Source organism: Malaclemys terrapin, chromosome 20, assembly GCF_027887155.1.
Source record: "Malaclemys terrapin pileata isolate rMalTer1 chromosome 20, rMalTer1.hap1, whole genome shotgun sequence".
NCBI lineage: Eukaryota > Metazoa > Chordata > Testudines > Emydidae > Malaclemys > Malaclemys terrapin.
This window is the reverse complement of record NC_071524.1, coordinates 6,842,151-6,914,239: the sequence shown is the minus strand read 5'-3', so window position 1 is coordinate 6,914,239 and position 72,089 is coordinate 6,842,151. Positions and strand designations below refer to the sequence as shown.

General features: G+C 48.6%; 1 protein-coding gene and 1 long non-coding RNA gene across 2 annotated transcripts in view; both read left to right on the top strand.

The window, feature by feature from the left end:
• The first annotated feature begins 23,738 nt into the window (after positions 1-23,738).
• On the top strand, positions 23,739-31,989 carry LOC128826354 (deleted in malignant brain tumors 1 protein-like). Its single transcript, XM_054009600.1, is given in 6 exon segments — positions 23,739-24,150; positions 25,543-25,887; positions 27,067-27,192; positions 27,195-27,380; positions 30,302-30,631; positions 31,787-31,989. Coding segments are annotated over 6 exon segments (1,602 nt in total).
• A 29,188-nt stretch (positions 31,990-61,177) lies between these two features.
• The window catches only part of LOC128826404 (uncharacterized), a 13,783-nt gene continuing 2,871 nt past the window's right edge, over positions 61,178-72,089 (top strand). Inside the window, exons 1-2 of the long non-coding RNA XR_008442836.1 lie at positions 61,178-61,455; positions 66,884-67,335. This is a non-coding gene — a long non-coding RNA (uncharacterized LOC128826404). The remainder of the gene's footprint in view (positions 61,456-66,883; positions 67,336-72,089) is intronic.

Here is a 72,089-nt window from a genome sequence, read left to right as displayed (position 1 = left end):
CTGGGAATGTTTTCACTGCAGGCTCATACCTGTTGCAAAATGTCACCATTCTGATGTTTATGTCTGAGGTGGATGGAATCAATATGGGTCTAGAAAATTATTAATCTGACACATGACCTGACCAGGCAAGAAACCTTTCTACTAGTGGCTACTACTTGCCTTCTAGTCATTGCACCTGTCTCTCTCCGAGGAAAATAGAAAGCAAAGAGTGTGCTTGATTGGCTGGTTGTCAAGAATAATATCTTATGAAGAATAATTCAGGATAAGATGCAGGAAGAATGAATAAACAGCATTAAAGAACTAAACCCGCGATTGGCCAAACCTGCGGACACTGCAGGTAAACAAACCGGCCCAGCCCACCAGCAGATTTCCCTGGACAGGCCGTGTGCCAAAGGTTGCCAATCCCTGAACTAAACAAAAGTTTCCCCCCTATATGGCTGTACAAGTGCACTCCATGTCCCCCTATATTGGAGGCCTCTCATCTGGCCAAGTGTGAAGTGCATGGGGAACGTAGATTCACCCACCCTTATATTACAAGAAAAAGGGGGCATTCAGTGAGGCTGAAAGGGGAGAGATTTAAAACCAATCTAAAGTTTCTATACATACACACCAAAGAATTGTCTTGTGGGACTCACTGCCACTAGATATCACTGAGGACAAGCTCTGAGAAGGATTTGTATAATAGGGACTGGAGATTTATCGGCAGAATGAGACCATCCAGTGTGACAGGAGAGAGGGTAGAAGGAACGTAAAATGTCTTGCTTCAAAGCATGAGTCAGCCACAAAGTGACCAATGGGGGTTAGGAACAAACTTCCCCTGGGGGCAGGACTTCCATCTGCTGCCCACTGATGGGTTTTCTGCATCGTCCTCTGAAGCAGCAGGCGTTGGCCATTGCTGAAGATAGGAGAATAGACTGATACGAGAAGCGACACTCTGTGAGCAGCCAGCAAAGGAGATGGCAGCTGGTGCGGAAATGACACAGAGACACATTCCCACCGCCCCCTGGTATTGATTTCCTGGGGGAGATGGAGGTGCCTGGCCGGTGAGCTGGAGAGGCCTGGTTCTGCCCCCCGGCCTCAGGCAGGGGGGACTAGCTAGTATGGGGGCTGGGGCATGTAGTAGGAAGAGGGCCTGAAACATAAGTCCATGTGTCAGAGGCCTGGTGTGAGGCCTGAGGCCTGGAATAAAGTAATCAAAACCTTGCTGATATTAAGCAAAGTTAAGTTGTCAGCAAGAGGCAGGCCCGACTCAAGAATTGGCAAGATTAGGGCTGATATTGCAAAAACACAAATTCCTAAGAGTTGCTAGGCACAAAGCACTCACACAAGCACATTTCAGAAGGGCGGTACCATAACGCCCCGATAAACAAATCCCCCAAAGATAACAGGAACACACTGACCCATCTTAAGGCTAAGGTCAGGATGACAGCATGACGAATAGAGATGTTTTGATCACACCTACAGATACAAAGCAATGAGTGGCTCCCTAATACATCACGGATGATAGGTAACTTGTTTGCAGAGGTGTATAAAGATGTGTCTCAGAGGGAGTGTCTTTGTCTGGCCTAGGGGATAGTGGAAAGTCCCACCACTAACTGAGCCAGTCCATTGTGACCAGCATGCATGTGTCAGTGTAGCTGTAACCATTGATCCGAGGCATTAGCACACTGCTTCGTCGGCAATAAACCTGACCAGGTGCCTTCGCTAGGAGCCAAGTCTGTGGATTTATTGGGTCGCTCCATCGGGGCCTGGTTCTCTGCTCTCTGCACAGAGCTGGGACACATGCTGAAAGAGCACATGCAGCCAACACCAGAGGACAGGGGAATGGGACACGAGTCCTTTCCCCTCTAGGGGACCATACAAGCAATAAGGCCCAACACCTCCTCTAACTGCCACAGCCCCTCTGGCCCACCCCCTCAGGTGAGTTGTACAGCCCTATGGTCCCTTCAACTGCCACAGCCCCTCTAGCCCACCCCCTCAGGTGAGTGGTACAGCCCAATGGCCCCTCCAACTGCTACAGCCCCTCTAGCCCACCCCCTCAGGTGAGTGGTACAGCCCTAAGGTCCCTCCAGCTGCTACAGCCCCTCTGGCCCAGCCCTCCAGGTGAATGGTACAGCCCAACGGCCCCTCCAGCTGCTTCAGCCCCCAGGTGAGTGGCACAGCCCAATGGCCCCTCCAGATGCTTCAGCCCCCAGGTGAGTGGTACAGCCCAACGGACCCTCCAACTGCTACAGCCCCTCTGGCCCACTCCCTCAGGTGAGTGGTACAGCCCAACGGTCCCTCCAGCTGCTACAGCCCCTCTGGCCCAGCCCTCCAGGTGAGTAGTACAGCCCAATGGCCCCTCCAACTGCTACAGCCCCTCTGGCCCACCCCCTCAGGTGAATGGTACAGCCCAACGGTCCCTCCAGCTGCTACAGCCCCTCTGATCCACCCCCTCAAGTACGTGGCACAGCCCAACGGCCCCTCCAGCTGCCACAGCCCCCCAGCCCCCAGGTGAGTGGCCCCATGTCGATAATGCTGGGCCCAGCACGGCCTGAACCCCGGAGACGCTGCCGCTGGGCGGGGCCGGCGAGGGGTGAGAAGGGGATGGGGGCACAGAGGCAGTGACCCATGTTCAGTTCAGCACGTTGCCGTGGGAGCCAGGAGCCAGCCAGTCGGGGGCCGGGGGGGGGGGGGGGGGGTGCAGTCAGGGCTCAGGGAGCTGGGGGGACTCAGCCATAATGGGGGGAGCATGATGGGCTCCCTGCTCAGGGCTCCACAAGCCCTAGGGCCTCCAAGCCTCTCAGGGGCTCCCCCGAGAGGGGCTTTCACCTCTTCACTGCGCCCCTTCCCCCCCCCCGCTCCTCTTCTTCCCTGGGGCTCGGACAGCTGGAGCAAAGCCAGCGGGGCCTGCAGCTCCCACATCACTGGGGGGTTTGCTTCATGCTGGCAGGGAAGGGGGAGAGCCACAGGCGGATCTGCTGGTGTAATGTGGCCTAGCTTAAGTCATGGTCCATGCTCTGCTGAGATCCATAGTGGCTCTCCATCTGTGTGTGTGTGTCTGTTCACAGCAGCAACATTAACAGCCACCCCTGGCAATGACCTCCACAGTAAGTTATGGGAGAAGGGAGAGTTGGGGGTACACAGAGCCCATGGCCTGGGGGGAAGGAGGAATGGGAGATGCACAGAGCACCTGGCTTGGGAGGAAAGGCAACACCAACTCTCTGAGCTAAAAGAGGAGCTGTCAGTTCCTCCCAGTGCTGGGTTTAAGGCACGCAACTGAGACGCTCTGAGTCTCTCCACTGGAGGGAATGATGCGCCCAGGCTAACTCATGACTCTGTAACAAGGTGACGCAGCTGATAAAACTGGCTGTTCCAGGTGTTCCCTAAATTTATTTAAAATAAGCCCTGTTCAGAACATGCCCTGCTTTTAAACGACAGTCAGGATATTTGCTGCTAGCACAGCCCTCCCCACCCAGAAAGATAGTCACAGCCGTCCAGCACGTGCCCCTCACACGCACTAGTGCAAGAGACAGGGAGGGTGGAACATTTGAACGCTAGGAGGTGAAGCTGCCATCTCCCCAATCCAGGCCAGGCTCCCCCGCAGCCCTGTCTTGCTGGCATCATCCTAGTCAGTACATCTCTCACTGAGGTCTGTGGGTGCCCACAAAACTTGAGACATCTGTGAATGAAACAATGTGAAAGGGAGTGATGATGGAGATTGAGAAGCAAATGGAGCTGAACCAAGGACACCATGGAATGAGTTAAATCATTACGGCGATAATCCTCCTGGCAACCCTCCCCCACTCCCCGAGGCACAGAGTCCTGCTCACACTCTAACCACTTCCTCCGATAATTCCCACAGACATTCCCATCTCAGCAGCTGCGGAGCACACTCTGCCCTATGGCACAGGGAGGCATCCGGGGAGCAGAGAAATCTCAGCTCTGAAAATACTGGACAAATCCTACAGCTACAGCAGGGACTTCAGAAGCATCATTTCTGATTCCCAGAGACGGGACAGTTTGACAGTGGCTCTCGGAGAGCAACAGGCCAGAGCCACAAAGTAGACCCAGGTTCAAACAGGCCATATTTTAAGCTGTCCGGCCTCTGCTCTGGGCCAGTGGAGATTTAAGATCAGGTTTTAGATTCCAAAACCCCCTCCTCACAGCTGAACCATGCTGCAATCCCGGCATCCTGCTTCCATGTAACTGTACATCTCATGCCCCCAGCCCATTGCTTTGCCTGGGAAAATCAGTGAGTTCACCCATGATTTAGGTCACAAACAGTATCCTACTCTGAGGATGATTTTGGCCCATCCTTGTAGCGCCACATGATTCTGAGATTTCAGCATTTAGAGGCCAATTATCAGTCAGAGATGGGATTCCCCCTTCTTCCCCCCCCCCCCCCCCCCCAATTTCAAGGAAGTGGAACATTTTTCTGGATACAAATAATGAAAGATGTCCAAGGTTTCTTTGTATCCTTGACTCTGGGGCATGGACTCAGACTTATGTTTTCAGGCTGACCAGAGACATTGATGCTGGAATTATCCAGCTGAATGTCTGAGCAGAAACAGCCATAAATGACAGTTACTCACTGGCGTATATAACCGACTCCTGTCCCATCGCTGGGTCCTCTCCAGGCTGCCCCTTACTGCCATTGCCAGTTCTCAGGGGCTCAGGGAGGGTGGGGGATCCTTTCTTCAGGATGCAGGTGATGATTGGGGCAGACACCAGCAGGAGCAGAACCAGGCCAGAGCGGAGAAACCAGACTCCAAGGGACATAGTAGGCCCTGGGGTGTGGGAGGAAAGGCAGAGGTAGGGCTGTGCCATAGGTTATAACACCAGAATATTGTGATCACCTTGTCTGCCTTCTTACATAAAACAGGTTGCCCCTGAACTAATTCCTGTTTGAACAGGCAGCTGGGAGGGCGGAGAATATTCTGCCCACTGACACAGATTGATGGAGAAACTAGAATTGAGAGAATGTGCGATTTGGCTACATTCGGGACCTGAAGAGTGTTGAGTGCCCCCTGAGAAACACTGGGAGCCCTCCCATCCCACTGACATCTCAACACCTTGTGGGACCTGCCCAGCGACTCTCAGCATTAGTATTCCCTTAGACATTGGGGACTGAAGCAAAAAGAACTTTGGGCCAGGAAGTGAGGAGAATTCTGTGTCCAGCTGAAAGCACATGCCAGGATTTCAGGCTGAAAGAAGGCAAAATGGATTCACCCCACCTGGAATTCAGACCCAGCATTAACTCCCAGACTGCTGAGAAAGTGCCAAGAGAGAAAGAATGGGCAGGGCCTCAGTTTTAGCTCTCAGCATCAATTACCCAGCTCAGGCCAGTCTGGGACATCAGAGTAAGGGCTGATTCAGAGGGGAGAATGACCCCTGTTGAGTAACACATGCTGCTCTACTCCCTGCAGCACAGTACTCACCACACAGTGCCATATGTGTCATGGGTGAGGGTTACCTGAGCACACAACACTGGCATCTTCTCTGTGGTTACAGTTATGGTCTCCCCAAGGCCCACTCCAGCATTCCGTGAGGGCAGCTTCTCTCCCTGTGCAGTTAACCTCAGCCAGCCAGATGGGGTCAGACCCTTCTCCAAACTCAGCCCCCCCTGGGGCTAACAATGCCGTCCCACAACCCAGCTGCCTGCACACAACTCCAGCATCGTTTAGGTCCCAGTCAACATCACACACGCTTCCCCACTGGTGGTTGTGAAGCACCTCGACTCTCCCAGCACAGTGACTCGAGCCATTCACCAATCGGAGCTGAGCTTGCTCTGAAATGGTCAAACCTACAAGTGAACCATGGGAATAAAGACATAGAGAAGGAGAGATTAGGTCTGATCCATGAACATCCTTTCTAGCATCCCTTATGTTCACATGCATTTACAGTGGGATGTTCCCTGTCTCCTGGGGACCTGGAGCTGACCAACTCTTTGCCCTGAGCGAGGGCTTAGAATGTGCGTTTCAACAGCTGAAAATCCTAACTGTATAAAGGTAATGAGTTCTCTTCAGCTCAGACTATTTTCAGCAAGGGTTTCACAAAAAATATGAAGATTTCCCAGTTGAACATATACCTCCCTTTCAAATTGCTTAAGCTATTTGTAGAAACTCTACCCATAATTCCATCCTTCACAGGTGGGTGAGGCTGTGACCTGCACTATACATGGATTGCATTAGTGCAGTTGAAACCACTTCAAAAACCAATTTATTGAACTTGTGCAAGCCCCATATAGATGTTCTCATTTTGAATTTGGCAGTTTTGAGGTTAGCTTCCCCCTGCCAGAACAGGAACAAAGTAGAACCAAGAAAAGTCTAGACACGCCAGCTGACATGGTTTTCACTCAGCTTGCAAACAGCACTTTAACCCAGTTTTAACTAAAACCCAGGGCGGGTTTGCACCTAAGGAACTGACTGAAGCTAAACCGCAGTGGGAACCCAGGTCAGGACTGGAAGGGAGCATCCCCCATCATATCACCCAATTCGGAAACACGTCAAGCTCCATCTTCAAACTAGTTAGGGTGTTTGTCCCCCATTCCTCCTATTAGGAGGAGGTTCCAGAATCTGCCTCCTCCTCTTTTATTTTCTGTAGCTCTTCACCTTCTCTGGTGCCCTCCCTCCCCTGCACAATGTATTTATAGAGAGCATTCAGATCCCCTCTCAGCCTGCGTTTCACCATGCTGAACAAGTCAAGCTCTTCCAGTCCCCTCTCATAAGACTGTCCTCCAACCCGTGGTCATCCTAACAACCCTTCTCTGCACTTGGTCCAGCCTGAATTCATATTTCTAGTACATGGCTGACCAGAGTCGTGCACAGTTTTCCAGATGAGGCCTTCCCAGCGCCTTGTACTATGGCATTAACACTTCCCTCTCTCGACTGGAAATACCTCTGCTTTGACCCCCAGCCCCACCGCCCACCTCCCTTCTGCAGCTGTGAAGCTCTTCACCCCTTCCCAAGCCTGGGGGAGCAGCTTCTACTCCCCCCCACACACACACAACCAACCTCCTTTCCCAGTCCTAGTTGTGCAGTTTTTTTGGTGAGTCATTCTGAGCTGCTGGACTACTCCTGCTCCCCCATGTATCCTTGGTCATTTCCTCCATCCCAGAACTGGAAATCAAACCCAGGAGTCCAGGCTCCCAGCCCCTCTGCTCTAATCACTAGACGCCACTCCACTACCAGAGCCAATGGTAGAATCCAGGAGTCCGGGCTTCCAGCCTCCTATGCTCTAACCCACTAGACCCCACTTCCCTCCAGCCCCCTCCCCACTCTAACTCACTAGACCCCACTTCCTCCCAAGAGCTGGGGACAGAATCCAGGAGTCATAGAATCATAGAATAACAGGGTTGGAAGGGACCTCAGGAGGTCATCTAGTCCAATCCCCTGCTCAAAGCAGGACCAATTCCCAACTAAGTCATCCCAGCCAGGACTTTGTCAAGCCTGACCTTAAAAACCTCTAAGGAAAGGAGTCCTGACTCCCAGCACCCCTTGCTCTAATCACTAGACCCCACTCCCCTCCCAACATTAGGAATAAAACCCAGGTGTCTGGATTCCCAGGGAAATCCAACACCTAAATCTTCAAAAGGCTCTGGAGTAAAAGATGCCAGAGAAACATTATTTATGAGGCTTTTAAAATCTCTGTGCAGCCGAACACCAGGAGAAAAGGGCACTCACCCCCAAGCCAGCCCAACAGGGTGAGCAGCGCTGTGTTCCCAGTCCCGTAACCCCTGGCGACCATCTCCAGAGCCCTCACTGTGAGCTGCGTGGCCCCCCAATGTGGATTGCTCAGTGGGGAAGGGAGAGCCTGGTTCTGGGCTTCTCCAATCTGTGGGTTTCATTTCTCAGGCTGGCCAAAGCTGCAGCTGCTGGTTTCCTGCATGAGACGCATGATGTGCCAGACTCGTGAGTACAGGAAGGGGTGTGAGGAGGCTCCTGTGCAGAGCCCAGGGAGGTATGAAATGAACCTCCTGGCAAGACCCCGCACCCCATGGCAACTGCTATAATTCATGCCCCATGCACCTCACTGCAGGGACAGCCTCAGGCACCATCTGGAGGGGCTTAGCTTGGTAAACCTTGCCCACTCCCATCTTCCCCTCTCTGCATCTGCTCGCAGCCCCCCAGTACCCGCTGCATAATCTCTCCCCCGCTCTCTGCACCTGCTGGTGCCCCCCAGCCCTTCCCGTTGCCTCTGCACCAACCAAAGGGGCAGACGGTCAGTGTTTCACTCATGCTGTCATGCAAACCCTGTCCTGGCAGGGACTCGAGGAGTGAGGAAGGAGTTCCTGGCTGGCTGCCGGGTGCTGAGGGTGAAGCAAGCAGTTGTCTGCAGGGACTAGGAGCTGGAGAATAGCTTCTGGCTGGCTGCCAGGGCTCAACTAAGATGAGCTATGGGGAAGTGGCCCAAGGAAATGTAGAGCAGCAATTAGTTAAGAGGCGCGGCACAAGGCTGCTATACTTCAAGGGTCCCTGGTTTTGGACCCAAAGCAGTGGGTGGGACCAGGTCCCCCACCAGGCTCTGGGGGAAGTGGCTATGCCCTAAGGAAGGGAATTAGAATGGTGGCACCGCAGGGAAGGGGGCTGCCCTGGGACTGACTCAGTGAGGAGCTGTGGTCAGTGAACTGAGTCCAAGAGGGGTGGCACAAGTGGAGGCAAGGAGTCGCAAGGAAGAAGCCCTTGGGGCACTGCTCAATTCCAGAGTAGGAACCTTGCAACCTAGCCGGACCGAGTGAGGGTACCGTGATGGGCCCTGTTAGATTGCTTAAAGACTGAGCCCAGGGAGGGCTATAGGAAGATGCACCAGTTGAAGGGGTACGGAGATAGGCCACCATTGGACTAATTAGGGGTGTCAGCCCAGGAAGGGTTAGAGGTTGATACCAATGGAGAGGGTACCATGACGGGCCCTACTGGACTGTTAAAGACTGAGCCCGGGGAGAGCTGCAGGACATTTTGGACTGTGTACCCCAGAAGAGGTTTGTTTGTTTCACACACAGACTTGGGCTGAGTCACTGAAGACGTGCCTGACAAGTGCAGCAGCCAATGGGGGCACCATGAGCGGAGAAAAACTGCAGGCATGCACACACTTGACCAGGGGGTGCTTGCGAGAGTTGGGTGCCAGCCCATTACAGTGATACCAGAAGTGGGGATCGTTACAGAGACATTCAAGAAAGTTTTTTTTAAAAGCACAGAGACAAGAGAAAAGCATTTCACACCACAGATTGTCAACAACCAAACTGCAGCACCCAGGGCCGGCTCTAGGTTTTTTGCCGCCCCAAGCAAAAAAATGTTTGGCTGCCCCCCGCTCCAGCCCTGGGCTCTCCCCCCGACCCCACCCGCACCCCCTGTCTTTCCAGAACCACCAGTGCTGACTCCGCCCGCTCCCCCCTCACCTCCAGCCAGTCCAGCGCTGGCAAGGTTGGGTAAGCAGTGGGGCTCCCGGGCCGCGCCTCAGCCCAGGGTCCCTCCAGCCAGGGCTCCCGCCTCCAGGACTGGCCGGGACCCAGGAGGGCAGAGCTGGGGACCGCCCCGGCACAGGGCTGAGGAGCCGGGGCAGGGTAGCCCCAGAGGGAACAGAGCCCCGGAGAGCAGGACACAGGCCCGGCACGGCAGCGCCCCACCCTCTATGGCCCCACTGCTGCTGCTGCTTCTGACCGCCCTGCCACAGTCCCTGGGCGGCTCGGGGTGCCTGCGGCACCTGCAGGCAGCTCCCTGTGCCCACGGGGCGGCCCCCAGCCCGAGTGTCCCCTGCTCGGAGCCTGCCTGGTCCAGCCACAAGGTGTGGGCACTGCTCCCCCGCGGCACGAACCGCAGCATCCCAAGGGCGCCCCCCGCGCACCACATGCTGCTGCTGCCAGGGCCGGCTCTAGGCTTTTGCCGCCAGAAGCAAAACAAAACAAAAAAAAGATGGCCGGAATGCCGCCCCTGAAAATGTGCCGCCCCAAGCACGTGCTTGGTTTGCTGGTGCCTAGAGCCGGCCCTGGCAGCACCCCCTGCTCTGGAATCTTGCAACAAACCACCCATCACTGGTGAGCCATCAGAAGGGATTCTTTAACCACATGACTTTTTGTGGACTCACATGTCACTGAATAGTAAATTGCATCACATTTTCCTAAACCAATCAGAAGGATTTTCTAACCCCATGGATTATCCAGCAGAGCATATTAAATTGTAAATTAAAGATAAAATACCAATTCTAATAAGCATGTATGTAGGTTTCTTTATCCATTTTTTTTACAATACCTACATACATTCAGCAGTTAACCTTATTTGTTTCTTAATTTGGACCAGGAATAAAATGTCTTCTTTCACCACAATTCTTTTAGCATTTGTCTTTAAAAACTGATAAGTACCTAAATTTTATTCCAATTTCCCTTATTCCATATACTCAAATAATGTATTTCTTCCTAACCTTTTATATTTATTGGAAATTAGCACCTATTGGCTTAAGTTGTATTAGGGGCCCCTTAATTTTCGTAAAGTTTTTGACAAAAAAAAAGTAGGGAAACATGCAACACACCCCCATCACTCCCAACCCCAAATAAGTATGTTCAAGCCAGCTTGTTCACTATTTATAGATAACCCCTTTAAACATATAATATAAAACTACTTTGAATGTTTTATAGATGTGTCTTTCTCACACACACTTGTTTTTCAGCATTGTTTCATATAAAACACACAATACCGCACTCAAAGGAAATCTAATGGTGAAAATTCATTAATAGGCCCATTTGTGAGAGAAAATGCAGGCCTAGTTTAAGCTACCTTTTTATTCCTCTTTCCTCAAACTATGCCCTTTTTGGTAAGATCTGAAATGTGGATTAATTAATTAAAGTTGTGTGTACTAAGTAAAATAAAAACAGCAATGGAGTATTTGGGAAACCTATATTTTAGTATTTGAGAGACAATAGCTACAAACAAAATTTTATCCTTAAGATTAAGCAGTAAATATTTTGCATTAATAACTTATTTGGCACATTTTGCAACATACACAAAAGAGATTAACAATCACTGAGCACATACACACACACACAGGTACACAGAGTTATCTGATAATCAGAGCTATCTGAAAAACAGTTAATTTTTTTCATTTTATTTATCATCACACTGAAGCAGCACCAAGGTATTAATTTTCTTTCTCTTATAAAAAAATTATTGTATAGTGTCATGCTGTCTGGAGTGGCTCATGACTGTGAATGCTACCTCAGGGCAGACTGCCAGAAAACAGGGCAGACACCCCAAGCTGGTGGTGTGTTCTATAATTAGATTTCACCAAACCAATAACAAATGTGAACTCCTGGATCACTATACCAGTCATGCCATGGAGTCACAGACTCTCCAGCCTATCTTGCCACCCAGACAAACTGGATTTCATGATAAAACGGTCACTTAATCCAAAAATCACAAATATTTTAGGTTACTCCCAGTCCCAAGAGGCCAGTCACTCACCCAGATCAAATGGTATCCTAGATCTTACACCAAAGACAATGCTGGCAGCCAATTCTATAGTAAACTAACTACAGTTTCATTAGCAAAGAAAAGGAAATGAGTTATTGAGAGGTTAAAGCAGGTTAAACATAATAACAGGTTAATCACAGTCTATAATTCCAAATGGTGGCAGAGATGTAATACCCAGCCATTTTCCCAAAAGGATCTCAGGGCTACCCAGATTAACTCTGGTTATTCCACCTGTTTGAATCCAAACAGCTCAGAGATGAAGGAGCTTTCCCTAACTCCATACTTATAGCTTCTTCTCACAGCAAGCAAACTCACTGGGTCACTACCCACATGAGCTCTTCATTCGATTATGGAGAGTGAGGAATGCACTTAGCGTCTTTGACCTCTGATCACCACACACAATGATCACTTGCCTTAAAATTAGCACTTTTCTGTTAAAGTTCTTCATTTGCATTCCACACGGCTTCTTTTTCGTTTGATGGGTTATTTAGTTACAGGGATATACACTGTGGATGTTTGCTATTACATTATAACGGGATACAGATAAGTGAAAACAATGCACGTAACATCCCACTAGTTTTCATGAAGTTTAAACATCAAATACACTCTCGTACATTTACCAATCACTTGGATCTGTACTAATACACAAGTGAATTGGTCTGGCTTCCAACTATGGATTTATAAACATTCAGTGAGGACTGGGGCTTTGGCATGAGCTGGTACCTGGTCTGCCAGCATCACATATAGTGCCTTTAAAACCATAACCTCTAATGCAGTGGTGAGCAACCTACGGCCCGCGGGCCACATGCAGCCCATCAGAGTAATCTGATTGCGGGCCGCAAGACATTTTGCTGACATCCTCAGGCACGCCCCCCCCCATAGGTCCCACCACTGCTCTAATGCTCCCTCTCCATGCCTCCACTCCACCTCTCATAAACCTTACTGTTGTGTCCTAACCAAAGAGAAGGGGGTCTGGTGAAATAAAAAGTAAATTACAATGCTGACAAGAGAAACTAGCTCGATCTTTTCAATAAAAGCATTTGTTTGTTTTTGAAGTGATGCCTACATGAATTACTCAACATGCAAAAAAACCCTGACAACAACAATATTCTTTAAGGGCAGTATACAAGGATATGATATAAGCTCATCAATTGTAATTTGTGAAGAAATTTCCAGAATGCATAAACCTAGCGGTTTTACAATAAAAATATCAACCCTGAAAAGCCAAACCACAGCTTTGTGACTGCATAAAGGAGAGAGATAAAGTCTGTAGCATCTGACACTGTTATCTGAAAAAACTTGTCACCCCACATCCTACCCCATGCCTCTTTTCCTGACTTTTTTTAATCTGAAACAGCCATCTCCCTCTTCTGCTGCTGCTAAACTCAGTTTTTAATAACATCAAACAACGTTTTACAAAATAAACTATCATAAACTTTTCAAAGTTGAATATGAAAAAAACAGGGACCTAGGAATAAGAGACCTGACATAGATTTGGGGGGTGGTTTGACTATGGACTGAAATTTGTTTTTGTTTAGTTTAAGAGTTTTGTATCCATTCTTTGTTAGTTGGCTTGCTTTAGCCAGGGCCAGCCTTTGTCATACAGAAACATTCGCTGAACTTCAGAAGGCTTTATTGCCCCCCATCATTTTGCCAAATTTCTCATAATTTTGTCATGGTGCATGGGGGATTGGCTGTGGGGTGGGGGATGTTTTTCCAGATAACAGGCTACGGACTTTATCTATCTCCTACATGCAGTTACAAAGCTTTTCAAATTTGATATTTTTTATCTGCAAATGACAATGGGGATTAAACTGTACCCTGGAATCTAACACTTTCTTCACAATTTACAAACAATGTTTATTAAGAGGTTTATGTCCCATCTTTGTAATCTGCCTTTAGAGGAGTCTTTTGTTTGTGGGTTTGTTTTTTATGGGGGGTTGCATGCTGGATAATTCATTTTAAAAAAACAAGTTTATGCTCTTATTTAAAAGGTTGGGATAGTCTCGCTTTTAAATATTACAATGTAATTTTTATTTCACCAGACTTCTTTCTCTTTGCTTAAGACAAAACCATGATGTTTATCAGAGGTAGGGTGGAGGCAAGAAGTTGCTAAGAGGGTACAGTTTTAAAGGCACTATGCAATGTACATTTTGATAAAATTGCAGGGAAATTAATATTTTGGGGCCACTTCAAATGATGATAAAAATGGAAAAAAGTAATTGTCATACAGCTGTTTAAAATATTGCTACAAAAGTAAAGATGTTGGTGCATTTTGATTATATCACAGGGCTTTTTTATCATGTCTGAGCTGGGGGGGTTGAAGCAGTGAGCTGCACAGTGCTAACAATGACTTTACCCCTCTACTCCTTTTAGGTTTCATGTTTCATCATTGCTGTTCTTTTAGGGTCCAATATGTGTCTTAGGATATTAATGAACAAAAATGATTGTTGCTTTTAAAGTACTTCTGTAAAATATCACTAAGGATGTAAAGACAAGCATTGTGATTATGGTACAGTGTTTGTCATCCCAGCCAGAGACCAGCCTCTGCATGTATACCCATTCCACCTGACGCCTTTGGAAGTGTTCGTTATTTACTAACTCCCCGGTGAAAAAGTGATTAGAAACACTGGAAAAACAAAAGTGGGAATATAATGCCTCATGCGGTTGAGAAGGGTTTCTGCATGACACATGCTTACCCACATGTTAAACCTTGATATCTAATAAAGCATACATACAAGGCTGTTTTGCTAAATAAAGATTTCAAACATTTGTTAAAATGCCCCTCCAAGTTTTTTTATCCTCATGCCCTGTGTTTTCATGTTACCTTCTAAAGTCTGTGTTCCTCTGTATGTGTGTACAGGTCCATTTCATGTTTTTTCATTTCTTTTTGGTATTTTGCTAAATGTGCCTGTGGCAAGGTGATGACTCACCACGCGGCGCCTCCTGGTGGTTGTCCAGGGAATTAGCTCTTTCCAGCCCCGGGATGCCCTCTGCCAGCTGATGTCTCGCCTGCCGCTGGCCCCCATGTCCCTCCCAGACCCCGGTGCCCTTTACCCAGGGGTTCTGCTCACCGTAGCAACCCCCAATATGGGTCTCCCCACTCAGGGGAACCCCCAACCCCTATCCCCACCTCGCCTCAGTGGCTACTGCCAGTTACCATCTAGCCCCACTCACTGGGGCAGACTGCAGTCTGTAAAGGCCACTCATCATTGGCAAGGGGGGTTTGGACCTGCTGCCTCTGCCTATCTCTGGGCTGCCCCTCTGCAGCCCCAGTACCCTTTGTGGGCCCTTAACTCAGCCTGCAGCCTGGGGCTTTGCTAGGCTGGAGCTCCCTAGCTCCCTCAGCCCTTCCCCAGCACTGCTCCACCCTAGGTACCCTCCTCAGCTTCCCAGACAGCCAGGTCCTTCTCTCTCTACAGCCAGAGAGAGACTGTGTCAGCTTCTAGCCCACTGCCATCTTATAAGGGCCAGCTGGGCCCTGATTAAGCTACCACAGCTGTGTCTGCTTTCCTAATCAGCCTAGCTTTCCTCGCTGCAGCCCTCTCCAGGGCTGCTTTATCCCATTCAGGCAGGAGCAGGGTGACCACCCCGCTACACAGCCGAATAGGTTAATAATGTGAAACATTTACTGCTAAATTGTTTAAGAAACATTGAATCTTAAGAACATTTAGTTTGTAGCTACTGCTTCTCAGATACTAAAATACAGGTTTTTCTAATACGCCATTGCTGTTTTTATTTTCTTTAGTAAATTCAAGTTTAATCTCTTTAATTCATCTACATGCTATACCCTAAATTTGGAAGGAGTTACAGGTTTACCGTAACAAAAAGGGTATAATTTATGGAAAGACTGAAAGCAAAATTGTGCAAAGGTTGCTGCAGCTTCATGGTTAGGGCACTCTCTGATGATGTGGGAGATTGAGGATCCAGTCTGTCTGTGAAAATGCCTGTTTCCACAGTGGAACATCTTCAACAGGAGAAACTGAGGAAGCCCCATGCCAGAATGTCCATGACCTAGTGGCTTGGGCACTCACCTAAGATATGGCAGATCCTTGTTCAAATCTTTTCTTCAGGTAGAGTGAGGACTTGAACTAGGGGTCTCCTGCATCCCAGGTGAGTACCCTCACTGGTGGGCTAGAAGTTATGAGGGAGTGTGATGGTCTATAATGCTATGGTCACCACTTTTATAAGGCTATGATACATTTTCTACAAAGTATGCCTTGTGAGGTATCATTTGAAAACTCATAATCTGCTGAATATTATTGTCCTGGTAAAATGTGTGTATCAATATTGTATGAGAAGTTATTAGATTAAGACAAGATTAAGACAAGCAAGCACAAACTAGTTTTTCAGAGACAAAGACACACTAGAATCCCACCTGTTAAAGGGCCATCACCTACTTACGCGGCCATTCTCCAGCAACTAGAAAGGGTAAACAAGAAATTTACATCGCATCACAGGAACATTTCAAACCTCATGTCCACAAGAGACAGCTTGTTGCCTGCACCCCAGCTGTGAGTAATCCTTGAAGAAGGGAGAGGGATATAAATATGAGAGACAGTGACCTCCAACTCACCTCTCCTCCCATCTCTCTGCTCATGATATCAACAACTCTCAAAGAACTGAGCTAAGCGGGGAGTGGTCCCAGGCTGGAAGGAGACCCAGCCTGTGAAATTTACAACAGCGTATGGTGAGACAAAAACCTTTGTTTTTAGGCTTGTTAAATTAGGTATTAGCTTGCGTATTACTCTTGTATTTTCTTTTGTAACCAAACCTAACTTCTATGCATGAATACTCATAATCACTGAAAATGTATCTTTCTGTTGTTAATAAACTTATCTTATTGTTTTATCTTAATCAGAGTGTGTTTGGATTACAGTGTGTGGGAAACTCCATTTCGGATAACAAGCTTGGTGCATTATCATTTTCCTTTGATGAAATGATGGACTTTCTATGAGCTTGCATTGTTCAGTAGTGTGCTGGACAGTACAAGACACACATTTCTCAGGAAAAGTCTGGGACTAAGAACTTGCGGGTGTCGTGCTGTATGTAACTCATGAGTGACTGATCAGAGTGCTCATGTATTTAGCTGGGAGTGGATTTACATGCTGAAGGTGCAGAGAGGGGAAGATGGGAGTGGGCAAGGTTTACCAGGGCTAGGTCCCTCCAGAGGGTGCCTGGGGCTATGAATTGTAGCAGAAGCCCTGGGGTGGGGGGAGCCTTGCCAGGAGTTTCATTTCATACCTCTCCCACCCTGGGCTCCACATGAGCGAGGGCCTCCTCACACCCTTCCTGTACTCACGAGCCTGGCCCATCATGTGTCTCATGCAGGAAACCAGCAGCTGCAGCCCCTGGCCAGGCTGGGAACAAAACCAACAGACTGGCCCACAGCAAGTCACTCCTTCCCTTCCCCACTGAGCTCTCCTTGTTGGGGCCACACAGCTCACAACGAGGTCTCTGGATATGGCTCCGAGGGACTGGGGGACCGGGAACACAGCGCTGCTCGTCCTTCTGGGCTGGCTTGGGGTGAGTGCCCTTTTCTCCTGCCGTTCAGCTGCACAGAGATTTCAAAAACTGGTTAAAGAATCTGCTCCTCTGGCACCTTTGGAGACTAGATGTAACATTTCTCTGGGAGTCAGGACTCGTGGGTTCTATCACCAGCTCTGGGAGGGAAGTGTCATCTAGTAGTTAGAGCAGGGAGCAGTGATTCAGGCCTCTGAGATTTCAATCCCCAATTCTGGGATGGAGCAGGAGAGGACCGGAGATACAGGAGAGAGCCCACTGGCTCAGAGTGGGTGTGTCTGCACTGCAGTTGGGAGATCTGGTTGCAGCACATGCAGACATAATCTATCTAACTAGATCATAGCAGCGCCCATAACGATAGCAGTGATGCTATGGCAGAATGGGCTGTTCTTCTCCCCTCTCCCTTCAACACCAGGCCTGGGACAGGAAGGACTGAGGGGGTAAAATCCCCAGGAACTGCTCCTGCTCCCCCCCCCACTCCAAGTCTGCCAGGGGAGAAAAGCCTCCTCACGCAGCTGCAGAAGGATCTGATGTGGAGCTGGGTGGCAAAAGGGGTGTGTGTAGAATTGTTGGGTGGCTGGGTGGGTAGAACTCCTGTGGGGCTGGGCTAGACGTGGGGGGGGCACATAATTCATGGATGTCAGCATGCAGGGGCGCAGAATTGTATTTTCCATGAAAAATTAGCAATACCAATTGTCACCCACACACATACACTCCATGGGCAGTTCAAAAATCAGAGGACAGCTCCCAACACATAATTTTTTCCTCTTTAAAAAAAAATCATGATTTTGAAGCCAATCTCATGATTTTTTGTGTGTGCGACTCATGATTTGTGAAGGCTTGGGGATGACAATTCTGTAGTCAGACTCATCCGCTGTCTTTAACATGCCTCTTGGTGTCTAGAAACCTCCCCAGTGAGAGTGTCTCCCCTCAAAGGCCCTAGGAGTGGTACTGGACATTTCAGGTGATGGTGTGGAGCAGGTACCTCGGCTCCCAGATTTAAGTAAGCTCTTCTCTTAAAGACAACAAAGCAGCAGGAGCTGCATCATCACTTCACAGGATCACGAGCAAAAAGAAGCAGGGAAAAGTTTTTAAAACCTCTAAGTGACTTTGGCTCCTCATTTCCATTTTTAAAAAGGACTTACTTAGTCCCAGATCCTCAAAGGTATTGAAGCTCCGAATTATCACTTATTTCAGCACTAGGGGGCACTGTCCTGCAAGGGGTAGGAAGGGGGTGTGTGTCAGATTTAAATGGGAGTTCGGCGCCTAGGACCCATAGGCTTTGGGCTGTAGGAGCCTAAATCCCATGGGATTTTGAAAATTACACCCACAATCTGATTAAATAAATAGACTTTTTTCTGCCTGGTGATGGTAGAGTTCTGTAATCCCAAATCTCCTGGGCAAGGATGTGTTCAAAGTTAGGAATTTCCTGAGACAACGGATGTCCCAGTGGGTAGGTCTCTAGAGGATAAGGAAGGATGAGGTTGGGTTGCAATGCAGCATGGATAGGGAGGAGATCAAAACTAATCTAGGTATGGCCCAAAAATGAAATGAATACTTTGCCTCGGTTTTCAATAAGGATGATAATATGATACAAGGGCATGAAGGCAGGAACGCTGATGGAGATGAGGATATACACATGGAAATTACCACATCTAAGGTGGAAGAAAAATTTAAAAGTGCTTAATGCATCCAAATTGGGAAGGCCAGCTAATATCCATCCCAGAATACTGAAAGAACTGGTACATGAGATTGCTAGTCCACTAGCAATGATTTTTAATAAATCTATGTATTCGGGGACAGTACCTTATGACTGGAGAATAGCTACTGTCATAACTATATTTAAGAAAGCGGGGGGGAAAGTGATCCAGGCAATTACAGACCCATTAATCTGACCTCTATAGTAGGAAAGGTTTTAGAAGAAATTGTGAAGGAAAGAATATTTAAATTCATTTAGGTAAATGGAAAAGGGGCTGTAATGCAATCGTTTACCAAAGGTAGATTGTGCCAAACTAACCCAATTTCCTTCTTTGAGACAATATCTGATTTTTTAGATAAGGGAAGTGCAGTACATCTAATAGACTTGGACTTTCAGTAAAGCTTTTGTCAAAGTACCACATGGGAAATTATTAGTTAAATTAGGGAAGATGGGGATTGGTTGGTACAAGCATTGTAAGGCGGATGAGGAACTGGATAAAGGGAAGAAGGCAACAGGTTGTGCCAAAAGGTGAACTATCAGACCGAGGGAGGTTACTAGTGGAGTTCCTCAAGGATTGGTCTTGGTATCAGTCTTATTCAATATTCTTATTAATGACTTGGCACAAAAAGTGGGAGTGCACTAATGAAATTTGCTGATGGCACAAAGTTGGGAGATGTGATCAGTACAGAGGAGGATCAGAGTATTCTACAGAAAGATTTGGCTGACCTTGAAGACAGGAATAACAGAAATGGGATGAAATTCAATAGTACAAAGTTGAACGTCATGCACTAAGCGTCTAATAATAAGAATTTCTACTACAAACCGGGGGCTCATAGATTGGAAGCAATGGAGGAGGAGAAAGACCTGGGAGTGCGGCTCGATCACGGGATGACTCTGAGCCACGAATGTGATGAGGCTGCAAAAAAGACAAATGCAATCCTAGGGTGTATCAGGCGAGGCACTTCCAGTAATGAGAGAAAAGTATTAATGCCATTGTACGAGGCATTCGTAAGGCCTCATCTGGAGTACGGAGTGTGATTCTGGTCATCCATGTTCAAGGAAGCTTCATTCAAACTGGAACAGGTGCAGACAAAAGCTACTAGGATGATCAGGGTTTGGAAGGGCGATCTTATGAAAAGACACTGGAAGACACTGGTAAGGAATGGTGTCCCTAGACTCTGTCTGTCAGAGGGTGGAAATGGACGGCAGGAGAGAGATCACTTGATCATTGTCTGTTAGGTTCACTCCCTCTGGGTCACCTGGCATTGACCACTGTCGGCAGACAGGATACTGAGGCCTTGGCTACACTGGCGCTGTACAGCGCTGCAACTTGCTGCGCTCAGGGGTGTGAAAACGCCCCCCCCCGAGCGCAGCGAGTGCAGCGCTGTAGAGCGCCAGTGTAATCAGCACCTGCAGTGCTGCACGCTCCCTCGCAGTGCTGCACGCTACTCCCCTCGGAGAGGTGGAGTACATACAGCGCTGCACGCTCCCTCGCAGCGCTGCACGCTACTCCCCTCGGAGAGGTGGAGTACATACAGCGCTGCACGCTCCCTCGCAGCGCTGCACGCTACTCCCCTCGGAGAGGTGGAGTACATACAGCGCTGCACGCTCCCTCGCAGCGCTGCAAGCTACTCCCCTCGGAGAGGTGGAGTACATACAGCGCTGCACGCTCCCTCGCAGCGCTGCAAGCTACTCCCCTCGGAGAGGTGGAGTACATACAGCGCTGCACGCTCCCTCGCAGCGCTGCACGCTACTCCCCTCGGAGAGGTGGAGTACATACAGCGCTGCACGCTCCCTCGCAGCGCTGCAAGCTACTCCCCTCGGAGAGGTGGAGTACATACAGCGCTGCACGCTCCCTCGCAGCGCTGCACGCTACTCCCCTCGGAGAGGTGGAGTACATACAGCGCTGCACGCTCCCTCGCAGTGCTGCACGCTACTCCCCTCGGAGAGGTGGAGTACATACAGCGCTGCACGCTCCCTCGCAGCGCTGCACGCTACTCCCCTCGGAGAGGTGGAGTACATACAGCGCTGCACGCTCCCTCGCAGCGCTGCACGCTACTCCCCTCGGAGAGGTGGAGTACATACAGCGCTGCACGCTCCCTCGCAGTGCTGCACGCTACTCCCCTCGGAGAGGTGGAGTACATACAGCGCTGCACGCTCCCTCGCAGCGCTGCACGCTACTCCCCTCGGAGAGGTGGAGTACATACAGCGCTGCACGCTCCCTCGCAGTGCTGCAAGCTACTCCCCTCGGAGAGGTGGAGTACATACAGCGCTGCACGCTCCCTCGCAGCGCTGCAAGCTACTCCCCTCGGAGAGGTGGAGTACATACAGCGCTGCACGCTCCCTCGCAGTGCTGCACGCTACTCCCCTCGGAGAGGTGGAGTACATACAGCGCTGCACGCTCCCTCGCAGTGCTGCACGCTACTCCCCTCGGAGAGGTGGAGTACATACAGCGCTGCACGCTCCCTCGCAGCGCTGCAAGCTACTCCCCTCGGAGAGGTGGAGTACATACAGCGCTGCACGCTCCCTCGCAGCGCTGCAAGCTACTCCCCTCGGAGAGGTGGAGTACATACAGCGCTGCACGCTCCCTCGCAGTGCTGCACGCTACTCCCCTCGGAGAGGTGGAGTACATACAGCGCTGCACGCTCCCTCGCAGTGCTGCACGCTACTCCCCTCGGAGAGGTGGAGTACATACAGTGCTGCACGTTCCCTCGCAGCGCTGCAAGCTACTCCCCTCGGAGAGGTGGAGTACATACAGTGCTGCACGCTCCCTCGCAGCGCTGCAAGCTACTCCCCTCGGAGAGGTGGAGTACATACAGTGCTGCAAGAGCTCTCTCGCAGCGCTGGCGGCGCGACTACTTTCGCGCTTCACAGCGCTGCCGTGGCAAGCGCTGCCGTGGCAGCGCTGTGAATTCCCAAGTGTAGCCAAGGCCTGAGATGGATGGACCTTTGGTCTGACCCAGTATAGCCATTCTTATGTTCTTATGAGCTTGGCCTTTTCGTTTAGCAAACAGAAGGCTGAGAGGGGATCTGATTGTTCTCTGTAAAAACACTGGGGGGGTAAATACCAGGGAGGGTGAAGAGCTATTGAAGATAAAGGACAATGTTGGTGCAAGAGCAAATGAATATTAATTGGCCATGAACAAATTCAGGCTGGATATTAGAAGGTTTTTATCCATCAGAGGAGGCAGGTTCTGGAACAGCCTCCCAATAGGAGTTGTGGGGGCCAACAACTTAGTTATTGTTTTAAGAGTGAGCTGGGCTAATTTTTTAGTAGGATTGTATGACAGGATTGATTGTGGTGGTGAGGAGCAGAGCTCGGCAGCCCTGGGGACCGATTCTGTTGCAATGTTCCCAAAATCTCCTGTTTCAGGGCTTCAGCTGGTCAGGAAGGGAATTTTTTCCCCAATGTAGTTTTGGTTGGTTGGGTGGTTTGTTTGGGCGTATTTTGGAGGTGGCGGGGTTGTGGGGGTTTTTGGTCTCCTTCCTCTGAAGCATCAGGACTGGGCATGGCTGGAGATGGGACACAGGACAGGGTGGGACAGGGTTCTGAGGTGGCACCAAGCTTCTCTCTCAGTGCTTGGCTGGCTGGTTCGTTCACATGCTCAGGGTCTAACTGATCACCACGTGTGGAGTCAGGAAAGAATTTCCCCAGATCAGATTGGCAGTGACCTTATGGGGGGGGTTCACCTTCCTCGGCAGTGTGGGGTGTGGGTCATGTGCCAGGATCATCTGGGTGTATCTCATTTAATCAATTCCCTGCCATGGCAGGGACCTCGAGCCTTGGTGCACCTCAGTCCCTCCTAGTCTCTGTCTGTGGCACACAATAGTCTAGTCTCCTGAGGGCCGTGATACAATTTCCATTGTAGGGTTTAGTGTGCAGGTGCCAGGTGATGCTGGTGGCCTGTGATACACAGGAGATCAGATTTTATCTGGTGGCCCCTTCTGGCCTTAAACTCTATGACTCTGGGCTGTGGTTCAAGTCCCTGTTCTGGCACAGATTTCCTGTATGACCTTGGGCAAACCACTTAGTCACTCTGGACCTCCGTTACCCATCCAGCCCATGGGGTTAAGAGCCCTGCCCAGCCTCACCGGGGTGTGAATTCAAACAGGCCCAGGTGCAGAGAAGGGCTGATAGGATGACCAGGAGAATGGAGAGCTGGTCTTACTAGAGAAGACTGGAGAGCTTGGCTTGTTTAGCCTAGCAAACGCAGGCTGAGAGGGGATCTGATGGTTCTCTACACATACCTCAGGGGTCGGGGTAAAGAAGAGCTATTTAAGCTAATGGATAATGCTGGCACCAGAACAAATGGGGATAAACTGGCCAGGAATAAATTGAGGCTGGACATTAGAAGGTGGGTTCTAACCATCAGAGAAAGGAGGTTCTGGAGCAGCCTCCCAGTAGGAGGAGTGGGGACAAACACCCGAACTAGTTTGAAGATGGAGCTTGACGTGTTTACGAATGGGATGATATGATGGGGGACGCCTGTAATAGCAGGGGATTCGACTAGATGACCAAGGAGCTCCTTTCCAGTCCTGACCTGGGGTCCCACTGTGTTTTAGCATCAGTCAGTTCCTGAGGCGTAAACCTGCACTGGGTTAACTAAAGTGCTGTTTGCAAACAGAATGAAAACAGTGCTGGTTGGAGTGTCTACACTTATCTTGGTTCTGCTTCGTCCCTGTTCTGACAGCGGGAAGCTAACCCCAGAATTGCCAAATCCAAAATAAGAGTGTCTCCACGGGATTTTGCACAGGGTTAACTAAATTCAGTCGAAACGGTGCAACGCACATGTAGCAAAAGCCACACCCCCATTTGCCCATCGAGGATGGCATTATGGGTAGGGCTTCTGCCACTTGCCTATGTCCTTCGAAAGGGAGGTATGTTCTCAAGAAGGAAATCTTCATATTTCTTGTGCAGCCCTTGGTGTAAATAGTCTGGGCTGCGGGAATTTGTTACCTTTATACAGTTAGGGTTTTCTGCTGTTGAAACTCACGTCCCCTGGCTCAGGGAAAAGGTCTGGTTGCCTCCAGGCTCCCAGGAGACGGGGAACAGCCCGCTGTAAAGATACGTGGGCATGGAGGATGCTAGAAAGGACGTTCGTGGCTCAGCCCTAATCTTCCCCTCTCTGAGTCTTTATTCCCACATTGCACTTGTAGGTTTGAGCGTTTCAGAGCACGCTCAGCTCCGGCTGGTGAATGGCTCGAGTCGCTGCGCTGGGAGAGTCGAGGTGCTTCACAACCAGCAGTGGGGAACCGTGTGTGATGACGGCTGGGACTTATTGGATGCTGGAGTCGTGTGCAGGCAGCTGGGCTGTGGGACGGCGTTATCAGCCCCAGGGGGGGCTGAGTTTGGAGAAGGGTCTGACCCCATCTGGCTGGCTGAGGTTAACTGCACAGGGACAGAAGCTGCCCTGTCCGAATGCAGAGCTAGTCCTTGGGGAGGCAAGAACTGTACCCACAGAGAAGATGCCGGTGTTGACTGCTCAGGTAATATTAACCCGTCTTATTGTGCAGGAGGTGGAGGCATTCTCCCCCCATAGTCAGTTCTCGCCCCAATGCCCCAGAGCAGCGCTGGGGCCGTTGTGCTGCTGGGAGTGGGGTGAGTGACTGTAACATGTCCAACAAAGCTGCCACACTGAGGTGTGCTATGGGGCCTCAGTTTCCCTTCTGGGTGTGACATGGGGATACTCATACATCTCCCAACTGGTGTTTCAAATGAAGTCTCCCCTTCTGGGCTTCCCACATCCTCTCTTGTCCCTTACCCCAGCATCACAGTCCCCTCTGGGACTCTGCTCTCAGGCTACACAGCCCCACCCCAGCCCTGCTCCCTATGCTGAGCTCCCACATGGTCACATGGTCCTTCCCAGCCATGTGCTGGCCTGGGACACCCCCCACTCCTCCCAGGGAAGTCATGTTCAGGCCCCTCAAGCGGCACTCCCAATGCTTCCCCCACTCTGGGGTGTCCCACCTTTGGTCCAGCGGGCCCTGTGTTCTCTGAACTCAGTGCCTCCACCTAGTGGCCAGGTACATGAAGGGCCAGACAGCCCCTGTGATCTCTAGGGCATTGTATGGAGCCAAGGGCCAGCCCACAACAAGGGGAAACCATGCTTCATCACCGGGTAGGTTTGGAGCAGGGGAGTTGACAGGGAGGTGGGGTAACAGAGTCACCCCACCATGCCACAGAAATAACCACTGCCTGCCCACAACCATGCAGGCACAACACACGCTCCCCCACAGCCCTCCACCCACCTCGACTGGTCAGAAGCTCTGGGGGACAATGGCAGGAGGGGCCCTTTGCTGGGAGGTCAACAGCTCTCCCCACTGGATGCAGTGGGTCCCTGCCTGCTCCTAGCTCCTGTTGCAGAGGGGCTGTCCCATGCAGGCAGGTCTTCCACCGATGGCAGTAGGGGTGCTCCCAGAATGGGTGGGCTCTCTGGGCCCTGCAGCTGGTGATGTGGCTTGTTCGTTGGGCTCCTGGTCCCATTCCCATGGGCACGGGCATCTCAAGCACAGCCAAGCTAGGCAGCCTCAATTCCACCCTGTGCTGCTGACTGTTGGGGGGCTGGGAGGGGCTTTTCACAAGCCCTCAATCTGGCTCCATACAATCCCCAGAATTCCCAGCTCTGTAACATGCCCATTGGGCCATACATGCACCTGAGAGACCAGCACTGTCCAAACCCCCCAGTCACTGCAGGGCAGAGTTAAGGTTGATTGGTGCTTACCTGTGACCTCCCAGATCATAACATGCTGAGGGTTCTTTGCAGTGTCACCTTAACACTGAATTTCCTAGGTTTAGTGCACTTGTTTGGGGGGATAATTACAGCATCCCCCTGGGGTGGATTTTACTGGTTAGTCTTTTTTCTCCTGAGGCGTTTGTAGGTTTGACCATTTCGGAACACACTCAGCTCCGCCTGGTGAATGGCCCAAGTCGCTGCACTGGCCGAGTCGAGGTGCTTCATGACCAGCAATGGGGAGCCGTGTGTGATCACAGCTGGGATATGAATGATGCCAAAGTCGTGTGCAGGCAGCTGGCGTGTGGGGAAGTGTTATCAGTCCCAGAAAAAGCTTGGTTTGGAGAAGGGTCTCACCCCATCTGGCTGGATGAGATTAACTGCACAGGAACAGAAGTTTCCCTCACCGAGTGCGGGGCTAGACTTTGGGGAGACCATAACTGTACTCATGAAGAAGATGCCAGTGTTGTGTGCTCAGGTAACCCTCACGTATGTAATTTCCTGCATGGTGATAGGGGACCTGTACTGCAGTGATGGTGGTTCAGCAGGGGGCACTCTCCCCTCACAGTCAGCACTGGCCTCAGTGATCCAGCCTGGCATTAGTGGGCCTGGTTTGCAAAGAATGGGGTGGGTGAGTTCACTAAGGGGCACTCTCCCTTCACAGTCAGTGCTGGACCTAGGGGGCGCTGTGCTGCAGGGAGCAGGACTGCAGCTCAAAGTCTTTCATTACAACTTTGACATAAAATAAAAGATAATAGTCTTAATCAATACTAAGTAGCAGCTGCCCCTAATGATTTTAAAAATAAACAATAGACCAGCAATAGAACATATAATAATATAACAATAACAGAATATTATTATGTCATATCCTGACTTGTCAGTGGTAGTAGTGCATATTAGTCACCTGTACTACTGACAAGTCAAAAAATAACATACAAATAATATGCACATGAATATAACCTCATCAAACAGAATTTGAAACAAAAGTTTGAAATTCCAAAACAAAATAAGAAAATGGGAAGTTTCATGTTATCATCTTTATCAAGAGTCATTTTAAAATATTATTTTCTAAATTAATAAAGAGACTACCGACAGCCAATTGCTGTTGTCCTCATTAGCATATGTAAGAACATAAGAACAGCCATACTGGATCAGACCAAAGGTCCATTTAACCCAGTATCCTGTCTTTCAACAGTGGCCAATGCCAACTGCTTCAGAGGGAATGAACAGAACAGGTAATCACCAAATAATCCATGCCCTGTCACCCATTCCCAGCTTCTGGCAAACAGAGGCTGGGGACACCATGCCTGCCCATCTTGGCTAATATACAGCAGCATGGGAAGTGATACAGAACCCAAGATTTTGCAAACAGGTGCCAACAAAGGCTAAAAATGGGAAACACGCCATTAACAATAATGAAAAGTGGCAATTTTTGAAGAGTTGCTCCGCTATGGATCTGACCCCGAGCTGCTGCAAACCGACATCGACATTTCAACTACCTGGCACATTGTCATTTCTAAGTTTCATTCATTGCCACTTTTTCATCCTTCCTTTAAAAAAATCATCGTCCAACACTCCCGTAAAGGTAGCAGCCATCTTTTCCTTTTAGCTCTGGCCTCGGTACAGCTCCATGGTAATGCCTGTGGTGCATTGGTGGGTTTGACCATTTCAGAGCACTCCCAGCTCCGACTGGTGAACAGCCCGAGTCGCTGCACAGGAAGAGTCGAAGTGCTTCATAACCAGCAGTGGGGAACCGTGTGTGATCACAGCTGGGACCTACGTGATCCCGGAGTTGTGTGCAGCAGCTGGGCTGTGGGACGGCATTATCAGCCCCAGGAAGAGGGCAGTTTGGACAAGGCTCTGACCCCATCTGGCTGAATGATGTCCACTGCACAGGGACAGAGGTGGCCATCACCGAATGCAGGGCCAAGCCCTGGGGAATCCATAACTGCACCCACGAAGAAGCTGCCGGTGTTGTGTGCTCAGGTAATATTAGCCCAGGTCATCCCTAGGGGGCGCTGTGCTGCAGGAATCAGTGCCAATAGCTCACCAGCGAGCACTCTCCTCTCTGAGCCCGCCCGAACCCTAATGCTCTGCTGTTGCAGACGGAGTTACTGTGGGGATGGAGATACTGCCTGGGCTTCATTGGTGAGCAGGCCCAGCCTGCGCTCATGGGGGCTCACCATCCTCTGTCACTTTTACTGGACTCTGGGTGCTAACCCCATTTCTTTAGCTCATTGGCAAGTTGAGAAATTAATAGGTTTTAAAGTCTAAAGGACCATTACAGCCATCCCATAGAATCCTTCCCAGTCTCTCCTGCAGGGAGCCCACACTTCTGGATGAGCTATAGCTTACGTTTCAGAACGACACCCAGGCTCAATGGAAAGACTCCAGGTGATGGAGAATTCCCACCAGTTGTTTCAGGGGTTAATTCCACTCACTGGTAAAAATGCCCAGCTTATTCCTGCCATTTAGCTTCCAACTCTTGGATCTCATTCCGCCTTCCTATGCCAGATTTAACAACCTTCTGCTCTCAGAAATCTCTACCCCATGTGGTACTTGGAGACTGTGATCAAGTCACCCTTTAACCTTCTCTTGAGCAAACTAAACACACTGAGCTTCATAAGTCTTTTCACTAGAAGGCAGGTTTTCCGCACCTCGATTCATCCTCGGAGCTCTTTTCTGAGCCCTTTCAACTTATCTTTGGAAGTGTGGACATAAGAACTGGACACAGTATGTAGTACCAGTCTCACTAACGCCATGTGGAGAGCTAATACCACTTCCCTCCTTCTACATGATATTCCTCTGCTTATACATCCCAGGATGGCATTTGCCCTCTTAGCTGCAACATAACACTGGGAACTCATGCTCAGCTGGTTCCCACCCTAGATCTTTTTCAGAGTCACTACGTTCCAGCTGACAGCCCCCTCCCCCCATCCTGCAAGTGTGCCCTGCATTCTTTGTTCCTAGATCTAGCTGGCTGTGTTAACATGCATGTTGTTCAAATGATCCTCTCCGTACCAAGCAATCCAGATCTGTCTGTATAACTGACCTGTTCCCATCATTATCTACCATTCCACCAATAGTTGTGTCATCTGCAATCTTCACCAGCAGTCATTTTACATTTCCTCCAGATCAGATTATTGATAAAAAATATTGAATATCATTGGGCCTAGAACAGGTCCCTGCAGGACCCCACTTCAGTCACCCCATTGGATGATGATTCCCTGTTAGATTGCAAAAAATAATTGTATCAGTTAGACCAGTTTTAATTTACTATGGGATGCATTGATTTTGTAGAGTGCTAGTGTTTTAAGCTAGAATGTTTTGTGGAACTAAGTCAAACCCCAAACACATTTCTACATTCCAGTTCCCAGTTCCTCCCCCCCATTCCGGTGCCTTTATGTTGAGTAAAAGAGCTGGAGCAACATAAAGGGGCCCTAAAAACCCAAGTGCTGGCCCAGCAGGGGGCGTGAAGAAGACAGCCAGATGGCTGTCCTCCAAGGACCCCCTCACAAGGCCTGGGGTAGGGGCATGCCGGGGCTGTCAAAGGTGGGACTGCTGCAACACACAGCGCTACTGACATTCTGTCAATGCTGCAGCCCACAGGGCAGCCCCCTGGAGGCTGCCATAACCCACATAAGGCCTACAACTGTCCAAGTTATTCCAGGGGTCTCTTCAGCCCCCAAAGTAGCCCAGAATGGGGCAGGCACAAAGGTGGCTTAAAGCCACCATAACCCCCACCCTGAGCTGTGCGTTCTATGCTGTGCGTCTCAAAGACACAGCTCAGAATGTGGCGCTGAGTATAGAATGTTAACACATCTACCCTTATCCAACAGTGTTGTGATTGCATCAGAAAACAATGGCTAGCTGTCAAGATCTATTTTCCGTAAAGCCATGTTGATTGACATGAATTATGCTGCCATCCTTTAATTCTTTACTGATTGCCTCCTTTCCATTATTTTGCCTAGGATTGATGTCAGGTTATTCTACTTATAATTTCCCAGGACATCTCTTTTATCTTTTTTAAATATTGGCACATTAATCTTTTCCAAGTTCTCTGGGACTTGCCCAGAATTTGTTAAATATCAAAATCAATGGCTCAGAGAGTCCCTCAGCCAATTATTTTAATACTCTTAGGTGTAAGTTATCTGGTTCTCCAGATTTGAAAGCGTTGCGCTTCAATAGTTGCTGATTAACATATTACCTGGTCATTGAATAGAAAGTATTTCATTATTACTCTACATCATCCTTCCAAATACAGAACATTCTATCTTTTCTGCATCATGACTGACCATTTGACCATCACTATTAAGGAATTGGCCAATATCTTTACTATTTCATTTGTTCCCGATATATTTAAAGAAATTGTTTTTATTGTTCTTAACCCTAATAGCCGTAGAGTTTTCATTAATACCTTTAGCTTCCCTTATCAATTATCTGTGTTTCATAATTGATGATTAATAGTCTTTACTTCCCCCTTTTTCCTTTCATTGTCTGGGTGTGGGTGGGTGTGGGTGTAAAATATTGTATTACTTATTGTTGCCTTTACTTCCCTACTTAACCAGGATGGATCAAAGAGCCCAACCTTTGTGACTGAAGAATTGTGTTTACTTTTTAATTACCTTTTAATTACCCTGCCTCTCTAAAACACTGCTACAATTTTGATCAGACTTAGGATTCTCTTCACTTGCTGTATTGAATGTCTGTGGCATGTTTCTCTGCCCTCTTAATGAGCTCCAGGGGTGGCTGCTTCTCAGTGGAGGGCAACATGGCCCTACAGATGCAGTAGCAGTAGCTGTATGTGAGCCCTTTGTGACTTCGCAGTCAGAGAGGCACTGTCATCACTCAGTCATTTGTAGTAAAATGAATTGAAGAGAGTCTCTATTCACATGTTGTGTTTGTAGGTTTATCTATTTCAGAGCCTGCTCAGCTCCAGCTGGTGAATGGCCCACATCGCTGTGCAGGGAGAGTCGAGGTGTTCCTGAGCCAGCAGTGGGGAACCGTGTGTGATGATGACTGGGACTTTCTTGATGCCAGAGTTGTGTGCAGGCAGCTGGGCTGTGGGACGGCGTCATTAGCGCCACGTGAAGCTCACTTTGGACAAGGATCTCACCTCATCTGGCTGGATGAGGTTAACTACACAGGGAAAGAAGCTGCCCTCTCTGAATGCAGGGGTAGGCCTTGGGGAGTGCATGACTGTTACCATGTAGAAGATGCCAGTGTTGTGTGCTCAGGTAACCCTCACCCATGTCACATATGGCACTCGGTGGCAGGTACTGTGCTGCAGGGAGCAGAGCAGCATGTGTTACTCAACAGGGGCCATTCTCCCCTCTGAATCAGCCCTGACTCTGATGTCCCAGACTGGCCTGAGTTGGGTCTTTCCTGCTGAGAGCTAAAACTGAGGCCCTACCCATTGTCTCTCTCTTGCACTTTCCCAGCAGTCCGGGAGTTAATGCTGGATTTGAATTCCAGGTGGGGTGAATCCATTTGCCTTCCTTCAGCCTGAAATCCTGGCATGTGCTTTCAGCTGGACACAGGATTCTCCTCACTTCCTGGCCCAACGTTCTTTTTTGCTTCAATCCCCAATGTCTAAGGGAATACTAATGCTGAGAGTCGCTGGGCAGGTCCCACAAGGTGTTGAGATGTCAGTGGGACGGGAGGGCTCCCAGTGTTTCTCAGGGGGTGCTCAACAACCTTCAGGGCCCAAATGCAGCCAAATTGCACATGCTCTCAATACTAGTTTCCCATCAATCTGTGTCACTGGACAGCATATTCCCACTCTCCCAGCCCCCCAGCTGCCTGTTCAAACAGGAATTAGTTCAGGGGCATCCTGTGGCCCGTTTTAGGTAAGAAGTCAGACAAGATGATCACAATGGTCCCTTCTGGTGTTATAACTAAGGCTACGATTTAGTCACGGAGTTCACAGAAGTCACTGCTGGCCACTCCCGCAGCTCCCATATGACGTGGGTGGCAGGGTTCCCTGCAGCTCCTAGCTGCCGAGGGCGGCGTGGAAACCCCTGAGGACTCAGCTACCACGGGTGATGGGGGAACCCCCAAGCTCGCGGGCGGCAGTGGTGGGGGAACACTCAAGCTCCAGGCCGCCAGGGGCCCCTGAGCTGCGGGTGGCAGGGGTACCCTGCAGCCCCCCAGCTGCTGCAGGCAGCTCCCAATCCCTGCACAGTTGCCCTGCTTCAGGCAGTCTGGGGACCCGCAGATCCCCATTATGTCACAATATTTTTATTAAAAGTCACGGACAGGTCACAGTTCTGTGACTTTTTTTTTCCCCTGACCTGCCTGTGACTTTTACTAAAAATATCCATGACCAAAATCTTAGCCTTAGTTATAACCTATGGCATAGACCTACCTCTACCTTTCCTCCCACACCCCAGAGCCTGCTATATCCCTTGGAGTCTGGCTTCTCCGCTCTGCCCTGGTTCTGCTCCTGCTGGGATCTGCCCCAATCATCACTTGCATCCTGAAGAAAGGAGCCCCTGCCTTCCCTGAGCCCCTGAGAACTGTCAATGGCAGCAAGGAGCAGGCTGGAGAGGACCAAGCGATGGGAGAGGAGTCGGTTATATACGCCAGTGAGTAACTGTCATTTATGGGTGGTTCTGCTTAGACATTCAGCTGGGTAATTCCAGCAGCAATGTCTCTGGTCAGCCTGAAAACATAAGTCTGAGTCCATGCCCCAGAGTCAAGGATACAAACAAACCCTGGAAATCTTTCATTATTTGTATCCGCTTCCTTGAAATTGTCATGATCTGTAACTCAAAGGCAGCTTGAGCCATTCTTTCAGACTTTGCACAATACAATCCTTTCTTTCCTTTAGAGGTGAATCTGCACATTGGCTGGACTCACTGATTTTCCCAGGCAAAGCAATGGGCTGGGGGCATGAGATGTACAGTTACATGGAAGCAGGATGCCGGGATTGCAGCATGGTTCAGCTGTGAGGAGGGGGTTTTGGAATCTAAAACCAGACCTTAAATCTCCCCTGGCCCCGAGCAGAGACAGGATAGCTTAAAATCTGGCCTGTTTGAATCTGGGTCTACTTTTGTGGCTCTGGCCTGTCGCTCTCCAAGAGCCACTGTCAAACTGTCCCACCTCTGGGAATCAGAAATGATGCTTCTGAAGGCCCTGCTGTAGCTGTAGGATTTGTCCAGTATTTTCAGAGCTGAGATTCCTCTGCCACCCAGATGCCTCCCTGTGCCATAGGGCAGAGTGTGCTCCGCAGCTGCTGAGATGTCTGGGGGAATTATCAGAGGAAGCGGTTAGAGGGTGAGCAGGACTCCGTGCCTCTGCGGGTGGGGGGGGGAGGATTGCCAGGAGGATTATCACTGTAATGATTTAGCTGATTCCATGGTGTCCTTAGCTCAGCTCCATTTCCTTCTCAGTCTCTATCCTCACCCCCCCCTTCACATTGTTTCATTCACAGATGTCCCAAGTCTTTTGGGCATCCAGCGACCTCAGCGAGAGATGTACTGACTAGGAGGATGCCAGCAACACTGGGCTGTGGGGGAGCCTGGCCTGGAACGGGGAGATGGCAGCTTCACCTCCTAGTGTCCAAACATTCCACCCTCCCTGTCTCTTGCACTAGTGCATGTGAGGGGCATATCCCACATTGCTGCTTCTACCCCCAGCAAGGGGAGGGCCATGCTTGCAGCATATGTCCTGACAGGCCTTTAATGGCAGGGCACGTTCTGAACAGGACAACAATTTCATTGTTAATAAGTGTAGGAAACACCTGGAATAGCGTCTTTTATGAGCTGTGTCACCCCCTTGTGGTATGGTTGTGAGCTGGCCTGTGTGCAGCATGGGGAGAGACTCAGGGCATCTCAGCTGTGGGCCTTAAACCCAACCCTGGGAGTGACTATTCCTTTAGCTCAGGGAGTTGGGCTGTGATCCTGGGCCAGGCTGCTCTGACTTCTGGTCGACCTGGCTCCATGAAGGCAGAGCAGTGCTGGGGTCCCATCGGAGGTGCCTGTTGGCATACTTCTTAGCTCTCATATGTGTCTGAGCAATCGGACTGTGGCAAGGGAAGGGAGCATGCCGTGGGGCATCTGGAGCTGTGCTAGAACTGAGGGGTCACCTAGAACGGTTTTTAACCGTAACCACCATTAAATGCTGTTGGCTCTCCATGGAGCCCACTAGACATATAAAATGATGGGGTCTAAATTAGCTCTTACCACTCAGGAAAGAGATCTTGGAGTCATTGTGGATAGTTCTCTGAAAATATCCACTCAATGTGCAGCGGCAGTCAAAAAAGCAAACAGAATTTTGGGGATCATTAAGAAAGCGATAGATAATAAAACAGACAATATCATATTGCCTCTACATACATCCATGGTATGACCACATCTTAAATACTGCATGCAAATGTGGTCGCCCCATCTCAAAAAAGATATATTGGAATTGGAAAAGGTTCAGAAAAGAGCAACAAAAATGATTAGAGGTATGGAACAACTTCCATGTGAGGCGAGATTAATAAGGGTATGTCTACACTACGAAATTAGTTCGAATTTATAGAAGCCGGTTTTATTGAAATCGGTTGAATACAGCCGATTGTGTGTGTCCCCACATAAAATGCTCTAGGTGCTCTAGTCGGCGGACCACGTCCACAGTACGAGGCTAGCGTCGACTTCCGGAGCATTGCACTATGGGTAGCTATCCCACAGCTATCCCACAGTTCTTCTTCGAGTGCTTGCTCATATCCATTCCATTAGGTGTGCGCGCGCCGCGTGCACGATCGTCGGAGAATTTTCTACCCTAGCAACACCGGCGGGTCGGCTGTGGAGCCCCCTAGAGTGGCGCCTTCATGGCGCTGAATATATACCCCAGCCGACCCGGCGCCCCCTCAGTTCCTTCTTACCGCCCCTGACGGTCGTTGGAACTGTGGAGCGCGGCGTAGCTGTTCTCCACTCTCCCTAGCTTATTCAGTTATTCACAGTTATAGTTATAGTTCTAGTTGTTTATAGTTAAATAGTTGGTTATTCACTTTGTTTATAGTTGTTATATAGTTGAAGGGGATTAAGGGGGTTATCTCCCCCTTTTTCCCCCGGCCGCGTGGCCGGGCTCATGCCCAAGGCTCCCGGCTTCAAACAGTGCGCCTCCTGCGCTAAGCCTATGCCAACGAGTGACCCGCACGACTCGTGTCTGAAGTGCCTGGGAGAGTCCCATCAAACAGATAAGTGCAAGATCTGTAAGGCCTTCAGACCGAGGACCAAGAAGGAGTGGGACTTTCGGCTCCGGCAACTCCTTATGGAGGCGGCACTTAGCCCGGACGCTCCATCGGCGCGTCAGGCCCCGGCACCTAGCACCTCGGTGCGCAGTGCCCCGGCGGCACCGACCATTCCGACCACGTCGGACAAGCCTCCACGGCACCGGACCTCGTCGACACCGCACTCACAGCAAGTGCCTCGGCGCCGTTCATTATCCCCGGGACATAAAAAATCCCATAAGACGGGGACCTCAGTGCCGAAGACGCCGGCTCCCCCGGTGCCGGGGGTAGAGCCGCGTCCGCCTGTGGAGCACCGAAAACAGGTGCCTCCAGCACCGTCGACTCCGGCTCCGAGGCCGTTGAGTCCGGTGCAGACAGAGTCACCACCGCGACCGGCGGTGATACAGTGCCTCCCGTCGACACCAGAGACATTCGCGACGGCGAGAGACTTGATCGCCCTCACGGAGCCGGCACCGCCCCAACCACCGGCACCGTCGGCACCGTTGACTCGTCCGGTCCAATCTAGGGGGAAACCTGCCTTGATGTGCCCTCCATCGCAGGGGCTGGAACCGCGGCACCGGTCCAGGTCCCGAAGCAGGTCCCCACGCCGCTCGCAGTCCCGGCGCCGGATATCACCTCGGCACCGGTCGTACTCGCGGCCAAGATCATCGCGGCACCGCTCTACGTCTCGGCACCGCTATGATCGTCGGCACCGATCAACGTCGAGACGTAGTTCTCGGCACCGGTACGATCGATGCTCGACGTCGAGAGGCCGCTCCCGGCACCGGGCCTACTCCAGGTCATCGTCTAGGTCCAGATCCGACTCCCGGCACCGGTGAGGTCATCGGCACCGATCGCGATCTCGGCACCGATCGCCGGCACCGCGTAGAGATAGAACATCTCCAGACCGGCACCGTGCGGCACCGTATCCCACGGGATTCGTCTCGACGCATTCGGCACCACCATGGCCATCGAGATCGGTGTCTCGCTCCTCTGAGGACATATCGAGATCGGCATACCCCCCTCAGGGGCAAGCCGAGGAGCAAGATATAGGCCATTGGCAAGAGGTAGCAGAGGACCCTGTTCATGGCCCATCTCACTGGTCGTTCTGGACCCCGTGGGCGTACCATCAGGCGCAAGGGGCTCCAATAACTTCAACCTCTCGCTCGGGTCACTCTGATAGAAGGGCCCCAGAGTCCACCATCTCTCGCCCTCCTCCAGGGGGCATGGAGGCCTCCGTGTCTGCACCACCTGACGTCCTGGACCCAAGGGCAGGTGATGCTCCGACCCAGGAACCGGGAGACCAGGATCCTCCCTTGGATCCCTTACCACCGGAGGCATCTTCCTCTTCCTCTCCGGATGAGGCAGTGGCGGGCACGTCATGCACAGGTCCACCCCCAATAGTTCTTCGGGCTCATCAGGACCTCTTACGTAGGATGGCCCGTAATATGGACCTACAGACGGAGGAGATAGTGGAGGTGCAGGACCCCATTGTAAATATCCTCGCGGCGGATGCCCCATCAAGAGTGGCGTTGCCCCTGATCCGCACGATCCAGGCGAACGCCACTACGATATGGCAAACTCCTGCCTCTATCCCACCCACGGCGAGAGGGGTGGAAAGAAAGTACTTTGTCCCCTCCAAAGACTACGAGTACTTGTATACCCATCCCCAGCCGTGTTCACTGGTGGTGTCATCAGTGAATGCAAGGGAGAGCCACGGTCAACAGGCCGCAGCGCCCAAATCGAAGGAGGCTAAGCGCCTCGATTTGTTTGGCCGTAAAGTTTATTCAGCTGGAGGGCTGCAACTTAGAGCGGCTAACCAGCAGGCGCTCCTGAGCCGCTACAACTTTAATTCCTGGAACTCTATGGGGAAGTTCAAGGAATTGGTTCCCCAAGAGTCCAGGGAAGAGTTTGGGGCCTTGGTAGAGGAGGGTAAGAAGGTGGCTCGGACCTCCTTACAGGCCTCCCTGGACATAGCGGACTCGGCTGCGAGAACCCTGGCCGCAGGTATCGCTATGCGAAGGACCTCCTGGCTCCAAGTTTCGGGTTTGCCCCCTGAGTTACAGCAAACCCTGCAGGATTTGCCCTTTGAAGGACAGGGGTTGTTCTCGGAGAAGACGGACTCTCGATTGCAGAGCCTCAAGGACTCCAGGACAATCATGCGCTCCCTGGGGATGCATGTTGCGGGTCCCCAGCGCAGACCATTTAGGCCCCAGCCTCAACGTTTCTACCCCCCTCCACCTCGTCAGAGACAGGACTCTGCCAGAAGGCGAGGGCGAGGTGGTAGGAGAAGGTGGACTGGCCCTCAACCCGGTCAGAACCAGGGGCCACCAAGGCCACCTTCAGGCCCTAGGTAGAACTTTTGAAGGTGCGGTCGAGGACGGCGCCCCAGTCATCCCCCAGGATCCAACCCCCTCCTTTCGAGATCGCCTCTCCCACTTCCACCGTGTTTGGTCCCTTATAACTTCGGACCGTTGGGTCCTTCGCACGGTGGAGAGGGGATACGCTATCCAGTTTTCTTCAATCCCTCCCTCCCACCCCCCTTCCCCGTCCCTCTTCAGGGACCCTTCTCACGAGCAACTTCTTATACAGGAGGTTTCCACGCTCCTTGCTATGGGGGCCATAGAGGAGGTTCCAGTAGAGTTAAGGGGCAGGGGATTTTATTCCCGTTACTTCCTGATCCCCAAGTCCAAAGGAGGTCTGCGGCCCATCTTGGACTTGCGCGGACTCAACAAATTCGTAGTAAAGTTGAAGTTCCGCATGGTCTCTTTGGGGGCCATTATCCCTTCCCTCGATCCTGGAGACTGGTTCGCCGCCCTCGACATGAAAGACGCATACTTTCATATCGCAATTTACCCGCCTCACAGACGCTTCCTGCGATTCGTGGTAAGCAGAGTGCACTATCAATTTGCAGTCCTTCCCTTCGGCCTATCCTCGGCCCCAAGAGTGTTCACGAAATGTATGGCTGTCGTGGCAGCGTACCTTCGTCGGCAAGGGATACAGGTGTTCCCGTACCTAGACGACTGGCTGGTACGCGGTCGCACCAAAGAGCAAGTTCGAGCTCACGTCCACATAATAGTGCACACATTCAACGAGTTGGGCATCCTTCTCAACAAGGACAAATCCACTCTAGAACCTACCCAGAGAATAGAATTCATCGGCGCAGTCCTAGACTCCAGACGTGCACAAGCCATCCTGCCAGACAACCGCTTTTGTACCATCACGAGCCTCATTCAAGGGCTCAGGGCCTTCCCAACTACCACGGTGAGGTCGTGCCTCACCCTGCTGGGTCACATGGCTTCCTGCACGTACGTAACCAGGCATGCCAGACTTCGGCTTCGCCCACTCCAGACCTGGGTGTCATCGATATACCGCCCACATCGGGACAGCCTGAACATGGTGGTCACGATCCCGAACTCGGTCCTGACCTCCCTCACCTGGTGGCTAGATCACAATGTGGTTTGCGAGGGGATGCCATTTCACGCACCACAACCCTCTCTGCACCTGGTTACAGACGCTTCATCTCTGGGTTGGGGCGCCCACCTCAGCGAACACCATACTCAGGGCCTGTGGACTGCATCCCAGCTAGCCCTGCACATCAATGTTCGGGAACTGATGGCGGTGCGCCTGGCGTGCCAGGCATTTCTCAATCTCCTACGTGGCCGCTGTGTGTTAGTTCTCATCGACAACACCACGGCCATGTTTTACATCAACAAGCAAGGAGGAGCACGTTCGTCAATTCTATGCCAAGAGGCCATTCGCCTGTGGGACTTCTGCATCACCCACTCAATCCATCTCACGGCATCGTTCCTCCCTGGAGTCCAGAACACTTTAGCGGACCGACTCAGCAGGTCTTTTCAGACACACGAGTGGTCCATCCGTCCGGACATCATACATTCCATCTTCCAGAAGTGGGGGTTTCCCCAGATAGACCTGTTTGCATCTCGAGACAACAGGAAGTGCCACGTGTTCTGCTCCCTACAAGGTCGAGCTCCGGGCTCCCTCTCGGATGCGTTTCTCCTTCCCTGGAAAGACCACCTGTTTTATGCCTTCCCTCCGTTTCCTCTGGTCCACAAGGTACTGCTCAAATTGCGCAGAGACCAGGCACAGGTAATTCTGATCGCTCCAGCGTGGCCGAGACAACATTGGTACACCACACTGTTGGAGCTCTCGATTCAGACACCGATCCCGCTTCCATTATGTCCGGATCTCATCTCTCAGGACCACGGCCGACTGCGTCACCCCGACCTGCAATCTCTTCACCTCACGGCGTGGCTGCTCCATGGTTCTCCCAGGCAGAGCAACAATGCTCACTTTCGGTCCAACAGATTCTGTTGAGCAGTAGGAAGCCCTCAACACGAGCCACGTACTTGGCCAAGTGGAAGCGGTTCTCCTGTTGGTGCGAACAACGAGCCATGTCCCCGTTACAGGCACCTATTCCTCTCATATTGGAATATCTCCTCTCCCTAAAACAGCAAGGGTTGGCGATATCTTCAATTAGAGTTCACCTGGCCGCTATATCAGCCTTTCACCCAGGAGAACTCGCGTCCTCGGTATTCTCTAACCCGATGGTCGTTAGATTCCTCAAGGGCTTAGACCGGATGTACCCACAACAACGTCAGCCCATTCCGACGTGGGACCTCAACCTGGTTCTCTCCAAGCTCACAGGGCCTCCATTCGAGCCACTGGCCACCTGTTCACTTTTGTACCTATCCTGGAAGACAGCCTTCCTCGTAGCCATCACCTCAGCAAGGCGCGTTTCTGAACTCAGGGCGCTTACATCCGAGCCCCCTTACACAGTTTTCCATAAGGATAAAGTGCAGCTTCGTCCACATCCTGCCTTTCTCCCTAAGGTGGTTTCTCCATTTCATATCAACCAGGATATATTTCTCCCGGTCTTTCCTCCTAAACCACATGCTACTCGCCAGGATCAACGTTTGCATTCTCTGGACGTACGCAGGGCCCTGGCTTTCTATATTGACCGCACAAGGCACTTTAGAAAGACGACGCAACTCTTCGTTGCAGTGGCCGACCGAATGAAAGGCTCACCGGTCTCCTCACAACGCCTATCCTCCTGGATTACGTCTTGCATCCGGACTTGCTATGACCTGGCAGGTGTCTCAGCACCGCACCTCACCGCTCACTCCACGAGGGCCCAAGCTTCCTCGACGGCTTTCCTGGCGCAAGTTCCGATCCAGGACATTTGTAGAGCTGCGGTTTGGTCATCAGTCCACACATTTACAGCTCACTATGCACTAGTGCAGCAGTCCAGGGACGATGCTGCATTCGGATCAGCGGTTTTGCACACAGCAATGTCTCACTCCGACCCCACCACCTAAGTTGGGCTTGGGAGTCACCTAATGGAATGGATATGAGCAAGCACTCGAAGAAGAAAAGACGGTTACTCACCGTTGTAACTGTTGTTCTTCGAGATGTGTTGCTCATATCCATTCCAAACCCGCCCCCCTTCCCCACTGTCGGAGTAGCCGGCAAGAAGGAACTGAGGGGGCGCCGGGTCGGCTGGGGTATATATTCAGCGCCATGAAGGCGCCACTCTAGGGGGCTCCACAGCCGACCCGCCGGTGTTGCTAGGGTAGAAAATTCTCCGACGATCGTGCACGCGGCGCGCGCACACCTAATGGAATGGATATGAGCAACACATCTCGAAGAACAACAGTTACAACGGTGAGTAACCGTCTTTTCCCGCAGTCTCCGCCGTCCCTTGGAATTCTGGGTTGAGATCCCAATGCCCGGATGATGCAAAACAGTGTCGCGGGCAGTTCTGGGTACATGTCGTCAGGCCCCTCCCCACCCCGTCACAGCAACGGCAGACAATAGATTCGCGCCTTTTTACCTGGGTTACCTGTGCAGACAACATACCACGGCAAGCATGGAGCCCGCTCAGCTCACCGTCACCATATGTCCTCTGGGTGCCGGCAGACGTGGGACTGCATTGCTACACAGCAGCAGCTGCTAACTGCCTTTTGGCGGTAGACAGTGCAGTAGACTGGTAGCCTTCATCGGCGATCTGGGTGCTGGCAGCCGTGGGGCTGCATTGCACCAGCCCCTTGCCTTTTGGCAGTAGATGGTGTATTACGACTGTTAACCGTCCTGTTACAAGTTGGGTCATCGCACATTAGCAGAGTCTTCCCCGAGCAGCAGATCGTGCAATAGGCCTGAAGACCATCGTCATACACTAACTGCCAAGTGCCCAGTATTTGCTGCCACGCACCCAGAAAGATGCCGAGGGCTATCAGTCATGCTGCACCGTCGTCTTAAGATGTAAAAAATAGATTTGCTCTGTATTCATTTGCTCCCCCCTCCCTCCGTCAAATCAATGGCCTGCTAAACCCAGGGTTTTCAGTTTAATCTTTGGGGGGACCATTCTGTGTGACAGTTGTTTGTGTTTCTCCCTGATGCACAGCCACCGTTCTTGATTTTAATTCCCTGTACCTGTACGCCATGTCGTCACTCGGCCCGCCCTCCCTCCTTCCCCTAGTCCATCAGATACTACTTTCGCGCCTTTTCTTTGAATTCTGGGTTGAGATCCCAATGCCCGGATGATGCAAAACAGTGTCGCGGGCGGTTCTGGGTACATGTCATCAGGCCCCTCCCCCCTCGTCACAGCAACGGCAGACAATAGATTCGCGCCTTTTTACCTGGGTTACCTGTGCAGACAACATACCACGGCAAGCATGGAGCCCGCTCAGCTCAGCTGAGCTCACCGTCACCATATGTCCTCTGGGTGCCGGCAGACGTGGGACTGCATTGCTACACAGCAGCAGCTGCTAACTGCCTTTTGGCGGTAGACGGTGTAGCATGAGTAATAGCCGTGGGGTTGGCAGCCGTAGGGCTGCATTGCACCAGCCCCTTGCCAGGAGATGGTATATTATGACTGGTATCCATCATCGTCGTACTGGAGTGGCTATCAATCATGGCCACCTGGGCAGACATGCTACTGTTTCGATGATGATGGCTACCAGTTGTAATATACTATTTTCTGCCAATTGCCCAGTATTGTCTGCTAAGCACCCAGAAGAGGCCGAGGGCGATGCTGGGTGCTGGCGGACGTGGGGCTGGCAGACATGAGGCTGCATTGCTACACAGCAGCAGCCCCTTGCCTTTTGGCAGACGATGGTATATTATGACTGGTAACCGTCGTCATCGTACTGTAGAGGCTATCACTCATGCTGCACCGTCGGCTGCCAGCTTAAGATGTAAAAAATAGATTTGTTCTGTATTCATTTGCTTCCCCTTCCTCCGTGAAATCAACGGCCTGCTAAGCCCAGGGTTTTCAGTTTAATCTTTGGGGGGACCATTCTGTGTGACAGTTGTTTGTGTTTTTCCCTGATGCACAGCCACCTTTCTTGATTTTAATTCCCTGTTCCTGTACCTGTACGCCATGTCGTCACTCAGCCCTCCCTCCTTCTCCTGGTCCATCAGATACTAGTTTCGCACCTTTTTTCTGACCAGGCGCCATAGCTAGCACTGGGATCATGGAGCCCGCTCAGATCACCGCGGCAATTATGAGCACTATGAACACCACGCGCATTGTCCTGGAGTATATGCAGAGCCAGGACATGCCAAGGCGAAACCCGGACCACCCGAGGAGGCGATTGCAGCACGGCGAAGAGAGTGATGAGGAAATTGACATGGACATAGACCTCTCACAAGGCACAGGCCCCAGCAATGTGGAAATCATGGTGTCACTGGGGCAGGTTCATGCCGTGGAACACCGATTCTGGGCCCGGGAAACAAGCACAGACTTGTGGGACCGCATCGTTCTGCAGGTATGGGACGATTCCCAGTGGCTGCGAAACTTTCGCATGCGTAAGGCCACTTTCATGGAACTTTGTGACTTGCTTTCCCCCGCCCTGAAACGCCAGGATACCAAGATGAGAGCAGCCCTCACAGTTGAGAAGCGAGTGGCGATAGCCCTGTGGAAGCTTGCAACGCCAGACAGCTACCGGTCAGTCGGGAATCAATTTGGAGTGGGCAAATCTACGGTGGGGGCTGCTGTGATCCAATTTGCCAGGGCAATGAAAGACCTGGTGATAGCAAGGGTAGTGACTCTGGGCAACGTGCAGTCAATAGTGGATGGTTTTGCTGAAATGGGATTCCCAAACTGTGGCGGGGCCATAGACGGAACCCATATCCCTATCTTGTCACCGGAGCACCAAGCCACCGACTACGTAAACCGCAAGGGGTACTTTTCAATGCTGCTGCAAGCCCTGGTGGATCACAAGGGACGTTTCACCAACATCAACGTGGGATGGCCGGGAAAGGTACATGATGCTCGCGTCTTCAGGAACTCTGCTCTGTTTCGAAAGCTGGAGGAAGGGACTTTCTTCCCGGACCAGAAAGTAACCGTTGGGGATGTTGAAATGCCTATCGTGATCCTTGGGGACCCAGCCTACCCCTTAATGCCATGGCTCATGAAGCCGTACACAGGCAGCCTGGACAGGAGTCAGGACCTGTTCAACTACAGGCTGAGCAAGTGCCGAATGGTGGTGGAATGTGCATTTGGACGTTTAAAAGCGCGCTGGCGCAGCTTACTGACTCGCTCAGACCTCAGCGAAAAGAATATCCCCATTGTTATTGCTGCTTGCTGTGCGCTCCACAATATCTGTGAGAGTAAGGGGGAGACCTTTATGGCGGGGTGGGAGGTTGAGGCAACTCGCCTGGCCACTGATTACGCGCAGCCAGACACCAGGGTGGTTAGAGGAGCAGCAGGGCGCGGTGCGCATCAGAGAAACTTTGAAAACGAGTTTTGTGACTAGCCAGGCTACTGTGTGAAACTTCTGTTTGTTTCTCCTTGATGAACCCTCCAACCCCCCCCCCGACCCGGTTCACTCTACTTCCCTGTAAACCAACCACCCCACCTCACCCTCCCCTCCCCAATTCAAGCACCGCTTGCAGAGGCAATAAAGTCATTGTTTTTTCACATTCATGCATTCTTTATTAGTTCCTCACAGAAGTAGGGGGATAATTGCCAAGGTAGCCTGGGATGGGTGGGGGAGGAGGGATGGAAAAGGACACACTGCATTTTAAAACTTTAAGTCTTATTGAAGGCCAGCCTTCTGATGCTTGGGCGATCATCTGGGGTGGAGTGACTGGGTGGACGGAGGCCCCCCCACCGTGTTCTTGGGCGTCTGGGTGAGGAGGCTATGGAACTTGGGGAGGAGGGCTGTTGGTTACACAGGGGCTGTAGCGGCGGTCTCTGCTCCTGCTGCCTTTCCTGCAGCTCAACCATACGCTTGAGCATATCAGTTTGATGCTCCAGCAGACGGAGCATTGACTCTTGCTGTCTGTCTGCAAGCTGACACCACCTATCATCTTCAGCCCACCACTTGCTCTTTTCATCCCGCCATTCAGCCCGCCACCTCTCCTCTCGTTCATATTGTGCTTTTCTCATGTCCGACATTGACTGCCTCCACGCATTCTGCTGTGCTCTATCAGCGTGGGAGGACATCTGCAGCTCCGTGAACATATCGTCCCTCGTCCTACGTTTTCTCTTTCTAATGTTCACTAGCCTCTGCGAAGGAGAAACATTTGCAGCTGGTGGAGGAGAAGGGAGAGGTGGTTAAAAAAGACACATTTTAAAGAACAATGGGTACACTCTTTCATTACAAGGTCGCATATTTCGGCTTGCAGGCAGCCATGGTAGGCCACAGTGTTTTGGCTTTTTTAACCTTCTTAACATGCGGGAGAGGTTGCAAACAGCAGCACATTTCCCATATCAAGGATGAATTGGGTTGTCCATTTAAAATGGGTTTTCAATGTAAAAGGAGGGTCTGCGGTTTCCCGGTTAACATGCGGCACAAACACAAGTAAACCACCCCCCCCACACACACACATGATTCTCTGGGATGATCACTTCACCCCTCCCCTCCACCGCGTGGTTAACAGCGGGGAACATTTCTGTTCAGAAGACCAGGAACGGGCGCCTCTGAATGTCCCCTTAATAAAATCACCCCATTTCAACCAGGTGACCGTGAATGATATCACTCTCCTGAGGATAACAAAGAGAGATAAGGAATGGATATTGTCTGCATGCCAGCAAACACCGGGACCATACGCTGCCATGCTTTGTTATGCAATGATTCCAGACTACGTGCTACTGGCCTGGCGTGGTAAAGTGTCCTACCATGGCGGACGGGATAAGGCAGCCCTCCCCAGAAACCTTTTGCAAACGCTTTGGGAGTACATAAAGGAGAGCTTTCTGGAGATGTCCCTGGAGGATTTCCGCTCCATCCCCATACACATTAACAGACTTTTCCAGTAGATGTACTGGCCGCGATTGCCAGGGCAAATTAATCATTAAACACGCTTGCTTTTAAACCATGTGTAATGTTTACAAATATTTACAAAGTTACACTCACCAGAGGTCTCCTGTGTGCCCTGAGGGTCTTGGGTGAGTTCGGGGGTTACTGGTTCCAGGTCCAGGGTCACAAACATATCCTGGCTGTTGGGGAAACCGATTTCTCCGCTTCCTTGCTGCTGTGAGCTACCTACAGTACCTCCATCCTCATCTTCCTCGTTCCCCGAACTGTCTTCCCTGTGTGTTTCTCCAGTGAGAGAGTCATAGCATACGGTTGGGGTAGTGGTGGCTGCACCCCCTAGGATCACATGCAGCTCCGCGTAGTAGCGGCAAGTTTGCGGCTCTGCCCCAGACCTTCCGTTTGCTTCTCTGGCTTTGTGGTAAGCTTGCCATAGCTCCTTAATTTTCACGCGGCACTGCTGTGTGTCCCTGTTATGGCCTCGGTCCTTCATGGCCTTGGAGATCTTTTCTAATACTTTGCCATTTCTTTTACTGCTACGGAGTTCAGCTATCACTGCTTCATCTCCCCATATGGCGAGCAGATCCCGTACCTCCCTTTCGGTCCATGCTGGAGCTCTTTTGCGATCCTGGGACTCCATCACGGTTACCTGTGCTGATGAGCTCTGCGTGGTCACCTGTGCTCTCCACACTGAGCAAACAGGAAATGAAATTCAAACATTCGCGGGTCTTTTCCTGTCTACCTGGTCAGTGCATCTGAGTTGAGAGTGCTGTCCAGAGCGGTCACAATGAAGCACTGTGGGATAGCTCCCGGAGGCCAATAACGTCGAATTCCGTCCACACTACCCCAATTCCGACCCGCAAAGGCCGGTTTTATCGCTAATCCCCTCGTCGGAGGTGGTGTAAAGAAACCGGTTTAAAGGACCCTTTAAGTCGAAAGAAAGGGCTTCGTCGTGTGGACGTGTCCAGGCTTAATTCGATTTAACGCTGCTAAAGTCGACCTAAACCCGTAGTGTAGACCAGGCCTCAGACTGGACTTTTCAGCTTGGAAAAGAGACAACTAAGGGGGGATATGGTAGAGGTCGATAAAATCATGACTGGTGTGGAAAAAGTAAATAAGGAATTTATATTTACTCCTTCTCATAACACAAGAACTAGGGGTCACCATATGAAATTACTAGGCAGCAGGTTTAAAACAAACAAAAGGAAGTATTTTTTCACACAACACACAGTCAGTCTGAGGAACAATTTTCCAAAGGATGTTGTGAAGGCCAAAGACTATAACAGCGTTCAAAAAAGAACTAGATAAATTCATGGAGGATAGGTCCATCAATGGCTATTAGCCAGGATGGGCAGGGATGATGTCCCTAACCTCTGTTTGCCAGAAGCTGGGAACGGGTGACAGGGGATGGATTGCTTGATTATTACCTGTTCTGTTCATTCCCTTTGAGGCACCTGGCATTGGCCACTGTTGGAAGCCAGGATACTGTGCTAGATGGGCCTTTGGTGTGACCCAGTCTGGCTGTTCTTGTGTTCTTAGATTGAGCACCCCATTGCCACACTTACTTCTGTGCTGTTACTGGCAGTGACGCTGCCTTCAGAGCTGGGCGGCCAGAGAGTGGCAGTTACTGGCTGGGCACCCAGCTCTGAAGGCAGCACCACTGCCAGCAGCAGCACAGAACTGCAGAAGGTGGCTGTAAGGGTGGCCATGCTATACCATGCTACTTGCACTTCTGCATAATGTTTGACCTTTGCACTAGGAGGGGTGACTATGGGGGGGGGGGGGGGGCTAAGACAAATTTTGGGGTGGTGATAGCTCCCACCAGTGCCGCCCCACCTGTGTGTCTGACTGTTAAATTATAAATTGCTTTTTTGTGGGGGCGGGGGGGGGCAGTCTCAATGTTCTGATTTGTCTGCAGTTTAATGCAGCTCTTCAGCTGCTGAACAGTCGAGCCCTCTAATGTTGTCTCAGTCCCACCTTTTCAATCTCAAGAGAACAAACCTGCATGCACAATAGTACAATCCCCAGTTTCCTTACAGTGGTGATAATACAAATATATATTTCATTTAGGAACAAGGATCACTGCATAATACATCTACAATACGTTTTGAAGTAAATGCACTCCCTTGCAATGGAAAGATGTATGTAATTGTTCTAAAATGCTAGATTTTGTTTAAATTATATATTTTATAGCTGTTGCTCTCTGTTTTGCCCACGTAATAACCTCACAACCCCTTCAGGAGTTGTGACGCACAGTTTGAGAACCGCTGGCATAGGCACCCCTAGGGGATCAGCAAACAAACCTGCTCTGCCACAGGGATCAGTTTTGGCTGGTTTGGTGTTACAATTCACTTTCGTATTGAATGTTGAAATGTTCTTTCCTTATTCCATGAGTAAGGGGCAGTAAAGGAACTTAGTCTGCCCTGATTAAGGGGGATCCCCTTACACTGAACCTCACTTGCTAACCATGAGGTAGGGATGCCAAATCCCTGTAAAAGGGAGGGGACGGGTTGTTTTATGTTGTCTGCAACAGCTGATTGGGTTCAGTGGTGAGTTCTTGTTTCTGGTTGCTAGAGCAGAAGTCACCGGTGAGTAGGTCAAGGGGTGAGGCCTGAGACCGGGTGTGGGGACAGTGCTGCAGTGAAAGACAATGAAGAGGCTCTTAGTGAAATCATTGAGAGCGGGGCTATGTGGGGGCCCTTGGACCGTGGCGCTGTAGAAGGGGTAGTAAGCAGCAGCAGAGCTGAGTGGTGACAGAGAGAACAGCTATTGTAGCAGAGCACAGTGGCAGAGTTAGCAGCAGCCATGAGCCAGCTGCCGAGGTGCATGGCTGCAGCATGATACTCAACGACCCCCTCCCACACTTTCAGGGGTGGGAGGTGAGCCCATGTGAACACACCTCTGAACTCTGGTCCTCCCTGACCAAGGACAGCCAACGGTGAGTGGAGTGCAGCAGAGGGAAAGGGGATGGGCATGTTAAAGGGACATTGGCTCCTCAGACACTGCAAGGTGGGAAACTGAGGCAAAGGACACTGCCCAATGTACTGTTACCCACGCACTATCTAGGGCACCCAGCTTTACCCAGTTCCTTGGGCTCAAGGCATAACCCAGTTTATTTAAGTACCCATCTGTCACGGAGTTCCCGGGCAATGCTTTGGAACTGCTCCCCACAAAGCCAGTCAGGACTCTGGGGAGCCTCCTCTCCCTTAAGCAGACTATCTTTAGGGCAAGAAGTTCACACGGCTTCACCTTCCTGGATCTGACCTTGGAGCATTCAGCATCCTCTGCCCCTCCATGAGCTTCCCACAGCGAGTCCGCCCAGGCGGAGTCCTGGGGAAGCCAGAGGGTCCTGCATGCACCCCCACTTTGCAGTCAGATGTGACTCTTAGCCAGACGGTAAAATAGAGGTTTATTAGATGACAGGAACACCGTCTAAAACAGAACTTGTAGGTACAGAGAAAGGGACCCCTCAGCCAGGTCCATTCTGGGGTCCAGCGAGCCAGACAACCCCATCTGCACTCACTTCCCGTCCCCAGCCAGCTCCAAAACTGAAATTCCCTCCAGCCGTCTCACTCAGCCTTCCTCGGGCTCCTCCCCAGACCTTCGTCCAGTTTCCCGGGCAGAGGTGTCACCTGGCCTTCAACCCCCTTCCTGGGTTCTCATGTTATGTGCTCAGGTATCCTCCCTCAAGGAAAGTCTCCCATCCCCAATGCAGACAGTCCCAGCAAAACTCCCCTGCAATCTTCCCAGGTCAATACTCCCCACTCAGTATTCAGAGGAAACATTAAGACCAGTCCCAGTTCGTCATACCACCATTACCCAGTTCCCAGGGCTCGGGGCATACTCTTTTGAAAAAACAACAAGAAGTCCGGTGGCACCTTAAAGACTAACAGATTTATTTGGGCATAAGCTTTCATGGGTAAAAAAACCTCACTTCTTCAGATGCATGGAGTGGAAAAACACCACAAACAGGATTCATAACACAAACCATGAGCAAAACCCACCCCAGCAAATTGGGCTGTGTCCTTTCCCTCGGGTTCTTGAATCCAGCAGCCCAAAAATCACCCAGAGTCCCCAAAGTCCAACACCCCCCAAAGTCTCTTGGGTCCAGCAACCACCCAAAGTCCCAAAAGTCCAACAACCCCCCAAAGTCTCTGTCCCTGGTCAATGCAGCCCCAAGAGTTCAAAGGTGGGGGGGGCACGCAGGGTGTTAAGGGGCACCTTATGTGATCCGAGGCTGACCAGCTGCCTCTCCGTGGGGTTCCGCCGCAGCCTTCACCACTAGCCGCTCCACTCCACCAGCTGTCCCGTGAGCCGCTCCTGCCATCCCACGAACTGCTCTGGCAGCTGCTCCGCTCTGCTCCGCTCCGCTCACCGACCTGTGAGCCACTCAGCTCTGCTCCACTTCAGCCGTCCCTTGGGCCGCTCCCACAAGGCTCCGCTCTGCTAGCTGCTCCTCCAGCCACTTAGCAATATAGCTTCAGGCTCCCCCACTAGTTAACACAGCCTCAGTGATCTCAGCTCTTGGTAACTTTAGCTCTTTTGTGATTTCAGCTCTTAGCAATTTCAGCTCATAGTAGGGGAACCCCAGTGCTAGTGCACCATTGGCCCAAAGTGAATTCAGCTCAGCAGCCTGTAACTAGACTCCTAATGGAATCAAAGTTAGCTCTGATATTCAACAGTGGAGAGAGAAGGTAGTGCAATTAGTATTTAGTTCAAACCCTTGAGGGGGGAGGGGGCGCCGCGCCATGCCATGCCATGCCATCAGATATACCTTCTCCCCCCCCCTCTCTCAATTCACTGGGTTTTGTAACCCATGCCCCTTGTCAAGTAAGTGCTACTTAGGTAATGGTGAGGGACTCCTTCTGTCATACAACAGTTCCACTGGCCTTGATTCACAGAATCAGGATAACAAAACTTTATTCTTCCTGCCCCAATAACAGAGAAACTGGGGATCCCACACCAGCCAAAGTAACCACTTTCAGTTGCTGTTGTTTCATGCCAGGCGGGTGGGTGTGCCTATGCAAACAAGATTAGCCCTTGGAGTTCTTTTCCACACTCGCCATAATTCACCACCAGATGTCAGGGTAGAGCTCATCCTGACTCTGCTTACATCAGTGAAACTTTGAGTCCCACTTAGCTCTACCTCAACCATTTTATTAAAATATTACAAAATAATTCTTTGACCAATACTAACATATTGTGAAACAATTCTTTAACCAATCATACTCCACCATCTTAGTTGATTCAAAACTTGCAAAATTAGGTATACAACAGACAGAAACAAAGAACCAGACAGAAGCCATACAGATAAACAATAGAGAAGTGGGGCCCATAAAGACAAAACAATAAAGTAGAAATTTCACACCCAGAACCATTGAAAAGTGTTTCCTTGTCAGACAGAATGCTGTCAAACAAAGTTTTCTTTAAACCTCTTAAGATCTGTTTCATTATCTGGTGAGGGTGGGCACTATTTGGACAGGATCTCCTTTTTAACAGCCCAATATTACATTGTTTTAATGTAATTTAGATGGAATGTGAGGCTGTGACTTTCTGCTGCTTGGTTCATGGCTGCTGCTCTCCTAATATGGCTGCAGGAAAAGGCCTCAGTCCTCACTGTATTGTGGGGTGGGTGGGTGTTTGTGTAACCCACAGACCTCCCAGGTGCGGGGTTCTGTCCCATCTAGTAACACTGAGACCACAGAGAAAGAGAGAGAGAGAGAGAGATTTGCTTATGGTTGCGTTCTTTCAAATCAGGGTTGTGTTGTTTCCCCAAATTAATGCTGGGTTCCCTTTCCCTTTTAATAAAAGTTTTCTTTTTGTTATACACAGATTCCGTGTTTGCGAGTGGGAAAATATTGCCTCTTAGAGGCACCCAGGGCAGTACTGGGTTTACAATGGCGCCGGCACCCAGACCATAACCCCTCCCCCCAGCTCCACCCACACTCAACCTCTTCCCCCCAGGCACTGCCCACTGCTTGCTCCTCTGCCCACTCCTCCCCAATGTGAGCGGTGGGCAGGGCCTCGGGGCGGAAGAGGGCAAGCAGGGATGAGGCCTCAGTGCTGAGCGCAGGTGGGGCCCCAGGGGGAAGAGGCTGAGTGGGGCAGAGCATGGGTGGGTGGAGGGGCCACAGTCCAGGCTCTGGGGCCCACAAAAGATTAATCCAGCCCTGTCCAGGGATGGTGGTTAGTTCTCCCGGATTTCTGAGTGGGGGCTTGAGCCAGTTCAGTGTTGTGTTGTTAAGAGGATCCCCTAGATATTGAACCCTGCCTTGTTGTTGCCGACTCCACCTGGCAGAAAGGCTGCATAGAGTTTAAGTCCATATGGGACCATTAGATCATCTAGTCCTGTTCCTGTGTAGCAGAGGCCCTGAAATGTCACCCAGTTACCCCTCTCGCAAACAGGCTATGGCAGAGTGGGGCAGGGGTGGTCAGAGAAGAGGGATGAGAAGGATCGAGGGACTGGAAAAACTCTCTTGTGATGAGAGATTGAACCAGTCGGGAGTCTTTGCAGAGGAAACAGATGAGACAGGGCCTGACCAAAGTCTATAAAATACTGAGCTGAGCAGGACAGCAGCCAGTCAGAGCCTCTCTGGAAAAAGGCGCCTGACACCCGACGATGGGTTTGTCAGGGACCTGCTGAGAGTTAAGCGGTGGGGTCTGAAGGTTAAGCCCAGAGTGCAGGCAGGGGAATAACCTCAGAAGGGCTGAGCCCTGTTTGTTTTGGGACTGCGACTTTGGACACTGCCGGAGAAGGTTGAACTGTCCTAGCCACCTGGCTGGGGGCTGAGCCGGGAGCCACCAGGTCAGGCTGGAGACCCTGTCAGGGAAACTGAAGCAGAGCGGCTGCAGCACTGGGACAGCACACACACCCGACGAACACCCTGCCCTCAGCAGTCATTGGAACTACCTCATACACGAAAATTAACAATGAAGAACATAGCGGGTGCTCAGAGGGGACCGGCTGGCTTCATTTTTTACACTAATTCTCACTTAATTTTAGCTCACGCAGAACACACTACAGTAGCCACTCCCCACAAACAAGCCACCTTAGCTCACTTTATATTTCTGCGGGGTCAAAGCTCATTCATTTCCAGCCTGCAGCTGCTCTTTCTTTGTTCTCTCCAAATGTCACGCCACTGCTCCACCCGTTGCCCTTGGCGGTCTCTAGCCAACTCTCTATCCTTGGGTTGGAGTGGCACTACCCCCAGCCAACCTGGCTTGGCTGACCCGTGGCCCAATGGATTGCAGAGTGGCAGGAAAGGGAGAGAAGGGAAGGGGAGGGATTCGACCCAGTCCCACCCCTACCAGTTAAACACACCTGTCCCCTGGTAGCAGGCACGCCCTGTGGCTGGGGCACCCTCAGCACCACTGTATTAGTTGTGTACGGGAAAACACCCTATTTGAGAACATCAGGGTTCTCCTGCCTCATTGCACTGCTACCTCCAGGGTCAGCCTTGGGTGTGTCCTCCCTGGAGCCACGAGCAAAGAGATTATCATCACCTGTTGTTTGCTCCTCCAGTTCTCAACCAAACTGGCCTTTGTCCATTCTTTGTAAATAAACAGGACTGCACCAAAGATACCTGACTCAATCATCAGTTTCTCCTCCCAGCTGGAACAACCTGCAAGACCCCGAATTTTGAGTAACCTCTCAGGTCAAAAGGGGGCAACATTATCATTCTGGTTAAAAAATAAAAAAAAGATTAAACAAATGGTATATTTCAAAATAATTTTATTTTTAAGGTTTCATACATAAAAATAAGAAAGATAATTACAAAGAAAATTCAGTGAGCATAGTAAGAAAACTAACCGACCATCTGAGCTATTGAACAGACGGCTTTTGTCCAGTCCTAAGGACAAGCAATGATAGAGAAACTAGAAAAGGGTCCTTAAACCTGACCAAGCCAAATGAAACATTCCACAACAGCACCCGAAAATGTTTTGAGAAAAGTACAGCTCTGAAACAGACACAGGGAACAGATTTAAAATCCTCGGCACCAGGGATATTTGGTTATGATTTCAATGCACAAGGAAACTGCCCTGCAATAAACAGAATATGTCCTGATCAGCAGATTACTGGAAGTCTTTAGGATTATTCTCTTGAGCACAAATCAATGACATGACCATTAAATTCTTCAGAAAGACAAGATGCAGAACCTGAAGAAGAGCTCTGTGTAAACTTGAAAGCTTGTCTCTCACACCAAGAGAAGTTGGTCCAATAAAAGATATTCCCTCACCCCCTTGTCTTTCTAATATCCTGGGGCCAACACAAGTACAACAACACTGCAAACAATATTAAATTCTACATACATTTTTTAATATCTGTGGGAGATATTGTGGGGAACACTCAGCCATACAGCTGTTTTCTACCTGCTAATATGCACTGTACATAATAAAGCATGACTTTTTTGTTAAATTCTATTGTCGGTACTCTTTCAAAAAGTGTGGGGGCGGTGGTTTCTGGTTGTATTGATTTATGAAAGTCACCATACAGATGTGGGGCTGCAGCCTTTTCCATGAAGATTACATCAGTATTGGCTATCTTGGCCTGATTTCCAATTCAGGAGGAACTTTCACATTTCAGTTTCCATTTGGGGAGTTTTAGATGTTGCTGGTGGGTTAAGAAACTTTTTTACTTCTTCAAATATGCCTTTTATACTTATGTCATTCGAAACATTTTTCAGGTGATCCTGAAACTTAGATACCAGGACATTCTGCACTATTTCCTGCACATACTTTTCCTCTTTTGAAATACAGATTTGAGTTTCTTCCTCTAGTATGCGCTGGCTCTCTATCTTCTTACGTTCTTCTTTATCATTACAGCAGAACCAGAATGGGTAAAGTGTGTATAGGCAGTAGACAAATATGATAACAAAAAGGGCAAATAGTCCAAAAACCTGAGGGGGGAAACCAAAGCTAGTTATTTTCAGGGGAATTTTTCTTTATGCATCTTTTGCATCCCACCAAAATGGATATGTCCTCTTCTATAAATTTAGCTACACAGATCTATTTACAAAACAAAAATACTCTCTTCAACTGGATTTGGGGATGGGGAATGGTGGAATCTTTCAGTGTTACTAAGACCGATGAAGTAAACTCAAAGGTTTTGGAGTTCGGATTTGGCAAAGCCGCTAAAATTCTGTCTTTATCATTATTTATTTTTCTACCAAGCCTTATGTCATCTGCAAGCTTTAGCCGCAATGATTTTATATTTTCTAGCAGATCATTGATAAAGATATTAAATAGCACTGTACCTGTTGGATGAAGATTCTCCATTTATAATTTCTTTTTGAGATCTAGCAGTTAGCCAGTTTTAAATCCACTTAAGGTGGAGTACATTTTTTTAATGTGCTATCTTTTATCAGAATATCATGTGACACTAATTTAATGCCTTACAGAAATTTAAATATATTATGTCAACACAGCTACTTTTGTCAACCAAACTTATGATCTCATCCAAAAAAGTATCAATTTTGTCTGATAAGGCCTATTGTCCATAAAACCATGTTGATTATGTTATCATCCTTTAATTCTTTAGTCACTGAATCTTGTATCAGCTGCTCCATTATTTTGCCTGGGATCAGTGACAAGCTAACTGGCCTGTAGTTACCTGAGTCATCCTTCTTAAATATTGCCACAACTTGGGCTTTTCCCCCAGTCCTCTGGAACTTCCTGAAACTTGAATGATCAAAGAAGGAACTATAATATGGGTATAAATATTAGTTTGCTGTTAATTATTGAGAAAATGTACATTGTTAAATTCAGTAAAATAATAAAAAAATAAAAGTATTGATGAAGAATTTCTTAAATTTGGTAAAAAGAACAGGAGTACTTGTGGCACCTTAGAGACTAACAAATTTATTAGAACATAAGCTTTCGTGGGCTACAGCCCACTTCTTCGGACTACATCCGAAGAAGTGGGCTGTAGTCCACGAAAGCTTATGTTCTAATAAATTCGTTAGTCTCTAAGGTGCCACAAGTACTCCTGTTCTTTTTACGGATACAGACTAACACGGCTGCTACTCTGAAACCTTAAATTAGGTGAGATTCTTAAATTATTATTAAATTTGGTGAGATTCTTAAATTATATTCAGGTTATTCTGATTACATTGATCCCTAGGCTAGAAAAGAATGTTATAAAGTATTGGAAATAAGGGCATTGTGGTTGTTTATAAGATTTTGGACATTAGATCTTGTATTTGGATCTAATTTTGTGCATTTTTATTTATTGTCAGAGCACCTGTGATCAAAGATGGGGACTGTCTTTACTTTTTAGAAATCTGAAGAAATAAAAAAGACACAGGTATCATTGTTGTTGCCAAGTGCTAAAGTTTTAAAGAAGACCCAGACTTCAAAACAATGTACTTTTTAAATAATTTACAACTGTTTCGTATCCACCAGCTAGCATTTTCCCCTAACTTTCATTCAAAGTTATATATAGAAGTCATTTTAGGAGCTGGGTGCAAAATACCAATGGAAGTATTCCAGTAACTCTAGCATATGTTATATTTTCAATGGCAAAGCTTTAGTTTCATGAAGGATGAGTTTATTAATTTATATGGATATATCTTTTTTTAAAAGTAATACATACAGCACAATTACAAATATTCAAATAACGTTCAAAACTACTACTTAATAAATCATTCTACAACATAAAGCCATTTCTCTAACTATATTTTTTCCAGGGTTTTCACAAAGAAAACATAGAGGAAAATAAAATGCCTGAAGTAGTTCTGTCCCTTACTTCAGATGGGCTCTTACCTGCGATATTACATAAGCTTCACTGGGTGGCTGTGCTGGCGTTGTTTGTGCTGTGGGTTCTGGGCTGTTTCCCTTGAATGCCATATTTATGCAATCACTGTATCGGCCATCAATGAGGAGACTCACACACCATAAAAGAGAAGATCCAACAGCCTTTCCCACTATTTCACAGCAGTGGTCGCGATCGTATTTTTCTGAGCAGCGAGCCCAACCAATGAAATCCTGCTGAAGTATCAAGCTCAGGACAAGCAAAATAAGGGCTGGAAAAATGAAAAAGGACAAGCCATAGTAAATTCTCAAATTCTTTCTTTGAGGACATTTAAATTCACTTTCAATTACTTCTTCAACCACTACCAAAATTAAAGAGCAAAATGACACAGATATAATAGGAAGACTACTTTTCCAAGTCCCAAAGAATTTCTTTCTAACTGCCATTTGATCCTGTGAACAGTTCTTTGCTAAGTCAGGGCACTAATGAACCTTGGATTTCAGCTCCACTTTCTACAAATAACTAAGCACAAAGAGTAAACATGAAAGTGAAAATGTTACCTTACAAAACATGCCCCATAACTGGTTGTTCCATTGAAATACAGTGTTGGAGCCAAGGATGGTTGGTTACAAACTGCATAGTGTAGATTTCAGTAGTTGCAGGGTTGCAGCTAGACTGGCAGACCAGCAATCTGATTCTAGCTCTTCACCACTAGCAATTTCTCCTGTGACACTAACCCTTCTGTGACATCTCCTCATGTCTTGATGGGGATTATTTTTTCTTCAACAAAAAGATAAAATCCTTTTAAAAAACTGAAATGTGAGGTTTCTGAAAATTATATCAAAGCAACCTTGTTGCTTTCATCAGGATGTGTTTAACCAAAAATGTCTTTTATATGAGTTCAGAATTGTAGGTTTATGGGTATTTAATACAGCAGTCTTAAACAACTTTCAATGATCATTACATTTTTATGCTTATTATTTCCTTCCCACCCAGTTTTGCTCATAATTGTTTTCAGCTTTGGGAAACTGACGATTTTTACAAGGTACCAATAATTTATATTACTGGTTGACAGGGCTGATGGCAAATGGGAAAGGAGGAACAAATGTACCAGGGTCCCAGATCAGAGTACCCCCCCAAACATCTGTAACTGGGGTGAAATGGGACAAGGTGTGGCCCCAGCGAAAATGATGTACTAAGGCTTCAGATTTCTCTTAACAGGTCTGCTGTTTGGGACTATATTCTGTTTGCACACAGCAAATGAAATTAGTTCATGATCACTTTCATCTAGGTAACTGTTAGGATATAGATATTCAAGCCTGTCTGGCCTATACTGTAAGAATGTAGGTGTATTCTTATCACTTAGCTAGTTATAGAGGTATAAAAGAAAGAATCAAAATCATTGTCTATCTGTGGAAGGGCCTTCTCTCACTGTGACAGGCTGAGGCCCTGTTTAGTCATATTGAAATAAGGCAATCTGGGGCTGTTAGGAAGGTGATCCAATCTATCACCTCCAGAGAAAGGAACATGTAAAAGGAAATTTAGTTTGATAGTTTTCTGTCTGGTAAGAACTCACTTACCAATAGACACAGCTGGAAAACCCTTATGTCTGTATAGATGTAGTTGTAAAACCCTTATGTCTGTATTGTTTTGTATGTTTATTTGCATGGTCTCTGTCTGGTTCTGTAATTGTTTCTGTCTGCTGTATAATTAATTTTGCTGGGTGTAAACTAATTAAGGTGGTGGGATATAATTGGTTAGCTAATCATGTTACAATATGTTAGGATTGGTTAGGTAAAATTTAGTAGAATGATTGGTTAAGGTATAGCTAAAGATATTACTATATAAATTAGGGGCAAACAGGAAGTAAGTTGGGATTTGAAAATAAGGAAAAGGGAACTTGGATTTAAGGTTGCTGGAAGTTCACCCCAATAAACATCGAATTGTTTGCACCTTCAGACTTTGGGTATTGTTGCTCTCTGTTCATGTGAGAAGGACCAGGGAAGTGTGAGAGTGAAGGAATAAGCTCTCTAACAGTAACTATCAATGTTTAACTCCTTGAGCTTTTCTTTATCCATCAGAATGAGGTGTAATATAGAATTACCCAGGAGGGAGAGGGGGAGGGATAGGGAGGTGTTTAAGCTGCTATGTAAACTAGAAGGAGAATCACGCCATCTGTCAATGCATCACTGCACTGTTATATACTTTTTTTCTGAAGGTTTATGTAAATTCCAAAGTAATCTGGAATCCTAATCTTGAGCCCAGTCTCCAGCTGATAACAGTGCTGAGAAGAGTGCATCATAAACCAAGTTATCCTCAGAAGAGTATTTTCTGCCCCCACAGTAGTTACAAAATTAAAGATCAAGGCCAAGATTTTAGAAAGTGGCAAGCCATTCTGGGCATCTCAATTTCTAAGAGACTAATGAGACACCTTTGAGACAGACATTGCAACCGCACGCAGAATCTTTGGGGGGACATATTATATCGTAGTAAGTTTAGGTATCACTGTGAGCCAGGGATGATATGAATGATCGTTTTCTGCTCCTTTGGATAGGATTACCACAGCTACTTCAGGAACTAAAACAGGGTGGTGAATCACTCACATTACAAACACCTCCTGAGAGGTACCACACCCCAGGAAGGTTCTCATCTACTGGTTTAAATTGGATTTCCAGAGACTTGGCAAACAAAGAAAGGGCATGTGGTTGAAAAAGGCTGCGTCTAAACTGTCTCAGGGCCTTTTCTCTGATCCAGGAAATGGACAGAACCTTCTGGCTAAGGGGAGGGGCCCCAACACTTTAGGGGTGGTGGGAAAGCCTTTGATGTACTACGGCCTCATGAGACTGATGGGTGAACTCTGGAGAACTTTTAAATTATTTTAAATTACCCGCTGAATAATATAGGCCAATAGTTCTAGGCTGAGGTTCATTCGTGACACGTTTATTATAACTATTCAATATTTGAAATTAAAAGGGGCTTGACAGGATCTATAGGTCACATGGCCCATTTCTGACTTGATCTAAGTTATTCCAAGAATTTAGTAGAGTCCTAGATTCTAAGGCCAGAAGAGACCATTACGATCACTCATCATGACCCAAGCCAGAGACCCCTACCCCATGACTCCTGAAGGGGAAGGAATCATTCTCCCCTAGCATGTGAACACCAACTGGAGCGGGGAGCCTGGCAGTCCTGGAGACACAGCTCAAGAATGTCAATTTCATTCAGCATCCCGAAAGCAAAATGTTAAGCCATGTGACTAAGCGGCCTAGATGCAAAGTAAAGGTTTTAAAGCATCCTGTGAAAATGAAACTTTACATTGTTATCTGAAAACTCGCAACAGTTGAGCCATGGCTTCACAGGCTTTGGGGCATCTGGATAATGACAACCGTAAAGACCTGCTTTCGCCCCAACCTGAAGGCAGATGTTCAACAGCAGAGAGAAAAGATGGTGCTAATTCCACAGACATGGACTAGCTAACATTGTGGGAGGAATTTAGCATTGATCTAACTGAGCCAGTGCCAATCAGTAAACATAAAATTGGTGTGTGTGCGATTGTATGAGTTTCTGTGCATAGAAGCTTTGAGCACTCACTGAGAGAGCCTGTCATAGATGCCCCAGGCACAATGCAGCCATGACTGTGTGAGCTGGACTTGAAAAGATGTGAACCCTAAAATTGGATGAACATTTGGGTTTTAATTTAGACACGTTTAACTGAGTCATGTTTAACTAATTCATATTAATTTTTATTTTTACTAATAGTGGATTTAACAAGACTTTTACTGGATTACTTTGAGTCACAAACAATTGTGGTTTCTTTATTTTAATTGGGGGACCTTTTTTGAATGCATAGTTCCTGGTCCAGGTTCTGGTGCATGTGTCCAGGAACCATAGGTTCAATTTACTATGGGGTATTGGACAGTATTCCACAATAACTTTTAGTATTGTTTTTGTTTTAACAGGCTTGTTCCATTGATATGCTAATTGTGGATAGCTCGAACTTTAGGTGGTATTTTTATAGGGACCTTTTATTTTAATCCCTATTTCCCAGTGGTTTGATATTCCTGCGGTGTGATAAGGTAAGCCTTAAGTTCCACTTTTTTTTTCTAGGAATACACATTGGTATTTTTTAAGGGTTTTAAGATTTGGCTAGTGTTTTGATTACACTATTTTATGAGGATTACCGGATCACAGGTAGGAATCCCTGATTTGTTGGCGGGGAATGAATTATTCCTTAAATATTGGCTTATAAGAAGGGCTGCATCTTCTCCCATGATCTCTCTAATTATCTGGGCACTAAAAGTTCCCAGAAGCAGGTAAAGCCAGACCTTACACTGGAGTCTCATTTTCTGTGGATTAAAATTGTGGTGGTTAAGCAGCGCCTCCAGTTCCAAGAAGTCCTTTTCTGCAGTTTAACTTGTGAAACATGTACCCATTTCAATTTTCCATCTTTTTCAATGCGGTATACCAATGGGCTAAGGTGGTCCACTAGGGAGTAAGGGCCTATCCATTTTGATTCCAGAGAGTGACCCCTTTTTCCCATTCTAAGGTACATGACTTGGTCCCCTATTTCCCACAAGGCTGCCTTTGTGGGCCTTTGGTTCTGAATTTTGTTGTTCATGTGTTCGATGGCCTGATTAACCCTATCCTGGAGGGTGGTTTTATCTTCTTGTAACTGTTTGAGCCATTGAAAATAATCATACTGGGTTATATTAGAGCTCTCTTCTTGACCCTGCACCAGGTAACTAGGATCAATCATTAGGCGCATTGGATGTCCAAACAGAATATGAAAGGGTTGGATTTTTGTTCTTAGTCTATTACTGGTGCAGATGGCAGCCAAAATCAAAGGCTGTTTATTTGGCCAGTCTTTTCCTGTGTAATTTACTACGTTCTGGAGCGCTTCCTTAATAGTGCGGTTCGTGCGCTTTACTTGGCCTGAGGACTGAGGCTGGTATGGTATATGGAGCTCTTGTTTAATTCCCAAGGCTTGTATCATTGTTGTAAAGATCTCTCTTACAAAGGCTCCCCCATTGTCAGAATCTATTATTTCGGGGGTGCCATATCTGCACACTACCTCATTAAAGAACTTTTTGGCTACCACCCTGGTGCTGTTATTTTTAGTGGGAAATGCCTCCACCCATCCTGAAAAGGGATAAGTTGTCACCAATAAATACTGGTGTGACAATGTATCCCATAATGCTTTATGGGAATATGACATAACTGGAATATGTTTTATGCTACATGTGCCATGTAACATATCTCTGTAAAGGTTATGGTCTACTGGATCGATTCATCTTATTTGTACACATATATCATTTTTGTATTTGAAGTTATGAATATTGGCTGTATACTTGCTTGATTTCTAAGGCTTTGTAAGGCATTTAGTCAGCTTCTTTAGAAAGGAATTTGCAAAGTTAAGTGCCCAATCAAGAAAGCACTTAAGGAACAATGGATCTTGGAATGCTCCAATCCACATAAGAAATCTACTTGAGAACGTTCAAGGTAGCATGTGAACAATGGCTGCTACCTGTAGTTCTGAGTCACGCATGGACATGAGCCTTGCCCATGTGACTCCAAAACTCTATCTTGGAGTTGGACTTTGCATAGGAGAGAGGAGAGGGACTCCACCAACAAAAAAAGTCTATTTAAATCCGTGGGAGACCTCTCCATTTTGTCTTCAGCTGGCTAAAGAGAGAGCCTCTCCACCCCCAAGGATACCTGAAAGAAACTGGAACAAAGGACAATAACCACAGGGGGTGTGAGTGATTGCTGGACCCGGTCTAGAAGGAGACTTGTCTGTAAAAAGGAAGCTTACTGGTGAGGTTTTTATCTGTACTCAATTGTATTACTGCATTAGACTTAGATTTGAGTGTTTTATTTTATTTTACTTGGTAATTCACTTAGTAACAATTCTGTTACTACTTGGAATCACTTAAATCCTACTTTCTGTATTTAATAAAATCACTTTTTACTTATTATTTAACCCAAAGTATGTATTAATACCTGGGGGGGGGGCAAACAGCTGTGCATATCTCTCTATCAGTGTTATAGAGGGTGAATAATTTATGAGTTTACCCTGTATAAGCTTTATACAGGGTAAAACGGATTTATTTGGGTTTAGACCCCATTGGGAGTTGGGTATCTGAGTGTTAAAGACAAGAACACTTCTGTTAGCTGCTTTCAGATAAGTCTACAGCTGTTAGGGGACGTGATTCAGACCTGGGTCTGGGTTTGCAGCAGGCTAGCGGGTCTGGCTCAAACCAGGCAGGGCACTGAAGTCCTAAGCTGCCAGGGCAGGAAAGCAGGGGCAGAAGTAGTCTTGGAACATCAAGTGGCAGCTCCCAGAGGGTTTCTGCGATCCAACCCATCACAACTGGAATCCTTTCTTACTCTTTGGTAATTTATTACTAAAATCAATTTGAACCCTGTGCCATGGCCCAAGCCTTCATTGGTGCATCATGGGTTGCCAATGCAGAGGACGAGTCTTGTCCTGAGCGCACCACATACAATTTCTCACCCATGTTTTAGCATCATTCTCCATACACTCCCATTCTGCTACTTGCTTTAACCTTTTTGAAGTCCCTTCCACTCCTTTATGCATAAACTCCTGGGTTACTTTAAGTAACTCCTGTCTCTCTATTTTTTCTGAAATTCGGTTAGAGCGGTCTGTAGTGCCATCTGTCGGCTCAGATGTGTCAGCACAGACACCCCTTTTCTGATTTCTAGTTACAACTGCTATGTCATGCTGTTGCGCTATTGTATCTACCCGATTATTCCGGGTGGCCTCGATTACCCGTTCCTTTACTGTGTGCCTTTACATGTCACACCTTTAACTGTTTAGGGTTCCGTGTTACCCACTGGTAAATCCATTTCCATTCCTTTGAATATGCAATATCCTTTTCATCTGCTGCTTTTCACCCATTCCTATACCAATCATGTATCCAAATTTGTATCCCCTTTACACAAAAATCACTGTCAGCATAAATATACATGGGCTGTGGGGAATTTTCATATTGCCTTAAAACCTGATAAATTGCGTGGCACTCAGCATGCTGGGCGGATCTAGACATCCCTGAATGATTTCCTCCTTTAAATTAATGGCAGCGTATTTTACACATCTTTTCCCTTTTACTACCATTGCACTCCCGTCAGTGAGTGCTTTTTTTGACCTACGGTAGCTAATTCTTCCAGTGGGGGTGCCTCTACCAAGGCAATTCTTTGCTCCAGAGTGACCTCTGGACATTCATGTCGGTTTCCTTTTTTAATCAGGGCATGTGTTAGCAAGTCCAGCTTGGACACCGTTTCTGTAGTCACCCCTCTGTTGACTAAGATAAGCGTCCATTGAGCCATTTGGGTGTTTGAGACTTTACCGCCCATCAATCTCCCTGACAAAGTGTACTTGAGGGGAGTGTGGGTGCTTTGGATAGTAATAGGGGCTGTTCCTGTGAGTGGCTCAAAAGATTGTACTGCCCAGACGGCTGCTAGGCGCTCACATTCACAGGGATCAAAATTTATTTCTGCTCCTTGTATTTTCCTAGATTCATATGCTACTGGCACTAGCTTTCCCTCTTCAATATTTTGTAATAGTGTGGCAGCCAAGGCCATGTTATTGACTGCCAAATGAATAACAAAAGGCTGATTCATCAGGGAAATGCAGGGCTGGGGCTGAGAGAGCCTTCTGTTTTAAAAGTTCAAAGCAGAGTCCTGCTCTTTTCCCCCTTCCCATTCTGTCTTTATTTTTTAGCAGTTTCCACAATGGGTGAGTTATTTCAGCATATTTATAAATGTGTGATCTGAGAAAATTGAATCCTCCTAGCAGTATTCTTAAAGAGTGGGCGTTGCTAGGGGCCGGCATTTTTATTAGTGCCCTTACCTGTCTCCCTTCTTGGCCAACAACTATGCCCAGGTATATAGCCTGAGGTAGCACCAACTGAGCCTTGGCTAAAGCTACTTTGAACCCTATTTCCTGAATTCATGCCAAAACTTTTTTGTTAGTGTTTGAGTTTGTGCCTCAGTTTCCCCAAATATCAAAATGTTATCTACATATGAAAACACAAAAGATCTTTCTTGTGGACTCAACTGGTCTAACATATCCACAGCATGCCCATGGACAATAGCCAGGCTGTTGTGATATCCCTGAGGTAACCAACAAAAGGTCCATTGTTGCTCTTTTATTGTAAAGGCAAACCGATCTTGTGAGTCCGGATGTAGGGGTGTGACAAAGAAACAGTTGGCCAAATGAATAACTGAGAAATACTTAGATGTGGCTTGCACTTTTTGTATGATCTGTGTCATATCAGCCACAATAGAGGCCATAGGAATGGTGCCACTGCCCTTATTGATTCTTCTATAATCAATTGTTAGACACCAGGATTGGCTGTCTGCCTTTAGCACTGGCCACACAGAGGACTTAAAGGGTGAATTTGTTTTTCGAATGACCCCTTGTTGCTTTAATTCCTGGATGGTTTGCACCAGTTGGGCCTCTGCCACTCTCAGGTACAAGTATTGTTTTTGGGGCGGCACAAATTCCCCAACAATCTTAACATGAGCATTAATTTTACCGCAGTCTGTTTTCTTTTGAGTCCATGCCGAGGGGAATTTCAAGCGCCAAATTTCAACCTGTTGGGCTGTAAGTGCGGCTACTGGTCTCTCTCCCTCTTTTGTTAACAGAACACCCTGCCCAATTTTTCCTGAATGGGGAGGGGGAATTTCTAACTTCCAAAGGGTACCTCTAGGCATATCAAATACCACATTGTTTTTGAACAGTCGGATCCCAGAATAATTTCATCAACCATATCGGGAGTGTGGATTAAATCCCCTAATGTCTTAAATCCTTGTACCAAAAAGTGGACTTGGGTCCATTCCCACCCGAGACTAGGTTTCCCTTGAAAGGATTTCAAAGCTACTTGGTTTTTTTTGTTTGTTTGTTTTTGTTTTTTGCTTTTGGGGCTGTTTTGGACCCTGGTGGCGAGTATTTTCCATCAGTTTCTCCTTCAGATACACCACGTTTCTCATGCAGTGTGGCATTCTCCTCTCGGCAGCTAACCAAGCGGAGAAATGCCTCATTGCAAGCATCCCACTATAGCCAAATTGCAGCCGAGTCCATTTTTATCAGAATCGATGCCCTACAGACCAAAAGATATTTTGCCAATCTATTTTCTAAATCAACTATAGTATGTACATCAGCTAATGCTTGTCCAGTCCATGGGCTGTGCCCAAACTTTTGTAAAATTTTCTTAAAAGGAGTAGATTCCTGTACAAATGGTAATTTTTTCTGATCTTCTTGAGTGTTGTCCTTAGGGGACTCTTTTCGCCCGAACATATTTTCTTTATGAATCTCTTTTACCCTTATGACTTTTCCGTACCCACACTTGTGCTGGGACTTACACAACACAAAAAGACTATATCCACTAAAAACCCTGACAAATAGCTAGACCCATCCACAAACCAAATTTGTGCATTTTTCTCCTGGGCTTTCTGTAGGGTGAATCCTGATTTCACTGGCCACTCCACCTTGTTCTACTCTGGGAGAGAACACTCACGCTCTTGTCCTTGCACTACAAGGCCATATGGTGCAGGGAATAGAACCTTTCCCTTTTCTACAGTTATCCCTCGATTTACAAGGGCCACAGTCCATTGTGCCAACCTAGGATTAGATACCTGCCCTTCCTGCGCTTTTCCTGATATTATGTATCTCAATGGGGAATGTATTGTTTGTAGTATGACTTTGGATCCTCCAATGATATATTCCCAATGCTGCAAGGCCCACATTAAGGCCAAACTCTTTCTTAAAGGGGGTAAAATTTTGCTCCCTATAATTAAGTGTTTTGGACCCATAAGCCACAAGTTGTAACTTCCCCATGCTTTGTTTCTGCAGTAGCGCTGCTCCCAGTGCTATATCAGTACTAGTCAATTGCAGGATAAATGGTTCTCCCACCTTCGGGTATGCTAGGGCCGGGGCCTGAGCCAGAGCCTGTTTCAGGGTCAGCAATGCCTTTGTTTGATCAAGCCCTCACTCCTTCCCTTTCTTTAGGAGAAAGCACAGTGGGCGACTCTTGTCCGCAGGCATTTCAATGAAATCCCTCAAAGTTCAGGGTTCCCAAAAGGGCTCCTAAGGATGCTACATCAGTAGGGGTGGGAAGTTTTCCAATCAGTTCAACCCATTGTGCATCTGTGGTTCATCCTTCCTTTCCCAATATGAACCCTAAATATTTTATCTCTTGCTGTACCAGCTGGGCCTTGGCTCTACTAGCTTTAAATCTAGTATCCTGAATGATTTGCAACACATGCTCAGTGATTCTACCAACCTCCTCTCTATTGTCCCCTTGCACCAATCTATCATCAGCATAGGAAATTACTTTCTTTTGGTCTTCAGGTGTCAATTTTCCCCACATCTTGACCACATGGGAGTGACAAATTGCGGGGGCATTATGAAACCCCCGGGGGACCCTTGTAAAACAGAACTGTTGTCCCCTGGAAGTGAAACCAAATTTGTACCAAGGCTCAGGGTGTAAGGAAATGGCAAAGAAAGCATTTGCCAAGACTATTACTGAGAACCACTGTGCTCCTGCTGCTACTGCAGCAACTACTTCTTGGCACTTGGCCACTCCCAGGACAGTGGCAGGGGTTACTGCGTTTAGTGCTCTAAAATCCACTCTCATTCTCCAGGTCTTCCCATCCCCTTTTAGTACAGGCCAAATCGGGGCATTATTAGTACTAGCCATTTGCACAATAACATCATGTCCTAAAAATATTTTAATGGTAGAATTTATTCCTTCCTCTGCTTCTAACAGATACTTGTATTGGCGCTGTGGATGGGGGTCAGGTCCTCGGATTAAAACCTCTGCGTCAATTTTTCCACATTCTAATTTCTTTTTGGCCCATACCCTGAGAAACTTTTCCACACATAGGTCCCCTTCTTCTGCTTGCCCACCTTCTGGGGCCTTTATGGCCGCACACCTATGTATAGCATTAATGAAGGGGGTGGATGTTTCTGCTGGCTCTTCACTATTTGCCCATAGGAACCTGTTGGCTAAATCCACAATGAGCCCCCCACCATTAAGGTAAGGCATGCCCAATATTCCATGCTCCTTATCCACGTCTCCAGTTTGATCCCGCTTCTGAATACAATAATCTACCCATGATTCCCAATTTCTTTCACGGGTCAGGATCGGTCTCATGATAAATGCTTCCACTGTCTTCCCTGTGTATGATACTAGTTGTGTTGAATTTTTTGTTCCCACAGTGTCCTCAGGAAGCCACTGCTCTCCAAGCACACATACTGAAACACTGGTGTCAATTAACATAGCGGGGCATATTTGTTTCCCTAATCTCTGGTTCCCCGCTGCCCCAGAGGGGACGAGCCCCTCCGGACGCCAAAGTGGGTGGAGCCAGTGGAGCTTGCACCCGCCCCCTCAGAGGTAAGGACGCAGGACAGGAAGTACAAAAGCCCAACCCCAGAGCTCACTAGAGGTCCCACCGCCGAAGAAGCCAGACGCCTGTGGCCTAGCTCCTGGTTGGGAGACTCCTGCAGTTTGCGGCCAACCTGCGGACCGGCCAGACACTGACCAGACCCCGGGGAAGCTGTTAAGCCTGCCTGTGGCAAGTTACCCAGAGGAGCTGCCAAGCCTACCGCTCATCGGGTACCCAGAGGAGCCCATGGTGCTGGATTCCGTGGAAGACACCGTCCAGATGCAGGTACCTCTAGAGGGGGAGATAGGAAGTAGCCGGGGGCAGCCGATCCCAGTCTGGCTGCAGCACTGCCAGAGCCTATGACAGTGTGTTGCGGCCAGGATCCCCACTGACGAAGCAGCGGATCTTCTGCCGCTGCTAGGGCCCTGGGCTGGGACGCAGTGGAGTGGGTGGGCCTGCGTCCCCCCTGCCACCCAGCTTGTGGGTGGCCATCTCCCCCTCTCCCAGGTCCTTTGGAACCAGGACCTGGGCCTCCTAAACTTATTTGTCTGCTCCGCCCCTGCCTGAGGGCCTGAGCTACTGACTGTTTGTTGCCCTGCTCTGATCCAGGGCCTGGGCCTGCTAATATTGAACCATTTGCTCCGCCCCTGCCTGAGGGCCTGAGCTGCTGACTGTTTGCTGCACAGCCAGGCTAATGCCCCGACTCACCTGACCTAAGTAGCGAGGCAGCCTGGTTCCCCACCGCCCTGGAGGGGGACGAGCCCCAGCCAAACCCCCTACACTTCCCCATTCAGGTTTTCTACTTTCTGTTTCAGTTGTTCACACTCTCCTGCTTTTGCCTGTAGAGCCGTTGCATTCTGTAACGCTGAAGCCACACTGGCGCACTGAGATGCCTTATCCTGAGCCAAATTATCCTTAACTATATCCCACACCAATTTGTAATCCTCCAGTTGCCTTTCCTGGAGTACTACCAGGCTGGAGAGATTAGTGACAGCTTTCCATAATGCCCAGCCAGCGGCTGCTTTCATAGCCTTTTTCTTTGGTTTTAGCTTCATGCACTTACAGAAAGCTTCAAACCCCTTACAGGTGGAGTCAAGGGCATCCTTTCCCTGGAAAGAATCTTGTTCCCATGGGAATGGACCCCATTGGGCTGCCCATTTAGCAAGGAGGGTGGTTCCTCAACTAACCCCCACCCCTCCTGGGTCCTTTTCTTTATTCTCTCCTGAGTCCTTTTCTTTATTCCCTCCTGAAGCTAGAGTGTTCATTCTGTCAAGCAGGTAGCAGCCCTTTTTGACAAAATGGCACCTGTGTTCTGCTGTTATTACCTTTGTACGACTATTCACTGTGTGAGGCTCGATTGATTCGGTCCAAATGACCTTACACTGCCCGCATTCTCTCCACCAATTCGTTACCTGCACACATTAGGGTACCCCACCTTTTCCCAGTTCATAGGGTTCCAGGCATAACCCGGTTAATTTAGGCACCCCCACCTTTTCCCAGTCCGTAGGACTCCAGGAGAAAAGCACCAACCCTTACCCAATCCGTAAGGCTCAGGGCCACCCGTACCCAATTCGTAGGGCTCAGGGTGCAACTAATCTGGTCAATTTAAGTACCCACACCCTTTCCCAATACGTAGGGCTCCAGGTGCATACTACTTCTGCAGGTGTGCAGGACCTTTTACCAGTGAAAGAGTCTGACACAGTAATATTAACAATTACCAAGCAGAATACACATTAACCATACAATGCCATGCTCACCAATCCTGATCAGGCAGATGGACTTTCCCTGTTGGCCAGGCAAGGTTGGTCTCGTCTGGGTCCTAGTTGCTGCACATCACAGTCGTGCAGAGGATTATTAATAGCTCTGATCTTAGGCTGAGTCTTGGGGGTGAGATCTTCTTCTTCCTGGTCTTTCCTTCTTCTTATTCTTCTCTTCCCAGCTGGTCTCCTTCTTGGACCCCAGTGTATATAGTGAAAATTGAGTCTTGCTTAGCTATACCTTAGCCAATCATTTTACTGAAATCTATCTAACCAATCCTAATATTGTAACATAATTCTCTAACCAATTATACCCCACTACCCTAATTAACTTACACCTAGCAAAATTAATTATACAGCAGACAGAAACAATGAAAGAACCAGACAGAGAGCATACAGATAATCAATAGGGAAGTGGGGACCATAATGACAAGACAATAGGGAAATGAGGATTTCACAATCACAACTCTTGATAAGTGATTTCTGGACAGACAGGATGCTGTCAAAGTAAGTTTTCTTTAACCATCTTAAGATCTGTTTCTTTATCTGGTGATAGTGGGTGTTATTAGGACGGGGTCTCCTTCTTAACAGCCTGAGATGACATTGTTTTAATGTAATTTAGATGGAATGTGAGGATGTGACTTCCTGCTTCTCAGCTAATGGCTGCTGCTTGGCTGCTCTTTTAATCTGTCTGCAGACAAAGGCCTTAGGCTTTAGGCCTTACAATATGGCTGCAGACAAAGGCCTTATCCTTACAGTACCCCTACTATTCCTTCCCCAGTTTCCTCCCCTGGGCCCCCTCCTAAGACACATTCCTCTCTGCTCCTTAGGAAGGGTTCTATCTCTTGTTCAGCTGCAAAACTCTGCCAGCTAACAATCCTTAATAACTGACCACATCTCTACTGCCCCTGCACCTGAGGGCATGTTGCCTTCTGCTGGAAAGGAGCTAGTCTCAACCCCTCCCATACTTGGAAGCACCCTGCTTCCCTGTGTTACAGAGTCACAAAATCCTCACCCACCTCAGTGGTTTCTGAGATTCCCTGCCCCTTCCCTGGGCTCTCCTCTGGGATACACTGCTCTATGCTCCCTAGAGCTGGGTTTGTCTCTGGTTCAGCTGCAACCTGCTGGCAGCTAAGAACCCGGACACTTCTCTCCCTGGCAGGCATAACACCCCCATCTCTTCCTGAAGTGGTGTTGCCTCCAGCTGCCGTGCAGGAGTTGGTCTCAACCACTCTCCCACCTGGAAGCACATGGCTCCCCCCTGCTGTTGAAGAATCAAGGAGATGCTCTCTCCCATTCTCTCAGCAGTTCCTGAGACCTAACCTTTCCCTCGGGGGTCCCAGAATAAAATCACCTCCTGCTGCAGGCAAATACTTTAACCTGAGCTACACGGAAAAAGGAGCAGGTCAAATAGGGGTGTTCTATTACCCCTACAGTCAAAACACTTTCCAAACCTTCACAAACCACATGGATTTTAGCTAGTGGTACAAGGAATCTGCTTTTGCCCACCCCCACAATCTCTGCCATTTGGCCAGGTAGCGTACTGCCCTTTGGGACCACACTCTGCTTAACCAGAGAGATCTGGGCCCCTGTATCCCTCTGCCCCAAGTATTCCCTTCCATCAATTTGGACAGCCTTAACATGCTCCATATCTGGTTCTGCAGAAGCTAACCTCACAGAACCAATATGATAGGTTTCAATTGCCTGAGGGGTTCTGTGTTGAGGACAGCAGCACTAACATGAGCTATTGGTTGCCTGCTTCCTCCTAGCACAGGGCATTTATTCCTCAGGTGATCAGTGGAATTACACTGCTAGCACCTTTTGGGCTCTTCTGCTTTTACAGGAGATTTGGGATGAGAGTTACCAGTAGAGGAATGTTTTGGGGTAAGAGAATGTTTAGGCTCCCAGCCCCCTTCTCTCTTACCAGGGGCAAAATGGGATCCTCCCTTCCCACCAGTTTTAAACCCCTCTTTCTGTAGCCTGCCCTTAATAGATGCCTGATTCTGTTCAAAGGCATCCACAGATTTTACATCTTTGTCCCATAGTCACTGCTTTACTTTGCCCTTACATATGCTTAAGAAATGCTCTTGAGCAACAAGATCAAGCATTCCTTCAAAACTTGCCACCTCTTTACCCTCACCCATTTCCCCAACAAATCTTTCATTTTGTTTACATATTCCCCATTACTCATACCAATATCCCTCTTAAGAGTCCTAAATTTAACTCTATATGTTTCAGGGGTAATCTGAAAACTTCGTAAAACAGTATCTTTAAATTTACAATAGTCTAAAGCATCTTCAATTGGCATTCTATTTAATAGAGTTTGAGGTTTTACCAGTTAATTTCGCAGTCAGGGTAGGAACTCTCTTATCATCAGGGATTTCATGTAGTACACACAGCCTTTCGAAGACAGTCAGATATTCAGCAATATCATCCTCTTCACTGTACGCAGGACATAAGTGTTCCCATTTGTGGATTTTTGGAGTGATGGGAGTCGCTGGGGTCAGGGGTGTCTGGTTCTGCTTCTCTAGCAGGTCCAGTTGGTGTTTTCGCTCTTTCTTTTTCTTTCTCTCTCTCTCTCTTTTTTTTCTTTACTCTCTCTCTTTTTCTATTATCTCCAGTTCTTTCAGCTGTAATAATCTCTGGTGTTCCCTCTCCTTCTGTGCAACCTGTAGCCTAAAAAGCTCCAACTTTGCAACCGCTTCACTGCTTTCACTCATTTTCCTGCTTTCCTGTTCTTATTTCCCTTTCCCGAAATAAGCAAACAGAAAATAACAAAACTGTGACCTCCCCCTGACTGTTGTTAGCCACTGCCCTTAAGACTCACTAAAAATCACAAATATCAGTGGTTAAAGTGTGAATTCCACTTCGGGTAAAAAGTTGCACATACACCCTGCTTGCTGCACCACTGTGATGTTCCCCTCTGGTATTATCTGGACTGGTGATCTGCTAGGTCACTCCAAGCCTCGACTCTGGGAGCCAGCCTTACCCTGCTCTGCTGTGAGAACCCCCACTCCTGGGCTGTTCACACACAGCCTCTGGCATGTAAGCTACTCCTTGGACTGTGCAACCGAATGACACTAGCCAATATCTCCGGTCCCAGACACAACCCTACGAACCTCCATCATGCAGTGTCCAGTTATGCCCACTGGATGCTGCAACCTTATATGAGTTTGTCAATTTAACAAAGAAATTGATATGTACCAGGCTTGTTATCCCAAGGGGAGTCTCTGACACGCTTTAAACCGAACTCACTGATTCAAGTAGAATTAACAAACAAAT